The following is a 72,089-nucleotide window of genomic DNA, read 5'->3' on the forward strand; positions in this document are numbered from 1 at the left end:
GTTTTTTTTTTGTGACTGTAGATTTTTTGGTTTCTGTTCTATGTTTAAAATATTGTCTCTGGTTCCAATTTTAAATACCCAATATTTTTTTTCGGTAGCATTTTTTTCAGTTGTTTTATTTTCATTCTGAAGGATTGATGCCCGTTTTCACCAACAACCTCTTACCGTTTCCCTATCTAAATGCTACTTTTAGTAAGGACCCCTCCCAATTAGACACCTACCTAAATTCATTTTCACCACACTTGTACATGGATCCCTTAAGTAAGTGACAGATTACTAGTTCTACAAACGATAATGCAAAGTCGATATTTTATCGATAAAATGATTTTTCTGTACTTCTTAAGAAATAAACGTCTATCGAGTATATATTACTAAAGCCTGTGAGTTTTTTTCTTGTGATGTTATTTTAATTTAACTTAAACTACATTACGCTATGTTTTATGCAATAAAACAGTAAAGAGGTTTTCTATAGGTGAATTTTTACCTATGTCATTCGCGCGTTTGTCAAATTGACTGATGTGTATGTGTACATAGAGTGAGGTTAATTTTGGGTTTATTATTGTTGAATAGATAAGTTTATTTTGGCAGAGAAGAGAAAACGAGGATAAACCTTTCTTACAGAAGAAAAAGACAAGTTAGTGAAATTGCTGACGTCTCATAGAGACACAATATTAAACAAAAAACGGATGGGACCATCGAACGAAGCCAAAAACAAAGCTTGGATCCAGTCACAAATCGTTTTAATGCGACAGGAACCCTTTACAGGTAAATGTGAATAATATCTGTGTATAATAATATAGTGTATTAAGATATTGCCGTACAACTGTGTTCCTTGTTTTACTGTCGGCTTCATTGTATTTTTGTTCTCCATGAGTTGATGGATTTAAGTATGGGGTTAAAATTATATATTTATTTAGTTTCAGGTGGTGCGAGAAATTGGAAAGACGTGTAAAAACATGCTGCGCCCAGCCCCCCTCAAATTAAATTGGTGCAGGAGGATGATGATAATGTTTTTTACATCATATGAGGACTAATATTAAAATATTTGTTTACTATCTTTGTTTTAATTTACATAATTTATTATGTTCAATGTTAGCCTACTTCTTACCTCCAGAGGGTATCCCCTATCACCTAGGAGATAGGCTCCTCCATATTTACCATTTTCGAATCATTGGTATCTACTGCAGTTTTGGTATTTAAGGCCTATTCAAACCTGAGCGATATTCGCTGCCGCTGTGGGTAGAGGTAGATACCGCGCCGGTTTCGCTCAGGTATTTAGTATCAAGTATAGTTACCGGCACGGATATTGAGCTCTCGGCGGAAGAGTGGGGATCGCTTTGCGCACTATACGCAAGGCAATAAACCAATAAATGGCTTCTGCGCAGGTGAAGGTCAGGGCTCAATATCCGTGCCGATAACTATACCGCGGCTAGAGCGACCTGAGCGATATCCACTGCCGCTGTGGGTAGAAGTACTGTTATAAAAGGTTGCAATGCAGTGCAATGTAATAATGGTCTTGGTGTGAGTGAGACACATATTGCTTACACTCTCTATCTGTCATGGCGTTTTGGTTGCGTGTTGCTCATGTGTTGCTAAAAGTTAATAAATGTGTTTTCTGAAGTTTAAGCCCATTTTTCATTTATACTTTATCTGGTTATGGGCCCAGATAATAAACTAAAACAGAACATTATAAAAGTTTAAAAGGAAAGTAAATACTGTAGTGTAAAAGTACAAAAACCGGCGAGCGTCGGCGGAAAAAATTTTGAGGTTACGTCGGGAAGGAAATTACTTGATTGAAAAAGTTCAACAAGGCAGGAGAGTCTACAGGAAGGAAGAAAATGGAGCCCATGCAGCACAATCATTTTACTATAAAACTGGAAGGTGCCAAAAATTGGAACATATGGAAATTCCAAACGTCCGTATTACTGCGTGGTCAAGGCGTCTACAATATAGTGGATGGAACTTCGGTTAAACCTGAGGATGAAGCACAACGAAATCGTTGGATGGCTCAGGATGCGAAAGCTCAAACGTTGTTGGTCACAAGAATGTCGGAAGAAGTCATGTTACATATCATTTCGTGTGAGACCTCAGCTAGTATGTGGCAGAAACTACTGAGTGTCTATGAACAGAAGTCTGAAACCAGCATCCACATACTACAACAACGTTTCTTTCAGTTCAAATACGATGAAAATTCAGATATGTCCGTATTTTTATCGAAGATACAGGAGATGCAAAACCACTTGAAACAGCTCGGCGAAGCAATATCCGATAAGTTTGTTATAACGAAGATTTTGATGTCGTTACCGGAAGATTATAAGCATTTTGTCTCGGCATGGGAATCCGCTCCAGATGATAAGCAAACCTACGATAATCTAGTCGCTAGGTTGTTAATAGAAGAAGAGAGAATTAAAGAAAAAGGCGGAAGCTCGCAATCATCGGCAGCGTTTGTGGCTAAAAGAAACAACAGAAAAACTGCAAAGTGTTTTAAATGTAATAAACTAGGACATTATACAAGTGAGTGCCGATTTAATAAGACTGATGACTTTCGTAATTCCAAGAATCATCATTTGGAAGTGAGATGTTACTATTGTAATAAGCCAGGACATTTAAAAAATCAGTGCCGTTTTAGAAAGGACAAGGAAAGGAAAGGTAATGCATTCGTGGTCATGAACAAAATTAGTGAATCTGGTGCATATTTTAATAAAACAAAATGGCTGGTGGACTCGGGTGCAAGCGAACATATGTGTTGTGATTACGAACTATTTCATTCGTATTGTTCCGTAAAAGGTAAATCGGTAATTGTGGGAAACGGAACGCAAATTAGTGTCAAAGGCAGCGGACAAGTGGCTGTACAGGTATGGAACGGGAACGAATGGATCGACACTACCATAGACAACGTATTACATGTTCCCGAACTGTCAACCAATTTGTTCTCTGTGAACCGCGCAACAAGTAAAGGTTACGTTATTGTAACCGGTGAAAATGAATGCAAGTTTTATAAAAATAATATGGTGATGGCAATTGCTGAGCGTAATGGAAGCATGTACTATTTGAACTTTCGTTATCAAAATACGTCCGAAGCCAACGTTGCGGAAACAAAGCGTTCAGGTTTGCACGAATGGCACGAGAAAATGGCGCATCAAAACATGACTTATGTGAAAGAAGTGTTGAAGAATAATAAAGTTGATGTTAATAGTCAATTGTCCGACTCGGCGACATGCGAAAGTTGCATGAAGGGTAAAATTCACCGTCTGCCTTACCCTAGAAGTGAAAATGTTAGCTCCAGGACATGTGAAATAATTCATGCAGATACATGCGGACCGATGGAAGTGAGTTCTATTGGGGGTTCGAGATATTTCGTCGTGTTCAAAGATGATTTTTCAAAATACAGGGAAGTGTGTTTTGTTAAAGGAAAACATGAAATTAAACTGTGTATTAGAAATTTTATTGCTCGGGCTGAAAATGAGACTGGAAATCGAATTAAGATTTTTCGTACTGACAACGGAACTGAATTCGTAAATAACGAGGTGCGAGAAATGTTTCAGGCAAGAGGAATAGTACACCAAACATCAGTGACCTTTACTCCAGAACAAAATGGTCGAGCTGAACGTGAAAATCGTATTTTAGTAGAAGCGGCCCGTTCAATGTTATTTGCAAAAAATTTATCTACCAATCTTTGGGCAGAGGCTATAAATACAGCTGCATATGTAATTAATAGAACTGGAAAAAGCTCAGTTGATGGAAAAACTCCATATGAATTATGGTCAAACAAAACATTTGATATCAACAACCTTAAAGTGTTTGGCACTCCCGTATATGTCCATATACCAAAAGAAAAGAGGCGTAAGTGGGACCCTAAAGGTGAAAAAGGTATTTTAGTTGGTTATGGAGAGACAACTAAAGGATACAGGGTATTTTTCCCACACATGAATACTGTAGAAACAAAAAGGGATATTATTTTTGTGAAAGAAAATAAAGAACAAAAAACAGAGGCTACAATGGTGCCATGTGTATACAACCAAATAGAGGAGTCCAACCCGAATGATGCTGAGAAGGAGGATGCTGAAGTTCAAGAGCAAGTTGTTGAAGAAGATGATAACACAGTGAATACCTTACAAAGTGATTCTGAGGGCAGCTTATATGAACCAACTGATAGTAGTGAAGGTGAACATTCTGATAATCCACCCATAAACCATGAAAACAAGCGTGTCAGAAAGCAGACTCAATTCTTTAACTGTAATAATGTTTTGGTAGAAGACTGTGAGCCTAAATCCTATGAGGAGGCTATGAGGAGTCCAGAGGCATCTGAGTGGAAGAAAGCAATCCAGAGGGAACTACAGACATTAAAAGAAAATAATACATGGACAGTGAGTGAACTACCAGGTAATCAGAAAGCAATAAGTACTAAATGGGTATTTAAAATAAAACAAAACAACAATGTCATTCAATATAAAGCTAGGTTGGTAGCACGAGGCTTCGAGCAAGAAAATGTATTAAGTTATAGTGAAATATATGCCCCCGTGGCTAAGTTGGCTACTTTTAGACTGTTTATAGCTATTGCAACAAAATTCAACTTACCTGTTTATCAAATGGACGTTACGGGTGCATTTTTGTATGGGGAAATAAATGAAAGTGTATACATCAGATTACCTGATGGAGCTTATGAAAATAACAATTGTATTGTAAAGCTAAATAAAGCCTTGTACGGTTTAAAGAAGTCTCCAAAGTACTGGAATGATAAATTAAACTCTGTGTTAATTAGAGAAGATTTTAAAAGATCTGAATGCGATCCTTGCTTGTACTCTAAGTGTAATGAAAATGAAAAGATTTATGTACTTGTTTATGTTGACGACTTGTTGATTTTTGGTAGCAATGAAAATTCTGTGTCACTTTTAAAGTCAGTATTAAAAAAGGAGTTTAAAATGAAAGATTTGGGACTGGTCTCTGATTTTTTAGGAATTAATGTAAAGCAAAATTTAGAAACTCATGTTACAGTATTATGTCAAAGAAATTATTTGGAAAATGTACTTAAGAGATTCAATATGTCTGAATGTAAACAAATTAGCACACCTATGGACCAGAATTTTAATGTAAAAGAACTTGAAAATACTAAGTGTACAACAGAAACTGAAAATGTGTGTAGACAAATAATTGGATGTTTGATGTATGCAGCTTGTGGTACCAGACCAGACATTTGTGCTACAATATCAATCTTAAGTCGATTTCAAGATAAGGCTAGTAACACGTTATTAGTAGCTTTGAAAAGAGTTCTGCGTTACATCAAACACACATTAGACTATAAATTGATTTATAAATGTAATGATGATGAGTTGGTGGGATTTTGTGATGCTGATTGGGGAGGAGACCTCACAGATAGAAAATCTACCACAGGCTACTGCTTCAAGTATGCAAACTGCTTAATTTCTTGGTGCTCAAAGAAGCAAAGCACAGTTAGTATTTCATCCACCGAGGCTGAGTATGTAGCAATGAGTATGGCAGGAGCTGAGGCATGTTGGCTGAGCAATATGTTGTGTGATTTTAATATTAAAAATGTAACTCCAGCTATCTTATTCTGTGACAATCAGTCTGCCATGGTTATTGCTAATACCAACACTGTAAAGAGATTAAGGGTGAATTTCCCGGGACCAAAAATTGCGTGGCATCGATGAAATCGGTACTAAAAATCATTGTTATAATATTCTAATATTTTTTTCTAAGTAGGTGAAATAGTAATCTATGTGTAGCACTAAATATTTTGTTAATAGGATTAATTGGTTCTCCAAAAAAAAAAAATAAACCTCAAAATCTTTCATTGCCGTGTTTGTCCACACGTCACCTTGATGTGTACTAGACCTTATTGATAAAAATGTATTAGTTATTTATATTAAAACCTACTTTTATTTGATTCGTGAATAGTTAAAGTATTATTACGGACTACATTTGTTGAAATATTTAAACAATACAACAAATGGTAAATAAAAAATAGTTTGTCCCAGAACCACCATTCATCGCCATGTCCTAAACATATTTAAGAATATTCCTTTTTCTAACGGTTTGCGTCCCTCCCGCTGTGCGCTAAATGTTGCATATTAGTGGACATCAAGTGTTCGACGTGGAATGACTTGTGCACGTGCCTGCGTTTTCGCGCCATAAATGCAAGTATGCAATTTTTTTATCACTGGACATTTTTTCTTTCATCGCCGTGGATAGGTCTTACTTCTGTTTGAATAAGTTTGTCCTCTTAATTGATCATTCGGTACAATGCCATCTATCTTATGTTTATTTGTGACGTGTTAATTACTGTGAATTATTAACAGATTTTTAGTTTTTTGATGTTTTTGCCTTGATATTCATTGCCGTGCTCTCATTTCCGTGGTTTCCGTGGTCAAAATTTGCTATGGAAATGAAAAAAAATACACAGCAATGAAAAAATTTTCATTGCCATGCCTTGTAAAACAATTTCGTTTCATTGCCGTGGCCGCATGTTTCATTACCGTGACTTATGTTTTCATCGCCACGGCATCATTAAGAAAAAAAAACAATTTGTACTATATAGTCAACTACAAAAAGATATTTCCACGTTCACCTCACTAAATGATAAACTTACACACACCACTTCAGGTTCAGGTTCACTTAGGTTGTTTTACTAGAGGAGTATTTAAGAAAAGAAAGAGAAAGATATGTCAAAACGATGGCTGCAGGAATAGTTTTCATTGCCATGGACGCATGTTTCATTGCCGTGCATGCATGTTTCACCGCCGTGGCATGAAAATTTTAGTCTTGTATATCTCGTTAGTTTTTTAAGCTATCTACTAGATATTAAGTAAGAATACATATCTTATCAAAAACTTTAGTAAACACTATTTTTTCTTGTTCTAAAGTTGAAGTATAAAAAATCCACGGAAATGAAGATTTTATTGGACCTGTTGAAATTCACCCTTAAAACACATAGATATTAAACATCATTTTATTAGGGAACTTATTGAGAAACAAAAAGTATGTATTAAATATGTGAAAACTGAGGAGCAAATTGCTGATATGTTGACTAAAGCTTTGAAAAATAATACACTGTTAAAATTTGTTGATATGTGTGGTTTAAAGTAACTCAAGTGCATATAATCTTGTTAGATACCTACCTATTGTTATAGTAGTTGCAAAATTTCTTTTCTCAGTAGATAATTAAGTTTAAGTTAATAGTAGATATGTATCCAGTTTATTACATTGAGAGGGGGTGTTATAAAAGGTTGCAATGCAGTGCAATGTAATAATGGTCTTGGTGTGAGTGAGACACATATTGCTTACACTCTCTATCTGTCATGGCGTTTTGGTTGCGTGTTGCTCATGTGTTGCTAAAAGTTAATAAATGTGTTTTCTGAAGTTTAAGCCCATTTTTCATTTATACTTTATCTAGTACATACCGCGGCAGCAGCGGCATGCATCCCGAACATCAACAGTAATATTAACGCATACCCACAGGGTTTTCTCTGCCGTAGACGGTAGCGAATACCGCTTAGGTCTGAATAGGCCTATAGTTGTCCCGGCCACCGCGAAACTACATCAGTGATTACCAGATTTGCATCTGTTATGGTCTGTATATTTATGGACATGCAGGACTTCCTATTTTTGAATAACTCAGCGACATCACGACCTAGCAAGTGCATTCATAGCAAGTGATAACCTATAATCTTATAAAAAAGTCATGATCATCGTACTTATTTCTCAGACATCTGCTCTTTCACGTAACATAGGTACGTGGTCTTCTAATGATTATTATTTTACATATCCACAACCTCCACAGCTTCTAAACTTTCTAAAAGTTTACATTTCATTTTTTTTTTGCTTTTTAAACATGGTATTTTTGGTGTTACATAACATATAAAGGTACATTTCACTATCCATCGCCAGAAACGGTTCAAAATATGTTTGTATTCTGTAATGATAATGATAGGGGTTGTTTAAGCAGGCATCAATCGGGCTCCCAAGTTTAAGTGAAATTTTTAGGTTAAAATTGACACCTAGGCTTTGGTGAAAATGAAATTCTTATTAAGTGTTCCGTAAATGCTCCCTAAATTTAGGTATTCGTTGGTGAAAACGGGCATGAGTGTTTTTAAAAAATCAAGGTGAGTGGCAAAAAGTTTATCATGTAATTCTTTTTGTTTTTAGTTTATGATAAAAAAGGATGGGTTAGTTTACTATATAATAATTATTTCTTGCTCTAACCTGCAATGCCTTTTTTACACGCTTTTTATTAGCTTCACCTGTATGTTTGTATGTTTGTTTGTAACCGACTTCTTTGGGCGCGATTTTGACCCACTTTAAACGGCCAGATTTCGTTCAAACTTTGTAGATTTATTGAGGACCGATGACAATACACTAATTTGATAAAATTATTCCATTTTAACCGACTTCCCAAAAAGGAGGAGGTTACACATACACATCGATTACTCAGAGGTTTATAGACCGATTTACGTGATTCTTTTTTTGTTCGACTCGGAATAGCTGCCAGTTGGTCCCATAGTCATCAGGTCAGGATCTGATGATGGAAACCCTGAGAAATCGAGGGCAACCTTCAAAAGTTTTAGGCATACATAGGGTAAAAACTTGACACTCAGGTGTACGCCTAAAAGCACTATTCAACTGTGAAGATTTGGAGCTGACCTGATGATGGAGACCAGGGAGGGTCGAGGGAACTCGACAACTGAATATGTAAACTACCTCGTGTTTGGGCTTAAATTATTTGTATTGACAAGACCTTTGCAATAGTGAAGGTTTGGAGCTGACCTGATGATGGAGACCAGAGAAAATCGAGGAAATTCGACAACTGAATATGTAAACTACCTCGTGTTTGGGCTTAAATGATTCGTATTGACAAGACCTATGCAACAGTGAAGGTTTGGAGCTGACCTGATGATGGAGACCAGAGAAAGTCGAGGGAACGCGACAACTGAATATGTAAAATACCTCGTTTGGACTTATATTCTTTGTATTGATGAGAACTTCCCACTTGTATGGATAGTGACAACTATTCGTATCACTGAAAAGCTTTAAATAAATAACCTTTTTACAAAAAAATTAAACCGACTTCCCAAAACACTAAAAAGCAAAAAAAAAAACTAATTTTAGGTGCATCGGCCTAGAAGTCGGTGGCAAAATTAACTTAGTAACATCCATTAGACACCGACTTCTAGGCTTTTCAATTTGCAAAATATGATTTTTGTTAATTTATATAATTTTCATCTATAGTCGATAAGGTAAGAAAATTAATTAAAATTTTCTAGAATTTTTCTCTACAGTCGATAAGGCAGGACTCGATGTTAATTTTTGTTTCCAATCATTATCTTTAGCCGTTTCCTCTAATATTGACAAATTTTTGTATACTAAAGAGAATTTTAATTCTACAAAACAAATAATAGTTTTAAAACAAACTAAAAAGTAGAAAATAAATAATAGTTTAAAAAAACTAAAAAACACGCTTTTTATAGAAAAACGAACTAAAAAATAGAGAATAAATTTTAATGAATTTAAATTAAGAAAACAGTGTTAAAAATTTCAATGAATATAAATTAATAATAGTGTGAAATACAAAAAAAAATATTAAAAAAAAGCGTGGGGTGCTTTTTAAGATATTATCGAAATGAAAATCACTGTACTCATATCTGTCAATAAAAAAACTATTGACACCATCCACCCCACGCTTTTTTTAAAATATTTTTTTTTGTATTCACACTATTATTAATTTATATTCATTGAAATTTTTAACACTGTTTTCTTAATTTAAATTCATTAAAATTTATTCTCTATTTTTTAGTTCGTTTGTCTATAAAAGCGTGTTTTTTAGTTTTTTTAAACTATTATTTATTAAAGAAAAACACTTTATTTTAAGATATCAAAATAAATGAAATAATTATAAATTAATAACTTCAATAAAAAACCCTCTTCAAAGTAAAAGTTCTGTACAAAATCATTACCCCCTTCAGAAGTCGGGCAAACTTCAAAAACAATGTACCTCTTCTTTTATCTCAGATACACTATTGTGACTTGGACACGTTTCAAATCTAAACTAAAGTTCAACTTTTAACTGAAAGTTCACAGTTCCGCAGAGGTATTGACATGTTAGTCAAGACAGAACTGTAAGGGTCCGTTCAGATAGACCGGCTCGAAGAGGAGAGAAAATTCTTAATACGTTGAAAATCGAGTACTTTTATTTGTCTTCTTCTTGGCGAGTCGATGGCAACTTAAATTTTGGAGGCCCAATATTTCGCTACGCATACGGCATTTAACACTTTTATTTGTAGTAAGGTTTATTTTTGCATGTACACTGCTTTTGTCATTAACAATGCTCGAAGGTGCTCGGTCTGAAATAATAACAGGAGCCGACCGGTTCCGATCGCGAACTTTTTCTCGATCTTGCACACGTTTGGCTCCGATTGAATTCTCTTTTAACCGATCGGAGGCGATTGGAGCCGATTCCGGTCTGTGTGAAAAGAAAAATACGCGCCGATGCTCTCCGACCCGGTCTGTCTGAACGAACCCTTAAGTTTACTCCTTTTGTCTTATTCAGTACTTGTGTAAGAATAGTAGAAGTGCCAAGTGTGAGTGTAGCTTACGCTCGAAGAGATGTTTACTGTCGTAATTTGGCAGGAGGTGACTGAAAGTTTGGTATAGGTTTACGTACAAATAGAAGTCATTTGTTTTAATAACTGTTGTATGTTTTTGGTTATATTTACTTTAAGTAATTAAGTAACTCTGTCTTTCTAACTCTACACTAAAGAACCGATTAAACTAGATAACTATTACGAAAATCCTGAAACAATCACAAAAACTAAAAAAAAGACTTGAATAGTATACTTAAAACATTATCCTAAGACTGACAAATAATATATGTTGAAAACCAAACTCGGTTTAGCGAAACCTGAGATAATCGCACACAAATATACATACAGGTCAAACTGAGAACCTCCTATTTCTGAAGTCGGTTAAAACTTAATCTTGTTGGTTAATATTTTTGCGTACACTGGTGTTTATACAAAGCACGGATAATGCTAAAGTCTCATAAGGCTGTATTCTCTTTAATCTAGACCTCATTAAAGCCTACGCTGTCACTGCCATACCAACGTTACCTAGAGTGAAAGTTAATTATAAGACAAGCTAGGTAATCTACGGAGAAATCTAATAATGTCATGTCGTGTCTTTGAAAGAATATTTAATGTAGAATCTTTGATATGTTATAAGCTAGCTGTTTATTGCGGATTTACTCTTTCATGTTTTACTCCTATCGGATAAATGATATTTGTTTTGCAAGTGGGTGTCACACTTTTACACGTCAAATTAAAAGCAAGATGAAGTCGGTATTTATTAAACTTGAACCTTGAGAAGAAACCCAGAAACTCATGGGTTATAGTATCTTTTCAAGTTCAAACATACATGACTGGCATGGATAAGCAATGTAGGTTCGTGTAGCTTACTCCTATTTATTTTTTTGTCGGGTTGATCATTCCCCAATCCTAATTTATTATTATTTGTGGAGTCAGCGCATCATGTCTTCACCTACCTGCCAGACTTGTCTGCTAATCTGATGTCATCTCACAAGTATAATGTCGGGACTCCTTGCAACCTTATAATCTTTCTTTACGGTGGTCACATTGTATGAGACCTATCATAACGATAGGTCTTGGTAAAATAGCTTAAAACCTTCTTCGCAAAATAGTCTTTTAAAAGTATCAAGATTTTTTAAGATATAAGGAATTACTTCAAAAGTAAAATTCAAACAAACACACAGATTCTTCAGCTAAACTTCTTAGTACAGATTTTATTAGAACGACATAATGAGCTCGTCCAATTTATGTGAAAATCGATATAAAAACGTCTCTCTTTTCATACACTCGACAAGGAAAGAGCTTTTGACTCAAAGGAAATGAAGATTGTTACGCATACGTTAAAGAAATGGCTTGAGTATAAAGCTGAGTACCTACTGTATATTAGCTTGCTGAGTGATATAATGAACTGAAATTCAGAAGAGAAATATGACTAGATTTTTTTATATGTCAAAATTAATGAGTGTGTGATTGACTTAACATTTAACGAGCTAGTCCAGTTATGATAGGACCATTGGCTACCGGTCCTTCTGGGTTATGGTTGTGTTGGAAAACTTGGCTACATACTATATCTAGTTTCTTTACCAATTGAAGAAATCTCTATTACTTGGTCTATTTTTGTAAGCCGTTTGGATGACGACATAACACGTGAAAAAAAATTAGCCAAGAAAGTAATCCAAATCTCTTGAGCCTCAGAAGTATTAAAAGTTTACACGAGAATTTCTCATTTCTTAGAAACGGCAACAAACAAACTAACGCCTGCCTGAAATCAAATGTTTGGCTGTCAAAAAAGTCAATTATAAGTTTTAATTGGCTCCCTTAAATCCAGGGAAAATGACAAATCTTTCCACAAATAGGGATTAGCAGGATCAAAGTATATTTGAGTAGGAAACGTCCAATTAAGCGGGTCCTTGGGGTACAAACATGACTGTGATGCGGTGTCCACAACTTTGGATATACCTACCTACGGTCTTGCTTAAAACTTAACATCGATATGACTGTCATTGTAGAGGTATTATTTTGCTTTAGACCCGGTGCTTATTGAGGGCACGGCATGACAGGGTATTTTTAGTATGGTTAGGAAATAAAGCTGTGTCAAAGTTAACCTTAGAATCCTACATAGGGTCCTGGGTCACCCCAGAGTAATTTAGGTAAATCCTTTTTTGGCTTCTGTAACATAATAATCTTAAGGTCAAAACCCTGCCTTAAAGATAAAATCTGCCTTATTGCAAGTCCACAAGCTTTATTTTATTCGTCGAATAAAAATCTTGCCGTGCCGACAGTAGTCGCCAGATCTTACGCTACACTTCTTTAATACCAACAGTCAAGTCAACCAGAATGCAATCCCGGTATGTATGTATGCATGGTCACCCGAATCGTGAAGCAAAGATGCTTCGCTGGGTGAAATCGCATCACTGTTTTTTGCACAACGAATATGTATCGCGATTTTAAATTTTCAGAAACATACCGCCAAGATACGAGTAAAACGTGATGTAAAATTAATTAATTTGCGTTCTACGAAACGAATTAATCTTAATCTTGCAAAGTTATTCAGTAAAAAATTGGATATGATTAATCATTTATACTTTTCGGCCACTTTAACGAAAATACGAATCAATCTTCCAGGAAAGAGCTCTCGGAAATAATTTTCGATTTATTTATTTCTCAATTAACCAAATTCGAGAACGGATCTTTCGAAATGTTTTTTTTTATGAGACGATTTTACTTTTTAGGGTTCCGTACCCAAAGGGTAAAACGGGACCCTATTGTTTTCGCTCCTCTGTCCGTCCGTCCGTCCGTCTGTCACCAGGCTGTATCTCATGAACCGTGATTTTCACAGATGATGTATTTCTGTTGCCGCTATAACAACAAATACTGAAAACTAGAATAAAATAAATATTTTGGGGGGCTCCCATACAGCAAACGTGATTTTTTCGCTCATTTTCTAAATAATAGCACTGGACCCTTCGTGTGCGATTCCGACTCGCACTTGGCCGGTTTTTATTAATTTCTAAAGGAATGATGAAAAAGGGGTTAATCTTAAATTCAAGTTATCTAATTGAATAATTTCGTTCAAAATTAACTTCAGTTGAAATGTTCGTAGAAAATTAAAAATGTTGCTGACTAAGAGATGTAGTATGGTAAAAATAATAGCATGAAATTTTATTCTTTTGGCATTTTCCCGGATTATAGCTGGGTCTATTTTGATGAAAGAAACTGATTAAGAATTCATTACTTAGATGAGAAAAAATCTTGTCTGCATATTCTCTGAGAGTTTCTTTATGTTCATTTATGCGTAAATACTGGGTCTCAATTTATTCTTGGAATATTTTATTTAGTCCGTCTTAGCTCAGGCTACGTATCTAGACTTAAAATTACCTGGAACTACGAGTATTTTTTAATTTTACATGCTTCTTTCTGAGTAATGTATTACATTAATTACTTTGTAAGTATGACAACATTTTTTATAAGGCTGCTAAAGTCACCACGAATTCGACATCATAAATGTACGAAATTAAAGATTATACAAAACTATAACTACTATTAAACAAAAGACTATCTATTCCATATATTATTTTAAACAAAAGACTATCTATTCCATATATTATTTTAAAATAATAGAAAAGTCCTACCCAAACAAAAGAACACCAAAGAACTTTCAAAAAAATCTTTTCGAATCCAAGATATCAGATTTGATCCAACGTAACATCGAATAAGGGACCTCGAGCAACTATCATTTGATCCCGAGAATACTGCGGGAACAAAACATTTATTATCTAGTACTCTGATGTATGTACGGGAGGAAATGTCTATCAAACTTGATCGATGTGTCATGTGAAAAGTTTCAGAAGGTTAAGTTTTTATATTGGTAGTTTTTTACATATAGGATCTGGGCATTTTGAAACATTATCAACAAACTGGCTTCTACCAGAGTTCATTTTTTTAAAACCGACTTCCCAAAAAGGAGGAGGTTCTCAATTCGGCCGGTATGATTTTTTTTTCTATGTATGTACATCGATTACTCCGAGGTTTATAGACCGATTTACGTGATTCTTTTTTGTTCGACGCGAAATAGCTGCCAGTTGTTTCCATAGTCATCAGGTCAGGACCTGGTGATGGAAACCCTGAAAAATCGAGGGCAACCTTCGAAAGTTGTAGGCATACATAGGGTAAAAACTTGACACTCAAGTGTATGCCTGAAAGCACTATTCAACAGTGAAGGTTTGGAACTGACCTGATGATGGAGACCAGAGAGGGTCGAGGGAACTCGACAACTGAATATGTAAACTACCTCGTGTTTGGGCTTATATTATTTGTATTGACGAGACCTTTGCAACAGTGAAGGTTTGGAGCTGACGTGATGATGGAGACCAGAGAAGGTCGAGAGAACTCGACAACTAGTATTTGGGCTAGCTCGTATATAGGTAACCCTTCTGTCCTCATCTCTCTATTCTCCCATCCTTCTGTAACCTATAGAGTGATACATCGGCACTCAATACTGATTGCGTATCTTGTATTCACAAAGTTCAAGTAGGTACTGTCTTGTCTTGGTTAGCTATGTATCTCATGTATATTATGTAAAGATAAAGGATTTGTCACATATAGACTTGTCTTTGGAACACCTTTGAAAAAAGGTCTTCGATGTGTATCTTTTTTGGCTATGGAAATAGTTGGATTGGGTTAAATGGAATATTGGATTTTACATAGACTGGGCCATAGGTATAAGGCCACATTAGGCCTGTTTATTGTTATTATTTATTACTCTCCTTTTTGTAACTATGTATAAAAGTCACTAAATAAATAAAGAGAGAAAAAATACCTCTCCTATTTATAATATTAGTGTGTATTATATTTATTTTACTAATATTTACATGACAAGAGTCGAGCACATCTCTCCACTGAACAAAGGTTAGTTTATGAGGATTTTTCCCCTTAAAAAATACAAAAAATACAAGTGTAGTTGTTAAATCTGTTACATTTAAAACTGGCTATTGCCTATGCTTTTACACTTGTCCCGACGGAATTAATCGTACAAAAATGGCGATACGCTCATTAATGGAGCTATCGTAACAATTTATAAAAGTTTTTCCCGTTTTCCAATAAACGGAATTGGCTATCTTTATTAGCCTTCCATATTGTATACAGATGGTAAATTTTATATGGCACAAAATATAGTCCTTTTAGGGCACAATTTAAAGACGATGGAGAGTCAGCTAAAATTGCAATATTATACCTAACAACGTAAGTTGTACTTTTATAAGGTTATTTATTTAAAAAATGTGACAATATTTTTAACTTTTTTATTTTTAAAATAATTGTACTCCTAATCCGATAGAAATGATTGTTAAGCATTTTTATACCTCTTTTCATTTATAAGTATTCACTCAAAAATAACCACAACCCTCATTGCCCTAATTTTCTTTACCTTTAAAAGAGAATTTCTTATTTTCGGTTTTTAAATTCTTATTTATGAACTCCCATTGGATTGGAATTTGATAAAAGAACGCCATGGATTGCCTTCATTCATTAGCTCTGAAAAGGAAACCTCTTTAAAAATATTTAGATATTTTTTGAAAGACATTCCAAAAGGATATTGGCAGTTATTTAAATTAGTTTTTATTTTAGTTATTTTTATGGCGTCAAATATTCCCTTACGTGAAATATATCGTGTTCCTTTAAGTAACATATATGTACTAGAGACATATGAAGACGCCATTTTGTTTCAACCAACCCTCACATGCAGTCGACTTTTAATTTAAAACTTCTAACTTCATAAACGTATTTTCAAGCTGAAAGTGTTAAAAGAAAATTCCATATATAAACACTTATTTCTAAAGTTGTAGAACAAGTTTTAGAAAATTTAGTTTTTATTAAAATTTGTCAACAAGTAAACACATTTGCACTTAAGTGTTAACACAAATGCAGAAAGTCTGTAAACTTTTGATTGAACGCCTTTACAAGTTTTTGTATTAAATGTTATTTTTACCTAAATGTATTACATTAATCTTAATAGTAAGTAAGGTGCTTAGTATAATGGATTGGTGGTCTTTTGTGTAAAAATATTTTTATTTAAGTATGAGAGTTAAAATACGTAAAAGTTTATCGAGATTGAGGTTTTTTATTCGCAAATAAATGACCATATTTTTTATGTGCTAGTCATTTGTCCGGGGTTTCACCCGTGTCCCGTTGGAACTACTGCTCGTACCGGGATAAAATATAGCCTATGTTAGTCAGGAAGAGTGTAGCTTTCCAACAGTGAATCAACATAATTTTTCTAATCGATTAAGTTGTTTCGGAGCCTGTACAAGCAAACAAAAAAAATCTCTCTTGAATAGAATATAATAACATTTATTTATTTATTTAATTTATTTCATCATCCTCATCATCCTCCGAGCCTTTTCCCAATCATGTTGGGGTCGGCTTCCAGTCTAACCGGATTCAGCTGAGTACCAGTGCTTTACAAGAAGCGACTGCCTATCTGACCTCCTCAACCCAGTTACCCGGGCAACCCGATACCCCTTGGTTAGACTGATGTCAGACTTACTGGCTTCTGACTACCCGTAACGACTGCCAAGGATGTTCAATGACAGTCGGGACCTACAGTTTAACGTGCCATCTGAAACACAGTCCATGGTGTCTAAGATATACTTAGAAAGTACATACAAACTTAGAAAAGTTGCATTGGTACTTGCCTGACCTGGGATCGAACCCGCGCCCTCATACTTGAGAGGTTGGTCCTTTACCCACTAGGCCACCACGACTTTTTTATTATTTATTTAATTTATTTATTTAATAGTTTTGTACACATAAAAACACAAAGAAGAATAAATAATAGAAACAATTGTACAAGGGCACAGCTTATCTCTAAAGAAATTTCTTCCAGCAGGCCCGTTATGGGAGAGTTAGAATAAAAAGAGATAGGTACAGATAGACAGTGTAAAAAGAAAGATTTATTTCTTAGTATATGGTAATTATTACATTCAGGTCTTACAATATAAAACAGTTTCACATATCCGTTGCCGGTGTGATTGTATAAGTTTAGATAAATATAGATATTTTATTCTACTAAGGTGATTTTAATCAAGAAAACAGTATATTATTCTACTTTCTATTCAAAGTCACGAGCCCTAAGTGTTACAAAGAAAACTAAATAATACTCTTAAAGATACAATACTTTTTAAGAAACACTATTTTAAATATAAAATTGGAACAAAAAGGAAATTAAATTTTACCGTCTAAAGAGTTTGTATTTAATAAAAGAAAATTAATTTGTGATGGTTTAAAAGTTCAGGTTTAAGTCTTAAATATTTCTAAAAATTCAGGTGTCAGACAAAAGATGAGTTTTTATATTGTATTTAATACTTAGGAGACAAGATTACTTAGAAGACTGACTTTAGAATTTAGTTGTTATCAAAATGAATACAAGAAAATAAATAAAAATCTAAAAACATTGTAGTCCTTTCAAAAGTCACGGACAATGATTTTAAAATACGCTTTCATATTAGTAAAATTTAAAAAAAAAATATTAAAAAAAAATCTGACTTTTTGTCTGACTGTAAAACTATTGAATGAAAGCCTTTTGGTTACTTTAAAATAGTTAAATCAGTCAAATTTTTGATTATTTTCACAGTAAACGCGTGTTAGACAGACTTAAAGAGCTTCATACAAATATTAATAAGTACATATTACCTCTATAAAAGTGAATGTTTATACATCTATCGATGTATAAAACATGAAATTGTTTTTAGGATTCCGTACCCAAAGGGTAAAACGGGACCCTATTGTTCTCGCTCCTCTGTCCGTTCGCCGTCCTCTATCACCAGGCTGTATCTCATGAACCGTGATACTTAGAGAGCCGAAATTTTCACAGATGATGTATTTCTGTTGCCGCCATAACAAACAAATAAATAAATATTTTGGGGGCTCAAATACAACAAACGTGATTTTTTTGCCCGTTTTATAAATAATGGTAGGTACGGAACCTCGTGCGCGAGTCCGACTCGCACTTGGCCGGTTTTTTGTGACTAATAAACTACTGAACGGATTTTGATGAAACTATACAGCAATAAGTTCAAACATCAGTACAACATAAATATAAGCTACTTATTACCCGAGTGCGGTAAGTAGTACCTCAACAAAATAATGTCAAAGACATCCTTTTCAAACGCTCACCATTACTTTTTACATTTGTAACTTTTAAACCAATCCATCTAGCATTTTCCCGCCTTTCAACGAATCTAGCGTCCATTTTTCCGCCATATTGAATCAGTGAGTTCCTTTTGAAATATGGAACGCGACTTTTCTCTGTTCAAAGACAATAAGAGTGGTAGTGTCCGCACACTGTAAACTTTTAGTCGGCCGATAGTTTGTTTGGGCTCATAAATCAGTATGAAGATGAATGGTAGTACGCACATTACAAAGATCAGATATTTAGCCGGTATCAGTGATGACAACTTTGATTGGAATCGATTGGAATCAAGATTTCCCTTGAAAAAAATAAATATTTGTCAGGCATTGGGTCAACTGTCGGCCGACTGTTTAGTCTCCAGTGTGCTGGTATTATAAGGGTACCTATAGAGAAATCAACAATGCTCTAAAAAACTAGGAATCTTTCTTGAGGTTCTATTACTTTATCATGTCATAATATTAAGTTTAAAGTTGGAACAGTAATACTGGCTTGTAATTAAGTTTGTTTTTAGACGAAAGGAGGTCTGATAGGTAGATTGTAATAGAGATGTTTTTAATGGTCTGGGTTCGTTAGCGATATTTTATTGAGTCTGATAGAGTATTCTTCACTTTGGGTTAATTGAAAGTTTTTTTTTGTGTGTAGAATTGCTTCAGCATTTAAGAATTCTTAAAAGAAGAAACGATTTTTGAAAGAAATGTTTTATGTCCTAATAGCTTTTGCCCGCAACTTCGTTCGCGTGGAATATTGACTACCAGCAGATTTTTGATTTGACCAATAGATGGCGCTATATGTCCGGAATAATTTTATTTTTATTTTTTTTTGTAATAAATACTATCTTATGTCCTTTCTCAAGTTTCAAACTATGTCTGTACCAAATTTCACACAAAAAAAAAAAAAAAAAGAACACATTCAGGCATTACAATAGTTCATCGTTAATATTATATATCTGTGGAGGCTTGTTATTAGCAACTGGAAAATATATTTTTGTTACATATTATGTTATTAGTCTGTAAGCCTTCTTAAAATAAAATAAAATAAAATAAAATAAAAATAAAAATAAAATAAAATCGGTTCAGTAGTTGAGGCGTGAAGAAAAGACAGACAGACAGACAGACAGACAGACAGACAGACAGAGAGACAGACAGACAGACAGACAGACAGACAGACAGAGTTACTTTCGCATTTATAATATTAGTTTGGATAAAAAGTAAGCTATGTATTTTCTCAAGCTTTTAACTAACTGTATTTTGGCGTAATAGCTGGACAAATAGACAAACAGAGATACTTTAGATTTATAGGGTAGGATTACAAATTATGTATTATATGTCTACATTTTTCTTTCAACTTGTATTACAACCCTTTTCTTTTCCACCACTCCGTTTGCATAGGGTTATTTCAAAACCAATTACCAAATGCAACTGCTATGAGATCCGAACATTTTTTCCTTGATACACATCCTTGGAATCCAGGCTTCGGCTACATTAAGCCGGCTTTAGGTTTACAGGAACGAGTGCCTTTTATGGTATCATTGGTAAAGGGATGACGGATTTATTTCGTTCAGGAAGTATTTTTTAGATGGATAGGATCCTATCTGTACTGATATTTGAAAAATTAAGAGTTTGTTTTAAATTTCCGGTTAAATGTGAAAATTTCTTAAAGTGTTAGATAGCTCGTTTATTGGGGAAGACTATAGGGTACCTTTAATCGGGGTGCGCGAAGAAGTTTCCACAGGAAGCGGTTGAAACCACTGATTGATACTAGTCATTTGATAATAATGCTTCAAATCTTAGTCAAAATCTCTTGTAACAAATCAAAAAACTAAACTAAGCATTACCTACTTTTAAAATAATTAACTTTAACTCCTAAAAATCAATCAAGAATCGTCATCAAACACCTAAAATACAGGCTTAACAGTCGAACGTTTAAAGATTTATTATTTCCATTCATCTGTAATCTTATTTCGAAAAAAAATGGCCGCCTTGCAATTTTTTAGCGCGAGGAAAGAAAGAAAGACTTTATCGGTCCCTTCTTCCGTGAAGTACACTCTAAATAAGGCAGCGCGCAGACTGTCTGTAACTATCGATGTGATACTTTTTATTTTTCAATTTATTGTACTATTGTCTATTTGAAAGGTTCTGCCATTTGGAAAGCTTCTTAGATATACATATTTTAAGACAAAAAACACTTTTAGTTCACTGCAGAGCTGTTCAATTGTAGGAGTAAGTGCTTTATCTCACGAAAGCGTATGAGTCAAAAGTTAAGAGTGTGTTAATATACATGCACATATTCTCTTCCCTCATTTTATCCATCACTAGTCGTTTTCCATTGGTTTCACTCGCGGCCCGTGGGAAGTACTGCCTGTACCGGGATAATATATATAGCCCACTTTGCTAGGGGAGAGTGTAGCTTTTCAACAGATAAATACTTTTTTAAATCGGTTTAGTAGTTTCGGAGCTTTCAGGGTATAGACATATCCAAACTAATATTATAAATGCGAAAGTAACTCTGTCTGTCTGTCTGTCTGTCTGTCTTTTCTTCACGCCTAAACTACTGAACCGATTTGTGTGAAATTTGGTACGGACATAGTTTGAAACTTGAGAAAGGACATAGGATAGTTTTTATTACAAAAAAAAAAAAAATTATTCCGGACATATAGCGCCATCTATTGGTCAAATCAAAAATCTGCTGGTAGTCACTATTCCACGCGAACGAAGTTGCGGGCAAAAGCTAGTAATTCATATAAGTTACACATTTTTTGTGTGTGTACACACACCCACTAAAATATATAATAGTCACAGTAGTATAACAGTTGTGTACTCCGCCTTACAAAGGGCAATCCGCCCAAGGATTTCCTAAGACGATATGCGCTGTGCTTCAAGCAGTAAGTGTTGATAAGAAACGAAGTACCAGAGGTTTTACCTAACAAAGAATAGTGTGTATTTGTCCTTGCTCTTAAAATAAGCAAGTATGTATATATTGCGCAAGACGGCTGGCAGGAGCTGGATGCGAGAAGCCGAAAATCGATCTCAGTGGCGTGCACTTGGAGAGGCCTATGTCCAGCAGTGGACTGCGATAGGCTGATGATGATGATGTATATATTGAAGTTATCATGCAAAACTAGCTTGACTAACTGCTAGATAAAAAAACTATAGCCTTGCTCGATAATACTATCTAATTCAACAAGATTTTTTCCAATCGGACCAGCACTTCCTGAGATAAGCGCGTTCAAGCAATCAGATGGGTTTATATCAATTAAATTGAAATTCCACAAAATGCAATATAAAATGCAATGCTAGAAATTCCAGTAGTCCCCAAGATAATAAGTGCAATTAGTGTGACGTTTCATAGGAGCCTGCAAGGCCTATTTGAAATAAAAACATTTGAGTTTGACTTTGTCTTTGATAATCGCGTTCAATCAAACACACAGCTTCATAATAATTAAGCATAGCACAACATACACATACTTGCAAAAAAAAAGGAAACAAGAACAAAGACCTACACTGTAAGACATCAAAAAGGGAGCACTTCAGTAAATAATTATTTGATGCCAAAAACAAGTTCATTATTTTACGTAAACACAAAAAGAGACAAAAGCGATGTACTTAACAATTCTTTCCTCATTTAAGGCAAAAAGGCTGTTATAAAAATAAACTTGATTCCCTACCAAATATTGTTTTAGGGTTCAGTAGTCAAATACGAATGGACCTTCGTTGTTGTTAAGATCCACTTTAGTGAAGTGATCTTGTTGTAATTGAACACATGAATAGGAAAAATTTTACGTAGCAACACGCTGTATAAAAGTTATTAATACAAGTTGTCAAGTTGTTTAGTAAGTTCTTACAAACTTTTTAATATAACTATAGCAGCTTCGTGAAGTATTACATAAAATAATCGTAAGAAATATTTCTAGCTATTTATATAACTTATATATGTTACCGTAAGATTACAAACATCGTTAGATTACAATCTATCTCGAGAGATTGTAAACTGTCGAATTATTGTGAACCGTAACATCTGATTGCAATTTAACGCATTATTTTTCGCTATATTATAATCTATCGATGAGAAATTGTCAAATTGTCAACTGTCCGAAAGCTCTCTCTGATTGGTCAGTCTTTTTGTAAGATCGACCAATCACGACCAGCCGTTCTGTTCCCATGGAGTTCCCGTAGAGTTAGGAATGAAATAGAGGTGTCAGTTAAATAAAATAAATGCTCTTCAAAAATTCTTCAAGTATTAAATTTATATAAAAATAACTCTTATAAAAATACAGTTAGGTATTTTGTCTTCAAATACAAACTAATATTTAAAAATAAAATAAAAGGGGTGCTAATTAAACAGGCTTCTTTTTAATATCATTATTCGCCCCCAAAAATGTATGTTGCCTTCTAAATTACTAAGTCAGCCACAATTAATAAAGCGTCGAGCATCTAAATAATACTATCTTAGCCACGAGTTATCTTCCACTCTAAATACAACTCAGCATGATGGTTATTTTTTTGCATCTAAATTTGTAGCATGCATTCTAACAGTAAACTTCTTAAATACTATTAAATGACATCATAAAAATATTTATTTACCTTCTAATTTTTTAACTCGTACCTACTGAGTTTTTTGTTTAAAATATAACACATCCCATATTAATTGACCCAGCATGGAAGTAAGCATGCAACATGCAGCAAGCATAACTTCTGTCACGGCTCCGGCGCTGCGGGGCTCCGGCGGTCCCATGCGAGCTTATCGTCGCAGATGGTTTTCACGCTCACCACCGCAGCTTCGGCTTGCTGGCCGGCTGAGCCGGCCAGCCTCAGCCGCGGCGGCGAGCGCTGAAACTACCTGCGCCTCAGCTCGCAGGCCGCCTCGCCCCTCCGCGCCTACGCGGTTTTGAATTGCACTCTAGGGGTAGGGCAGACAAGACTACGTGGAGTCGGTTTTGCAGCGATTCGTTTTCGTCACTAACTTCAATTTTTAATACAATTTTTAATTGTGTGTAATTTGAGTCTTAAAAATTAAGTACAATTTTTGATTTTATAAAAAATTAAACCGTCACTTATTTTTGCACGTCAAAGAGCTGTGACACCGGGAGTTGCAAAGAACATTGTCTTTTTTGACGTTCTACCAATCAGCGCGCAAGATGCATTCCGTTCTACGCCAGTTGACAATTTGACCGCTCTACATCGCTCTCGATCTTACAAAAAGACTGACCAATCAGGGAGAGCTTTCGGACAGTTGACAATTTGACAATTTCTCATCGATAGATTATAATATAGCGAAAAATAATGCGTTAAATTGCAATCAGGTGTTACGGTTTACAATAATTCGACAGTTTACAATCTCTCGAGATAGATTGTAATCTAACGATGTTTGTAATCTTACGGTGACATATATATGACGGCGCCACCGTCGATGTGTCAACCGTCGATCTGTCAACGGTGGACCTTATATAAAGCGGCGCGCGCGCACGACTCGGGTCATTCGTTCGCCGACCGTTGCCGAGTGCACACCTCCCACAAATTAGTGATAAATAATTGTAGTGACTAATACTGTGTTAATTGGAATAAACCAAGTGATTGTGTGAGAACCCCTTTGTTTTATTTAACGATGTCGGATCCTGACGCCGACATCAGAAGTGGGATACAATCCGAATGCCCACATCTGTTAAGGATTGCCCTGCATCGCCCACGTGTTCAAAATGTGAAGATTCTAGTGGCAAAAGTTGATACGCCTGATGCAACACTGCTATCGCATTGAATCAAGCCAGGCAAGCACAAGCAAGAATCCTGGGTGGTGAATCTCGTACTGCAACATGATGTTGATTGGTTGGTGAATGACCAGACTGATTTCGGGAGAACTCGCCACGTGAAGATAAATTGCCTACCCACTAAAAAGAAAAAAAAATGGAAGTCGATAATTTAAAATGGAGTTTGTAGTAGAAGATTTATTAAGAATTTCAGCGAAGGTACAAGTATGGTAACCACGGTTATGGTAATGGTATCGGTTTCCATTGTTACATGTCAAGCTAGTTATTGAAGGTATGCTAGAAAATTAACCGAATTTGTCATTTTTTTTTTCTTCATGTTTCAACAATGACGGTGATCATTGTGCAATATGGCGAGAAAATTACGACGCTGCCTGCCATTAGCCCAACGTGTCTTTGTGAGGTCGGAGTGTTGGTGCTTGTGCATCTCCGTGGCTTCACGTCCGCGAAAGCTTTGCTGTACTGCGCGCCATAGCGATGTGCGATCGTTACGCACGTTGAGTGGAAAACCCGGTGAGACCAATCCATTGTTCAATCCATAGTTTTATGTTGAGGTTATTTTTTACACGAGGTTATTAAACGTGGAACTGCCTCGTTGACTAGTGGTATTGGTAGATATGAACTGTGTCGTTGGTTTAGTTGTCACGTAGTGCGACTGTTGTGCTCGGGATCTCGGGTCGGGACGAGTTCGCTTTGTTGGTTTTGGAAATTTTCAAAAGGCAGCCCGGAGCCTGGAAGATGCTGATTGACGCACCCTTCATTGGAGAGCGCATTGATGTCGGTCCTCCTTGTGGTTTCTCTCTGGTTGTGTTGGGCTGTCGCTATGAGATTGAAGGAATTGGGTACGTCTGTGTCTGCGCAGATGCCTGCGCACTATAATATGTGTGCGGCTGGCTGATCTCGTAATAAGGGCTAACGATCGCCGTGGTCAACAATCAGCTGGCACACAATTATTGTCAGTGGTAGTTAACTAGTGGAATCACCGACGCTGAGAAGTAGTTCCACGGGTTCTGATTAATGTCTTTCAGTTACATAGAATAATTCAATTATACGTCAGACTATAGATTTGTTGGCAAGGTGTTGTTACTTCTTACGCCTACTTAGTGATTTTATTGTGTTATGCTGTACCTATGATGGGTATCGGGGTGACTTGGAAAAGACCCGTTGGCCTGTGCGATAGCAGCGTGGTGATCAGGAAGAGACTCGTGTAAATCTGTGTGAGTACAGTTAGTGTCGCGTTACTGTGGTTCCTAGAAAACCAGGATGGGCTGATAAGTCGGCTAAGGGACACAAAGGTCATGTAAAGCCTGTCGAGTGGAAGGCGTTCGTGTGAGTGACAATCGTAGTTGTAATTTACAATTTGAAAGTCGGACTAACTGTTGGATCTTTCTTTTATTTCTTGCTTGGCAGCTGATGTGACCGGTTTCTTCGTTTGAAAGGTGATTGCTGTTCTTGAAATCCGTAACTGGTGGTAGTGCAGCTCGTGATGCGTAGGAGAAATGTGTCAGGGGTGTAGTACCGTTGAGTCGTTCTGGCTAGTGTTGGTGCGCACTTATGGCTGTGATTTCTGGAGTGTAGGTCTGGTGGGTGGTGCCTGTCTTATTCTGAGCGTGTCGGCGTGAAGGACTTGCCTCTTGTTTAGGTTAGATTTGCCGGAGAAGGACTGTTGCTGTTCCCAGAATATTGCCTCATCGGCGCGGATGGCTATTGTTGCGCCACACATTTGGGACTTGACGGCTGGGGGGGCCACTGCTGACCCAAATGTTTTCAAAGTTTGGTCAGTTGCCTAAGCACTTTCCTTTTCTGACTTCACGGATGCCGTCTGAGATGAAGTTTGCCGGGGGAGCAGAAATTGTCGGGTTTGTGGCTGAGTTGACGGGGTGTCTGGCTCTGCGCCACGATCGGTCGATCTGTTTGGTTAATCAGGTAGTATGTAATCGCGAACAGAGAGAGTTCATTGTAAGGGAGGCTGACATAGTTGGTTTGACTTTAATGTCTACTAGATATAGTTAGTTGCTTATTGAATGTGAGGATAACGATACCGAGAGAGTTTTGCAATGGACGTTAGCTGCCGTTCTAGCTGTTGATAAGTCGAGAAATTATCCCTATAGTCAACGTGACTCAGTGTTTGCCGGTTGTGCGCGGCGACGTTGACTATCCCGGACTGGGCGGAGATATCCCAAATCGTTGTAGTGCTAGGTCTGACTTCGGTCTGAAAGTTCGACTCGCACAATAGCAGACTAGTAGAATTGGCTGTGTGGTTGTAGTAGGAGGTTTGGTTGTTGAGTCTTTTGTATTGTAATTACCTAGAAACGGCTATATTAATAGCTGACCTCTCTTTACGAATTCATAGATCTTGATCATAGAGTTGGGCCTTTTAGTAGTCTGACTTCAGGGATCGAATACAACCTTTCAACTAGGAATCCCTTATTTGAATCCGTACTTAGGCCTTGAACAGTAGCTGTTGTCTTCCGGCTAGTCTTTCCAATCAGATAATCGTATACCAGTCGGAGTATTCGAGAAATCCTGTAAAAATTCTACTACTCTTATAACAATAGTAGAATTTTTGGCCAACAGTCAGATAGGGCGAGTGTTTTAGTTTTAGTGCCTATTTGCGATTGTAGAGAATGATTCGAACGTTGCGCGACGGGCTCGTAGAAGTTCATTATAATCATATACCCGTCAGTCATCATCATACTCTTCAGATCGTTGTTGTTGATGTTGATTGAGTAGCAAATAGTACCAGGTTCAGTGCAATATACCGTATACCAATCGAGCTTATATTTTATTTCTACGAGAACGATGTCTTCAGATCTAGCGAGCTTCTTAGTCGACTCTGCTTAGTCGTAGATAGAAATTCGAGATACAGCAAACGGAATGATTTAGGAGGAAAATAGCTTCGACAAAACAGAGCGTTTTAATCTTTTAGTGACAACAGTGAGATTCCTCTTGAAGATGATTTTGTTCGTCTTATTTGAGCGGAAGAAACCGAAACTCAATTGCATAGGAATTTCTAGGGCTTTTACTTTCATTGTAATAGACGTAGAATATGATAGGTATCTTCTATGGGGTTTCTTGCCGAATGTTCTCCATGGGAACAACTGTATGGTCCCGTGCAACTAGTGTCGTGAAACTTTATAGGAAATCGCTAAGGTTCATTTGAGACCATCTTATATTGAATTCGAGTACTAGTAAGACCACTCGAAAAGTGCTGTGGTAACATACCTGGAGCCCGTGTAGGCTTACTTGAAGTAGCTTGTATTCCAACTAAGGACTGAGGAGGCCGAGACGGCGGCTCACGATCATGGAAGGTATAAGGTGTCATCTGATAATGACGGTGACAGTGACGAATTTCAATTAATGTTCTTTGACCTGTACTTATATGACACGACTTCAGAAATGATCATGATGTTCGACTGACATGACTTCAGAAAGTGATGATTGGTGGCTAACTTAACGTAACTAACTTAACTGAACTGGCTCGCAGGGCCGTGCAAGTGTGACAAATCTTGGGGACTGCCCTGACACGTGACTGGTGTGACTGATTTTAGGAAATGGCTCTCTGGGTCAATGTTCTGCGACTTATGACAAACCGAATCATGTTAAGAACTGGCCTTAATGGGTCGTAGGTTCTGGTGACTAACCAACTAAGTATTTTGTGTAGACTATGTGAGATTTTATAAAAAAAAAAGAAAAGAAAAAAAGGAAAAAAAAGTCACAAAAAAAAGTAAGCTAAAAAAAAGAGAAAAAGGTAATTAAAAAAAATGGTTTAACAGTCTCCGGTTGTAATACCGATGAGAATGGTTTAACGGTCTCCGGTTGTAATACCGATGAGAATGGTTTAACGGTCTCCGGTTGTAATACCGATGAGAATGGTTTAACAGTCTCTGGTTGTAAAAAAAGGGCTTGCCGGAGCAGCACATTTAAGTCTGTTGTGATTGACCTCGCAACTTAAAGATTTGACTGACTGATTTGACTTGATTTGATGTGACTGAGTATGTCAGGATGATCGAGCAGTTTGCTGTCTTGTTTTCAGAAGACGCTCGAGGACGAGCGTATGTCAGCATGGCCGTGACGGCGCCACCGTCGATGTGTCAACCGTCGATCTGTCACCTTATATAAAGCGGCGCGCGCGCACGACTCGGGTCATTCGTTCGCCGACCGTTGCCGAGTGCACACCTCCCACAAATTAGTGATAAATAATTGTAGTGACTAATACTGTGTTAATTGGAATAAACCAAGTGATTGTGTGAGAACCTCTTTGTTTTATTTAACGATGTCGGATCCTGACGCCGACATATATGTATATGCTAGGCGTTTTTACCCGCGTCCCGTGGCATATAGCTTATGTTACTCGGAAAGAGTGTAACTTTCCAACAGAAAAATATTTTTTTCATATAGGTTCAATAGTTTCGGAGCCTTTAGGGTACAAACAAAAAAACTAGAATCAAATGCTAGAATAAAAACTAGAATAAAATTATAAAGTCCTTAATGATATAAAAAATGTCCTCGTTATTATATAAGTGGTAGATAAATCAAATAAACTGAACCCTATCACTAACCAAAGGGCAAGCTTGACCAAATTTCATTAAATTGACGACACTTTGAAAGCGTTCCTCTTATCTTTATCAATCATTTTGCTTCGATGGTTGCATACAAAGCGGCTCCAGCCCAAAGGACGCTCCTAAAATGACCTTGACCTTCAAAATAAATGACCTTGGAAAAATATTTTTTCCATACAAGTAAATTTTATAGAAGACCCCGATGGCCAAATGGGTCTTGTTATCTTAAGCTGGGCAATTGAGGGCATAAAACAGTATTTGTAAGAAAGGTTGTATGAAAGGGCTGTGATAGGTCATTTACCTCATTTAACGTCTTAAAGGTTTGAGAAAAAACACGGTTTTGATAGAATTTTTTTTAATGAGTTTTTTTGTTGATTGCTTTCATGTTTTGAAGGGTGATTTGCGAAAAAAAAACTAAATTTGACCTTGACCTACATAGAATCAATTTATTTACAAGTGTGCCGATGACACGTTTTGAAAAATAATATTGTAAATAAGTTTCTTAAAATAAATGACTATTTATTTTGTTGGCAGTAGAATAAAAAAATCTAGCAGCAATATAAATCATAATCTTTAAAATTGCATAGTTGAGACAACAATTGGTTGCTACCATTTTCAAAAAATATTCTTTTTGTAAAAAAAAAATACATTAAACGAAGAATTAAAATGCAAATAACGCCTACGAAGGTTGAATTCTAACTAAGTTTAATTAAATTAATGAAATATCAAGAGACTCCGGGGACTAAGCTTGTATAATGTTTTCCTCTTAATAATTGCTATTCTAAAGGGAACTGTTTATCTTTTTGATTACTTTTCATACTCCGAAAATGGATTAAACATTGTTTGTGATAAATGATAAACAATAATTTGTAACAAACAATACAACAATAATGGAACTCTTCTTTAAAGTATTTGACCCTTGATATTTGACCTTGATCTTTACAGTGTCCCGTGGGAACTATTTCGTGCACTTGGATTTCTTAAACTTTCATAACGCAGCTCATAGTTATGGAAGTTGGTGATTGATTCACCCGTGCATCGGAGAGCATGTAAATGTCGGTCCTGCGCCTGATCTCTTTCCGGTGATGTCGGATTGCAGTCCCATCGGGTTATGAGAGTGAAAGAATAGGGAGTGCACCAGTGTCTGCGCAAATGCTCGTGCACTATAATAAGTCCTGCACAGCTGGCCGATCTCCTTAAATGGAAACAGCCGCCGTAGACGCCATTATAACTTATGGCTTTTGACAATACATGGGCTATCTAATTCTGAAAGAATTTTCGGCATATTAGACCTTTCAAACTATTAACCATCATACTAACTTGAGCTTAATAATCTTATATTTTTAAGTTGCAGGATACTACAAGGCACTAGTTATTAGATATCTTTTGTAAATATGTATGTAGATTTAGTTTGTTTTTAGTGTTATGTAAATATGTGTACAATTGTTTATGTTCGAGAAAATTTAAAACTATCCATCTTCTAATTATATTTTTAAAACAACTATTGTACCTACAGTTTTTTATTACTCCAAATTTTTCACCGACATTTTTGTAATCGAATATCCCAATTACCATTTACTAATAACAAGCTCAATAAACTCTATTAACACAAACAATAGCAGCACAGTTTTTAGTAAAAAACCTATTACGAAAACGTTCGATTTTAGAAAACTAGAGCAGTATTTTAACCACAAAAGCTCGATAATATTAACCGACACTAAGGGTCAATCCCCACTGAAAGAGCAGCGGCCGGCAGCGGCTGGCAGCGGCCGTAAATGCAAGTGATTGAGCGCGAGCGCGGCGGGACGCGCGGCGCCGCGCTGGGCCGCGCCGCGCCGCGCTCTTACATTGTCCGTGCTCTTACGGCCGCTGCCGGCCGCTGCTCTTTCAGTGGGAATTGACCCTAACATTGACTTGTCATCAACACGGCTATTCCAATTAACTTTTATATAGGTCAATGTTTGACGGCTGCTAATAAATAAATCGAAACTACGACACTAATATAATAGAGTGAAAATAGTTTTTGTTTGCTGGTACTTAAAGGCTTAGAAACTCCTGAATCCATTTGAAGAACTCTGCCATTGTTGGACAGCTACACTATTTCCGAGTAATATAGGCTATATTTTATCCGGGCACGGGAAGAGTACCCCCAAGACGCTGATGAAACATCTGATACTAAACTAGAGCTGCGTTTTTAGCACAGAAGCCCAATATTATTAACTATGATAAGAGCGCCCGTATACTGTAAACTTTTAGTAGGCCGATAGTTTGTTTGGGCCCATAAATCAGTATGAAGATGAATGGTTGTACGCACATTGCAAAGATCAGGTATTTAGCCGGTATCAGAACGACTGAAAACTTTGATTAAAATCAAGATTTTCTTAAAAAAAAAAATGCACCCATCAGGTCAACTGTCGGCCGACTGTTTAGTCTGCAGTTTGGTACTCTAACATTGACTTGTCATCAGCTTGGTTCTATTCCAATTAACTTTTATATAGGTCAATGTTTGACGGCTGTTATAAATATAATAATATTAAAATAGTGTGTTTTTGTTTATGACATTTTATCACGCTTGGGGATTGAAGGGTTAGGGAGTATAATGGTATTACACGATTCCTTGGTTATTATGTTTACGTTTCATGCAATATATCTGTTTTTTTATTTATCGTAAATACATATTTCCATAATGCAAAATGTTAAAAACAGTTATGCATATTTTTTATTCCCCGCCCCCGGTGCAAAAATAATGTTACGAGTTTGACCACTGTCTATCCGCTGACACTCAGCACTATAGCTCTCAAACAGATGAATTGATTTGGATTAGATTTTTTAATGAAAGCTGGTATGGACAGCCATATCTGGAAATTATAGCTTCTCGAGCCAACTAGAATAACTAGCACTAGTGCTACATGTATAGACAACATTTTTACAAACTTAAAACCTTTAAATAAACAAATTTTAAATGTGTTGGATTCTGATCACTCTGGTCAATTAGTTATTTTTCCTATGAAAACTAACAGAGCTCTGAGAAAAAATGTAAGTTTTATTCCTGTAAACAAACATCGCTTGGAACAATTTAAAAATAACTTGTTTGAAAAACTGCCTGAATTGCCCTATCATGATAATCCTGATCAAGCTTACAGCCTTTTATTCAACTTAATTAATTGTGAATTTAAAAAAGTTTTTACTACTAAGTCCATATCTGTTTGTGATCAGGCAACATTTAGTGATTGGGCAACGCCGGGTATTTACAAAAGTAGACAGAAGTTGTTTGAATTATACTATGAAAGATCATTCAATCAAGATGAAACATTTAAACAGTACGTTAAAAACTATTCAAAAATATTTAAACGAGCCTGTACCTCTGCAAAATCAGTACACATAAAACAGAAAATAAAAGCTTCTGGAAATAAAATAAAAACCACCTGGAATATAATTAATTCAGAAATAGGCCGATCCACTGTACGGAATCGAGACTTTCACTTAAAAATAAACGATGTAGACATTAAGTCAGACTCGGAGGTAGCATCTGAGTTTGAAAATTTTTTCACCAATATCCCCATTTTAACAACCAGAACTCTGATGGCATCTCCCAGTTCGGCTCTTACAATATTAAAAAATTGTGTTGCGGAATGTGACAAAGGTTTTGAATTCACGGTTGTCAGCTCTAAGGATATTATTCAAGCGTATAAAGATCTCGATGTAAAAAAGACTGCTGACCTTTGGGGATTGTCAGTTCAGATAATCTCATCGATAATTGAAATAATTTCACCTTATTTAGCAACTGTGTTCAACTCTTGTGTTGCATCAGGTGTTTTTCCTGACTTGATGAAACTTAGTAAAGTAATTCCATTGTTTAAATCTGGTAGTACAACCGATCCATCAAATTTTCGGCCAATTTCAATTTTACCCACTTTGAGTAAAAATTTTGAGAAGTTAATATTACGTCAATTGTTGAGCCATTTTAATAGAAACAACTTGTTGCACACTAAACAATTCGGATTTACCAAGGGTCGTTCTACTACGGATGCGGGCGTGGAATTGCTTAAAAATATATTCGAGGCCTGGGAGAATTCGCAGGGTGCGCTCGGTATTTTCTGCGACTTGTCCAAGGCTTTTGATTGCGTGCACCATGATATACTCATCAGGAAACTTCACCACTATGGTATCAAAAACAAGGCTCTTGACCTTCTGACTTCTTATTTGCATAATAGAATTCAGAGGGTGGATGTCAATGGTAAGAGGTCTTCTGGATCTACGGTCACCATGGGGGTTCCACAGGGTTCAATTCTAGGCCCTTTTTTGTTCCTTATTTATATTAATGACCTCCCTTATCACGTAAGGGATAATCACAAGATTGTGTTGTTTGCCGATGATACTTCACTCGTTTTTAAAATCAAGCGCCAACTCGACAATTTTGACGAAGTTAACAATGCACTCTCTAAGGTTGTTCATTGGTTTAATGTCAATAATCTTCTTTTAAATGAATCTAAAACGAAGTTAATTAAATTTTCAACGCCTAACGTAAGGCAGTTACACACCAATGTACAACTTAATGGAGTAGAGTTGAAGCCTGTTGAGTCAACGGTATTTCTTGGTTTGACCGTTGATTCCAAACTCCAATGGGGCCCACATATAGTTAAATTGTCAGGAAGGCTTAGTTCAGCCGCCTATGCTATTAAAAAGATCCGACTTATCACCGATGTGGACACAGCCAGTATAGTTTATTTTAGTTACTTTCATAGTTCAATGACGTATGGGATTCTCCTTTGGGGAAACTGTGCGGATGTTGAAACTATATTTATTTTACAGAAAAGAGCTGTTCGAGCCATTTATAATCTGGGTCCAAAAGTTTCTCTCAGAGAGAAATTCAAAGAAATAAACATTCTGACTGTTACCTCTCAATATATTTTTGAAAATTTAATGTACGTTCGTAAAAACATTTCTAACTTTGTTCAAATGTCTGATGTTCATTGCATAAATACTAGGAATAAACATAATCTTGCTGTACATGCTACTCGCCTCCACAGAGTAAGCAACTCGTTCATGGGTCAATGTATACGCTTTTACAATAAACTTCCCAAAGCGGTTCGTGATTTACCTATCAGGAAATTTAAAAATCATATAAAATCCAAACTTTTGAAAAAAGGATATTACAAAATATCTGATTATTTAAATGATAAAGAAGCTTGGGAATGAGCTGCTCGCTTAGTGAGTGATATCTTTTTAAATGCCTGTGTATTGTTACTTTTGACATTTAAATATTATTATCATCAGATAACATTTTATTAATGACATTCTTTTTATTGACATTTATATGTTATTATTGTATTTTTTTTAAATTTATTATTATTATTGTGAATGTGAGTATCGTGTATGCGAGCAACATTATATATCCTTATAACATAAATACTGTCTGGCGGGTTTGAGTATTTTTGAATGGCCTACGCAAATGTTCTGCAGATCTGGTATCGTCGTGTGACAGGTCGTTGAGCTCCCTAAGATATGGTTGAGCTACACGACGACTGATGCATGCGTGCCGTCTGTTGGGACTGGTCAGCTCCAGCCTGATGTGGCTCTTTCCTCAAAAGGCCATTCCAGACCGCGTACATGGTGACACTCACACATAATTATTTCATTTATAACATGTTTGGACTTTAAAAGAGACTATGACCCTTGAGTTTGTTTCGGCGTTTCTTCTCAGGGATCAGTCAGTTAGGAAATGCCGGCCTCAGCGTTCTTAAAATGACGTGTAAAAGTGATGTAATGTCCAACTTGCAAATAAACAATTTCATTTCATTCCATTTCATTTCATTTCATTTCATTTAATTTCATTTCATACATATATTATTGAAATAACGAAAAAAGAAATACAACCTAATAAATAACAGTTTAATTTTAGTGTTCTTTGAAAAACAGTACGAAAAACATGCGTATTAGAAATTGGTAGCTCTTTCATCTCAATTTCATGTTCCTGATCAACTGAAAACCTTACCAAATCCGTTCCTCCCTTATCAACAAGATAAACAATTCCAATTAACTTTTATTTAACTGACAGGCTTCACGCGTCATTAGCCAGAGTTAGGGGCACGCCAGACGTGCGCGCGTTCTGCAGCGGTAACGCTTATGTGTTTACAGACCATTTGTTTTGAATCGACGCGTCGTTATCTTGATAGGCCTTTAGATTGTGTGGGATGGTTGTGTGTGGTGATTTTTATGGAAGTTTTATTTTTTAAAAAGGTATTTTTTTAGGGTTGATTTAGTAACATTGGATGAGGTAGTAGTTATAGGGTTAAATCAATTTTTGAATCTTCTTGTCTGCTATTGTTATGTCTATGGTTTTGCATTAGTAAATAGTAAATATAGTCGGGACACATTTTTCACACACGGTCGGTTAGCCCCATGGTAAGTTATTAATTAACTTGTGTTATGGGTGCTAACACGACTGATACACTACATATAGCTACATATATACATATTTATAAATACATATTGTAACACCCAGACCACGGCTAACAAGCATGCTCATCACACAAATGTCGACCGCACCGGGAATCGAACCCGGAACCTCAGGTTCGGCAGTCCGGCATGGTGACCATTGCGCCATCGAGGTCGCCAAAGAGGAAGACCTGGGAAATTATATGCATTACTGCATATAATTTCCCAGGTTTTCCTCTTTGGCATTACTGCATATAATTTCCCAGGTTTTCCAGATCAGACTAAAAGTTCGTAAATACAGCCTAAACTTTCTACATTTAAGTATCCACTTTCAGCTCAATAGCTGTACTTAAAAATTTACAACCACAAATTATTATAAATTACAATTTTCTAATTTCTTCGAACATAAACTTGTCAAAAACTTTGTAAAACAAAATTCTCTTCAGCCATTAAAAATATTTCAGCCACCTGAACAGAAACTATAAAAACCATAATCCTTAAAAAAATATAACTCAACTACTTAACACTTCTTCCATTAAGCACGACTATTGGAAAAGTTGGAAAAAAAAGAAAATTTCACATCGCCGACTATACGGCTCTTTATCAATTCAACATCGAGAAATCGTGTCTCCATCCGAGTTTTATCGATTCCACTCGATATCGGACATCGATTTCGTTTTATTCGAGTATTCGATTAGGCGACTCGAATCGGGTCAGGGTTGATGTCTGACCTTTGTGTTTCAAGTCAGTGTCAATTCATAAGAGGTGGTAAATATTTATATGTTCATTATATTTGGCCGTGACAGAATAGCAATTAGGTTTTCTGGCTAATTGGGATCGTTTTCACTAAGTGTCGGTTAGTTGATTGCTATTAATAATTCAATACAATTGGCCTGCGATGTGATGTAGCTATCAGTGCTGAAGGTCAATTTATATGACCTTGGGTGAAGGTCAGTCTTGAATTTTGTTTATAATTTTGGGGCTCTTGGTTAAGTGATAGAAGGAAGCTTGGTAAAGCTAGATTTACTTACTATCACTTGTAAAAAACGTCGAGACTCATTTTTGTTTAATTTTCTTCAAATACTGTACCTACCTTCTTCTTCTGACCTAAACCTGACCATAAAGTATTTGGGTCTTTTTATTTATTTACAATTTGGTCGGACAATTCAAACCTTCCCTGGACCTCTACAAACATTTTAAAACCAAAATCGGCTCAATCGGCCCAGCCGTTCTCGAGTTTTAATCAGACTAACGAACAACAATTCATTATTATTTATATAGATGTGTTGACAGAAGAATTCATATTTTCACCATATACGTGTGAAATTAATCGAAAAGAAATGCTTGACTCTTATTTTTTGTCCTGACAATAATTAACAAAAACCTTCTATCTCCATGGGTCTCAATTTTTTTTTTCAAAAACCATTAATTAAATTCAGATAAAACATTAATAATAAATACAACCCTTAAATACTAAATTGATCCCAAAACTATAATAAATACGATTAAACAAAGTTGAAAAAGTGACAATAAGGATCATGACCCCAACCCTCTGGGCCCCTGAAAATACCCACTTTTCGTTGTCCAAGCTAGTTTTGAATATTAAATACATGAATATTCGAGTATCCGATTATTCGATACCTACGTGGCTTGAATTCTAATCGCCTAAAAGTACCTACACTGCAAACTAAACAGTCGGCCGATAGTTGACCCGATGGCTGTCAATTTTTGTTTTAAGAAAATCTTGATTCCAATTAAAGTTTTCTGTCTGATACCGAAAAAGTCGATGTGGCCTAGTGGGTGAAGAACCAACCTCTCGAGTATACGGGTGTGGGTTCGATACCAGGTCAGGTAATTGCAATAAAAAAACCAATGCAACTTTTCTAAGTTTGTATATATTTTCTAAGTATATCTTTGACACCAATGGCTGATAAAAAGGTGAAGGAAAACATCTTGAGGAAACCTAGTCTACAGTCTGAACTCACCAACCCGCATTGAGCAAGCGTGGTGATTAATGTTCAATCCTTCTCCGTGTGAAAGGAGGCCTGTGCCCAGCAGTGGGACGATAAAAGGCTGTAACAGTCTGATACCGGCTAAATACCTGATCTTGGTAATGTGCGTATTTACGTAATTGCCATTCATTTTCATACTGATTTATGAGCCCAAACAAACTATCGGCCGACTAAAAGTTTGCAGTGTGCTTGTGTCCAAAATCGACTAGTTACGCGAATTTAGATATTGTTGAGTTTCATTTTAATAATCCTTGTCATCGTTTTGTAGATTTTTATCTGTTGCAATCGGCTTTTGTTTTTACTGTTTTTGGATAAAATCGACGTTGAAGTGTTTTATAGGATTAACTCTAGGTATACTATCTCTACTACAGAATTTCTTTGTTTGTTTCTTTGTACCCTAAAGGCTCCGGAACGACTTGACCGAATTGAACATTTCTTTCACAGTTGGAAAGCTAGGCTGACTCCGAGTAACATAGGCTATATTTTATCCCAGCACAGGCGGTAGTTCTCACGAAAACGGCTTGTGTGTAATAAGCTCACAAAAATAAGACACTTCTGTATTCTTTAAAATAATATAGCCATACTTTAGTAGCTATACAGTGTCACCATAATACTTTTGACACAACTCCATCACGTCAAAATACTATAGGCACACTGTACCAAAACTATAGTCAAGGTGTTAGTCCAAACTTACCTATTCCTTGGTCACGTACAACGCTGGCCTAAGCCATACAATAGACAGACAACTAATATTGAAGTCTGCATTATATATCTATAGTTCTATAGTTCTAGGCACAAAGTTAGAATAGTGCATCTTAGACTTGGTCTGAAGTCAGGTAGACTGAACAGGGAAGTTTCAAGTTGAGCGTGTAAGATGTTATTGAGGTAGGGCCATGAAAGCAGCGGTTATAGGTTGGTTAAAATTTAACCGGCTTCAAAAAAAGGAGGAGTATTCTAAACTCGGGTGTGGCTAATAATTCTTTAAATGTGACAAGAAAATATTATGTTCTGATTGCTGCCACGGCCCAGATGATATCCAAACTAATATTATAAATGCGAAAGTAACTCTGTCTGTCTGTCTGTCTGTCTTTTCTTCACGACTAAACTACTGAACCGATTTGTGTGAAATTTGGTACAGACATAGTTTGAAACTTGAGAAAGGACATAGGATAGTTTTTATTACAAAAAAAAATAAAATTATTCCGGACATATAGCGCCATCTATTGGTCAAATCAAAAATCTGCTGGTAGTCACTATTCCACGCGAACGAAGTTGCGGGCAAAAGCTAGTACTTACATATATCGGGTGTGTCGTTCATAATCACATTAAATGAAATGCGTTAATATACTGGTTATTATATGTCCATTAACACAAAGAGAAAAGAAAAATACGTAAAAATAAAAAAAATGAATTTTTCAAACAAAGTAAATAGAATAAAAATGTGAGAAAATTAGAACACCATATAAAAGTCAGTCATTACAAACAACTGTAATTTTCCCTTGAAAACTGACAGCTGTCAACTGATCAAAACATTCGATACTCCTAACTTTATCTCTGCTTTACACATGATGTTGTAAATTATAAAAACGAAAAATGACTCCTGTGGTTAAACCACTGAATGGATTAGGTTATTTTTTTTTACAATTCGCCATAGAATATCATAAAGTATATGCGATAGAATTTAATGTGATTGTGAACGACACACCCGATATATTTTTTCAAACTGTTTAAAGATTTTTTTAGCATTGTTTTTTGCCTCAAAACGTTTTAAATCGACTGAAAATTCCGTAAAAGGTTTTCCGAATGTTTTATGTAAACTGTTAACAAAAAGCTTGTTGAAATAAAAATTTTGTATTCTTATAACTACTTTTGCACAATTTTATTTCTTTAGTGAAGATAAAAAAAAAAAACTATTTTTTATGCACACAGTTACACCCAATTAAAGTACCAGAAATAAATGAAAACTACATATAATACCTTATTGTTCGTATCTTCGTAATCAGAGATTTATTTTAATTAACACTTAAAATTTTTAAAAGAACCTCGCTTTTATTAGCACCAATATAAAATCAATACTCTGACATAGTTATTTCCTTCACGTCATTTTCAAGGCCCCACCCAAAAATTTTAACCCGAGTTTTTCTTAATCCATTTGATTATTATTGGGCTAAACTTGACAAACCAGTTAATTGCTTACATACCTTTGAAGCCTTTGTAACTAGGTTTCGGTTAAATTTAACTGGATAACGTTATGTAAGATAGTTACGGATAACTGGTTCAAGTGAGTTATGGTTAAACTGGAAAGGGCCGTTCACGATATTTGTATTTATTACGACTTGGAAGATACTTTGGTGGTGCCGTCTAGGTTTAAAGTCCCGCATTCGGCTGACTAAGCTGTCGGCCGATGGTTGGCCTACAGTTTATTCAGGTAATCATGAATCATAATTAGGGTTTATTTATATAAAAACATATATAACCTAAGATTAATTAAATAGTTTGGTTTGTAAGTCATCTTATATTAAAATAGTATTGCTGCGCCCTAACAGGTTATCAGGTATGTACCTCTACATTCTGTAACACCTATGTATCACTCATGATCGTAATAAATATTTGAAGTTTGAAGAGTTTGTGAGTTGGTTGTCTTGGTTGTAAGAACGTGTTAATCGTTATAAATTGTCAATAGTTTGTGAAATTCTTTCCGTGATAGATAGCTCATTTTATCACAGAAGCCTCATCGTCATCTTCTTCCTGCCATTTTCCTAATTTTTATTTGGGGTTAGCACACCATGTTTTCTTGTTCCAATGACATAATATTGTGTCTATATGAGTATGGAATTGGCCATGATCTTACAAGTAATATTCCTATCATAGAAGCCTGTAGGCAATTTTTCATCCGGGCCCACAAAGTAGCCTTCTTCCGAGGGTCGAGTGAAACCACTGGTAAAAGCTAGTTAGTTAGAATTTTCTTCCGATTATATAATAATACAAGCTATCTTCTATAACATTACATAACATTATATCCCTGATAACATATCATCTAAAATGATTTATAGATGTTACAGTTTAAGTTCTGAATAAACTTGTGATGCTATGATCGATGATATGTCGCAGATGCTATCGCTTTCAACATAGTTACGAGTATATAATGTATTATATAACTTCTAAGTTCAATGACCTAGCTAGAGGACAAAGGTACCAAGTTTTACTTTGTGTGAAGAGAGAAAAATACGGACGAATAAGGTAGAGTAACTTATTTTGCATTGTTAGACTATTCTACTTAGAAAGACGAAAGTTTATATGTACCTATTGCTGTTTGTTCATATTTCATGAAAAATCTGTTGAATGGATTTTGAGTAAGCAGTCATCATTTCCCGAGCCTTTTCCCAACTATGTTGGGGTCGGCTTCCAGTCTAACCAGATGCATCTCTGTGCCAGTGTTTAACAAGGAGCGACTGCCTATCTGACTTCCTCAACCCAGTTACCCGGGCTAGGAATACTGGTTGTCAGACTTACTGGCTTCTGATAGAAAGACAGTAAGATAGATTATTATTTGTCAGAATAACATATTTAAGCTACATTTTATTCATGTGCGAGAAGTATTTTTCAAGGGATGGGAGTGAAACCGCGGGTGAAAGCTAGTATCTTGATAGCTTGAGACTAAGCGTATGTGTAGTTACGAAAATTACCAATGTAGTTTAGTAAAGTACCAATGTAGTTACGTTTAATGTACTTTTTGGTCGATAAAAGTATCTAGTACTTTTATTAGTTCTTGACAACATGTATTTATTTTGGCTAAGCGTAAACGAAATGAAAATTATTATCAGGTATTTATTATTAGAGGATTACTTCCTAAAAATTGTTTTATAATTTCTCGTATCTCAGGAGCTTCATAAGATTATCAAAAGTCAATTAATGCCATTTTGAAAAATGTCAACGAGATCAATTACATTTTTTCGATAATTTTTCATAATATTCTGACGGCAATGGCAGCTATAGACCCGACTAAGTGATCGGCCATTTTTTGTTGAATAAAATATAAAGTATCTTTAAAAATATGAAATAATCCGTTCATTCACCTTTTAGTTATTTCCGTGTTGGTTAATTTATAAAAGAGAGTTTTATAAATGCCTATAAATATAATAAAAAGACAAACTGCAAACTGATTTATAAATAAACTTGTTTAACAGTTTTGTCCTTTAATTTAATAAGCCCAATGAATGAAGTCTCCCGTAACAGAATATTGAATTAATTTGAGTAAAACTATGAAAATACCTCTTTGAAATGTAAAGTAATTTAGTTTCGTCCATTTTGAGTGCAAACTTTCGGGTAGGGTTGGGAAACTATTAAAGGTTTTAGTATAGTTTTAATATTTTAAATGTTTGCGAAATAGATGAATTAAACACGCCTACAGTTCTGTGGAGTTCGTTTACTTGGATTTGGAAAATAATATTAACTGTTTGTTCTCTGATGACAGTCGCTCCTTGTAAAATACTGGTAGTTAGCTACATTTGGTTAGACTGGAAGCTGACACCAACATAGTTGGGAAAAGGCTCAGCAGATGACGATGATGATAAACGATTGTTTGTTCTTTAGACCCAAAAAAATTAGTTTCCTCAGAGTACTATGTGTTGTAACTTAACTCATCGGTAATTTGTAGAAAATTATTATACCTACCAATTTTAGCATATTAAAAATAATCATGCAGATAGTCAGGCATATAAATTTGATCATCACTAAAACAAAAAGTAACCTATAAACAATTATTTCTATTCCCACTAAAAATAAAACCAAAAATCAAGGTCCAAAAATCAATACCTACGTACTCTCATATCAATTTTTCATAGGCAACGCCTTTCCCATCCAAATGGCTGAAAAAAAAAAACTCGAGGATTTTATGCATGATACCATATGACAGTTTTCATGAAAAAACGCTCTGAAAAAACTGTGCGACGTAAATACTATGGTAGAATTTTGAGCAGGTTTTCTGTTAAACTAAATTATACCTTATGTTCTTCAGCTTAAGGTACGTTTTTCGTTGACAAAGGTAATGTTGTGTAAGATTAGAATGTATATGTCACCGGAAAATAACAAGATCCGTAAGTTTATCAATTTACTAGGAAGTTTATAAACTTTCGTAAGATTCTAAACGGGTGATAAATTGTAATATTTTACGTTCATATTTTCGTAAATTGATAAACTGTTTGAACTCACTCGTAAAATAATAAGTAAGCAGTAACCAAACGCTACGTGCTATCTGATTGGTTGGCTGTCACGTGTCACTTCTCCTTCCTAAGCATTGCCACTATGAACATTGACCAATCAGAGAGCAGTGTGTTATTTTACGTATTTCAAAGATCGTATATCTAAAAGAGTTTCTGTGATTGTTCGAACTATATAAAATCTTACGAATAGATATTCGTTAGTTTATAAATTTACCGTATGACGTCGGAAATTGATAAATTTACGAAAATGTGGACGTAAAATATTACAATTTATCTCCCGTTTAGAATCTTACGAAAGTTTATAAACTTCCTAGTAAATTGATAAACTTACAGATCTTGTTATTTTCCGGTGACATATATAACTAGTTTACGTTTGTTTAGAAAAGAGTAGAATACCTGAAGCGTTTGTTGATCAATCTCTAGGGTTAAGTCTTGTAAATGTCAACGACGAACCCTTCATAATATGAAGTTATATATGTAGTTCATTCGTAATCATAATCGGTGTCGTCACTTTTTAATTGCACCTTCTTTGTGTGAGAAGAGGCCTGTGCAATGCAGTATTTCATACATACTGATTGTTTATCTCACCTCTATGACCAAATTAGTGGGTTCCAAAAACGTTAACAAAATAAGTACACTCTAGTCAGATTTTTAAATAACTACATTGACAATCACAGCTAACCTTAACAGCTCTTTCACACAGGAGGATTTTTCTGGTGTGAAGAACAAGCTTGTATACGCTCGATAGATTATGAGCAGCAAAAATCTGTCGAAAAATTTTTGCTGGTGTAGAGCCCTCTAAGGAAGCTAGTAAAAAATGTCTAAACATATGAAAATATCTTAAGGCATTCATTAAGACTATATTTCTTACATTTCCTTCCAATATATTTTCCATTCATTCATATTTCCCAAATCAATCAATCTTTCTAAACAGGTAAAAAAACTTCTATACATAAACACAAAAATAACCTAATAAACAGAACACCTACGTATTCATCCATTAAATTATTCCGAAATACTTTCTCAGAAATCCCATTGACATATCGTCAAGTACCATTTAGGCAGAAATAATACCATACAAGTAAAGTATTCCCGGTATATTGATTGCAGGCCCGCCGCTAGCTGTTTGTTCGCCCGCGTGCAAAACCGATTATGCCGCCCTACGACTACATATTATACTGGGTTTTGTCAAAAAATATATAAGGGGTGGGGTTCAGGGGGACCGGACCCCCCCGCCCATTCATATCCATTTTACTTGTCCAACAGAAAAAAATATGTACATGCACCGCTCTGATTGCTAAAAACGCACTTCGTTTTGGATACATAAATATTGCAATAGGTACATAACATATTACACATAACTTTTTATTTACTTGAAATGCTCTAAGTCTTAGAGTAACCTAAGAAGTCCTGAGTTAGCCCATAAGCAGACTAAGCAATTGCTTAGGGCATCAATACAGTGCAATCATTACCCAAGTGGCCCCTATGTATTGAAAGATTGTGATTAATGGGTAGGTACCAACATAATGTATATCAAAGTGCTGAGAGTACAAGTGCAAGTGAACAGATTATGGGTAACTTAAACTAACGAAATTAAATATATATAGCAATGTTTAATTTCAGTAAAATATGTTATTAATGGTTTTTGGTGGGTTTCCCGTTGAAAAAGTCGACGCATGAGACACTTTTCATATGTAAGGAAGCGCGAGCGATGCGAGCGCGAAATTTTTTTAGTCTAAGGACACAAAACAAACAAAAACCACTGTAAATTAACAAAGCAAAGTCAAAAAGTAAGATATGCACAGAAATGAAGTGCTAATGTACATGAAGCCGCGAGCGAAGCGAGCGCGATTTTTTCCTTAGAGTTTTCATGAAGTAGTATCATAAAAAGCCAAAGTGAACAAAAAGCTATAACGGACGTGCGCGAAAAATGATTTTTCGGAATAGAATGCCTCAACAATTAAACAAAGATAAATTGCGATCAGTGCCGGTTTTAACTCTACCAGCGCCCTGGGCGAGATTTCTACGGCGCCCTTCAACTGCAATTCAAACCCATACGAAAAACAGAGGTGTGTGTAGTTACCGATTGCGCGAGCGAAGCGAGCGCGAATATTTTTTTTTTATAGTTTACAAGTCGAAGCAAAAATTACGTAAAATGTAGCCCAATCGTACATAGGTTATTGCTGGTTGGTGAATGCAAAAACACCGGAACATGTCTTCTGATTGCGCGAGCGAAGCGAGCGCGAATTTTTTTGTTATATTTTAGAACTCAAAACAAAAATTACTTAAAATTTTGCCCAAACGTACATAACTCTTTGTTGGTGTTGGCGCCTATGTATTATATTTTTGGGACTTAAAGTAGTACCGTAAATAAGAAAGTTCATATGGAAACTAGAAGTTACTTTCTTATTAATAAAAGAACTCAAAAACGATGCTACCTTTTTGCTAGGGTAGCCTAAAATATTGTTGAAAAATAAAACAACTGTAAAGTGAAGCAAGCCCGAAAATTTTTGAGTTTTGGATCACTAAAAGTCCTAAACATATATAATAAAAAACGACTGTGAAGTGAAGAAGCCGCGAGCGAAGGGAGCGTGATTTTTTTTGAGTATTGGGACATTAAAAGTAGCTATATGTGATAAAAAATTGAAGCGTAAAGTAAGGAAACCGCGAGCGGAGCGAGCGCGAAAATTTTTGAGTTTTGGGACATAAAAGTAGTGTTTGTTCGAGAATTTCTCAAATTTAACGCGGAATTAAACACAAATTCGCTTCGGCGCCCCTGAGCCCGCAGCGCCCGGGTTATTCGCATACGCTGCACCATAAGTTAAGATGGCCCTGATGCTATCCATTCATTTGGATACAGTTCTTGTAAGTTGCAATCTTTGATGAAATTTAAAACAAAAATAGGAGTAACATTCTGATCAAGGATTGGTGGGGGCGCCTGTGGTGCCCCTTATATCCGGCGCCCTGGGCCGTCGCCCAACCGCGCCCTACCGCTACTAACTGCGATATCTGACATGGAGGCGCGAGCGCAGCGAGCGCGAATTTTTTTGGGGATGCAAAGGGTGAACCCGTCAAAATTGATAGGGGACGACCAAAGCGAGGGCGGCTATTGCTGTGTTCGGAAATATTGAAATCAAATAATTGGTAAAAAGATATTGTATTTTTTTAATATTACGTGATAAGTCACTCGATTTGCCGCCCCCTAGGACGTGCCGCCCGCGTGCGGTGCACGCCTTGCACGCCCGCTTACGGCGGGCCTGATTGATTGGCTTTACAAAGCGAATATTGTGCGTATACCGAGAGGTAATAAGTAGGCATTAACTCGCGTACTGCGAATTCGTATTCAGTTGGGGTTTGATGGCAGATATATCGGTTTTGTCAAGATGTTGGTTTGTGTGGGACGGGGATATATAATCATTCATTCATTTGCAGGGCTTTCATACTGGCAGCTTTTCCTTGAGTACGGGCGCGGGCGATGTCGTGCGTTCAGGAGCGAAAGCGCAATTGACAATTGTGTGACAAACATTAAGTTAAATCCCTCGCGACACTACACTGCTATGAATTGAGTTGCGTTGCGTGGAAAAACTATGAGGAAAATCCGCTAGTGTGAAAAGGTGACCATTGGCTGTTATGGTATTTGGCAAGGTAGTAAATTCAACCTGTTAATATTCAGTTATTCTGTAATTTCCACACTTCAACCCCTTAAATACGTACATGCTCTGACTTTACAAAAGTTGTTATTTCAACAGTACGTACAAAACTAAAAAAAAAAGACAGCACGAAAACCATAATTTTTTCCCTACTAAAATGCGATTGCAACTCACGAATCGACCCGTTAATGCGGGTATCACAGACATTGACGTTCGGCTCAAATCGCGGGTTGAATTGACAATTGGCGCGCGTCACCGAACCGTATCAATGGATTTGTATTAGCTTTGATTTTTAGGATGAATGCTTCATGCGGGTTTAACGGGGTATTTTATGCACACAGGTTTTTTAGGGTTAATTTTCGTTTGGTTATAAAACATAATGTTTAGGTTATATTTTTTTCGCATTTTGTGTAGGGAATAAAATTAAGTATGGTTTGACTGTTCTCTCAGTCAGTACAAAAAAAAATATTTTAAATTTGACAGCTGTCAACTGCACTAAATATTCGGTACCACCCTAAAGCAATGGCTTATAACTTTGATTGAGTAGGTAAATACAATAGATTCTCTTTTGATTTTTAGACCAAACTGATGACGGTATCCTGCAGGACTCCTATGGCCTTACTACAAAAACTTAAACGCCTGTTTTACACTTGTCTAAAAAAATTGTGGCTGCAAAATAAACCATAAGTCAACGTCATAATTTCATTTTTTTAGACAACGCTTAAACTGACGTTTAAAAGTTTTTGTGGTAAGACGGCTTAACTTTTGATTTTAAGACCAAATTAAACGAAATACTCTAAGCAGTAAGAATATAAGATTGATGACCAGATGAAGACTTTAAATACCAAATTTCACCAAAATCAGTAGGTACAGTATGAAAGCACCAGATTTCAATCATGCCATGGAAACATGAAATAAACAATCATGGAAAGCATACTGCTGAATTGTGAATGTATTATTCATGTAGTTACTCTCCTATTTATTCTCTTCGGGGAAAGGGTATAAATATGACGTTGTGATTTAGCAGGATTATAGCTTATAGCTCATATAGGAAGCAGCTTATTTCTAGGGGGTAGTATTATGAACAATTAAATCTGTATGTTTGGTATAATTCTGATTTGAAGGATGCTGAATAATATTGATGCATAAGGTATTAGGTATAGGTTAGTGTTTTAGTATGCGAATGGGAGATTGCTTGTTTGTCACAATTTTATAGTTAAACGAGTTTTGGTATGCTTGGGAGTATGTTGCGCCACTTTTATCTACACCAAAAACGCATAGGAGGTGGTGGAGCGCGTTTTGAGTGGTTGTCTTTTGTAATATTTGATGTTCAAAAAGTGTTTTTCAGCCTGTTTTGAGTTAATACAGTTTGATTTTCTATTTTGGCATCTGGAGATAGTTACTCTACTTTTCTGACAGCTTTGCAATTTTTACAAGAAAGTCATTATTTCCATGAAAAAGATGAGATATCAGAAAGGTCCTTTTATAGTTCGGCCGCTCAGAGAATGCGTTTCTGACACATCGCGATTGAACTGACGACGTAACTTTGTAATGGCGTTGCAGTACGATAAAAATATTTTTGCTGGTTGTTTATCGTTTTAACAATTGTTGAGCATTAAAACAACATTATTATATCAATAATAATCAATGAATGTTGTAATTTTGTGCCAAATTGAGTGTCAAATAACTTGGTAAACAATATTTTTCTAAATCTATACTGCGCTATTACAAGGTTATGTCAGCGCTTTATATTTGTAGTGCTGTGCTAAAAATAACAGGCAAGTATCGTAATCTGTTCTGGTTGATGGTTCTTATACAGTTATAGGTACTTATAATATAAAATAATACGTTTTGTTTTTCTTTTTAAGAATTTGAAAATAATGGACTATAGGATAACTTTTATGAAATATAAAAATAAAACTATGATCAAACTGAACGCGCGAAAGAAAGTAGCATTTTTATATTTAGGTTGAAAATGGTAACCCCAAATGGCATCATGGGCCGTCATTTTGTGACGCTAAATAGTCATTTGTTGTCGTTTCGTGCGCTAAGACTAAGTGCCCTGCCTCATTAGGACGCCAATGGCGACGTCGCCGGCTACGTATCCAAGCAGTTAGTATTGAAATGTATGGAACCTAACTCACTTGGCGACGGTTTGGTAACGTCGCCAAATTGGAGGCGTGGCAACGAGCTACAGTTCCCTATGTGGCTTCTGGCTACCGTGGCAACTTGGCGACGTGGCCACAGTAGCCACTATAATGTACACGGTAAAGCGCACCTCCCTCACACAGTCGCCAATGTGGTCGCCAGTCAGCTTGCAATTTCTTGAGCGACAACGTAAACAATTGACTGTCGAGACGCCATGGCCACTCGACTTGGCGACATTTGGATGCCAGAAGTAGCCAGACCTGTGCCGCTGGCGACGTCGCCATGGCGTCCCAGTGAGGTAGAGCTCTAAAAACCTGATTTTGGAAGATTTTGACCGAGATATCAGGATTGATTCTGTTATTGATAATACCTAATATACACGTAGGCGAAGATGATGATGAAGACACCACCTCCTCAAGCGAATCGGAGTCTGATTAACATTCTGTACGCACATTCAATTCAATGTACTTACTTTATTGCATAGAAATACAGATTGTAACTTTGTAACAAAGAATAAATAAAACGATTTTATTATATGAATATTACCTTTTTTTGGTTTCCACTTAAATAACTAAAATATAAATTTTAAATGATTCCGCCAATTTAAAACGAAAATAATCTTAAAATAATGCGGCGGTTTATTTTGGGGGAACGGTAACGAACTCAGTGTTATGTTGTGCCCATCACTAGTCCTGACTAACTGATAGGTGTCAGGAACGCATTCTCTGAACGGCCGAACTATAATTTATTATATTTTACTTTTCTAATTAAAAGTGAACCTTCAAAATCAGGTGTAATATCTATATTTACGGGAAATCCAACAGTTACCTATATAATATACACGGGTTGCAATAACATATCACATATCTGTATGTATGTTTGTATGTCATAACATAATTTCGTTCACGCGTAAACTAGAGAAGCTATTAGCCGCTGATTAAGCAGACTAATTGATCTCTAGAGGTTCCATCAAAGGACAATCTTGTAATGGTAGGCTGCTGTTCTATTTTGTACTTAAATGGCTACGCTATAAAGGTGCTTTTTGATTGATGTGTTATCTGTTAGGCTGCTGTTCTATTTTGTACTTAAAAGGCCACATTATAAGGGTTGTTTTTGATTGATGTGTTGTCGGATTGAGTGTAAGATTTAATTTTAGTAAAATGTAATAAGTTTTTTTTATAGTTTTTAACTTGTTTTAGTTCGCCAATGACAGTAAATGCTATACATAAATTATTTTAAAATAGATTAGAAAATATATTTAAATATTTTTTCTAGCACTTAACGGTTGAATCAAAACGTTTATTTACAGCTTTTCAGTGATACGAATAGTTGTCACTATCCATATAAGTGGAACGTTCTCATCAATACAAAGAATATAAGCCCAAACACGAGGTAGTTTGCATATTCAGTTGTCGAGTTCCCTCGACCCTCTCTGGTGTCCCTCATCAGGACAGCTTCAAACCTTCACTTTTGAATAGTGCTTTCAGGCATACACCTGAGTGTCAAGTTTTTACTCTATGTATGCTTACAACTTTCGAAGGTTGCCCTCGATTTCTCAGGGTTTCCATCATCAGATCCTGACCTTGATGACAATGGGACCAATTGGCAGCTATTCCGCGAACAAAAAAAGAATCACGTAAATCGGTCTATAAATCTCGGAGTAATCGATGTACATACATAGAAAAAAAAAGCATACCGGCCGAATTGAGAACCTCCTCCTTTCAGGGAAGTCGGTTAAAAATCGATTTTTTACTAGTTTTATTTTCATTATAAGCCTTTTAGTATCCCAATGAATAGTACAGGTCTTTATGATACAGAGAAGGAATGAGCGTTAATCACCACGCTCGCTAAAGCTGGTTAGTCGATTTCGGATTTAAATAGTGTGACTATTTAAGCCCTGTTCATTAAATAGACACTTGAAAATGTTTACCACACTCTATTAAACTAAAACCGACCCCATTAAACCATTTCCATAGAAAAGGCTGACAAAGTCCACATAAAACACTTCTATCTCCAGTAATAACTGGTTTTATCTAGTTTTATCAGACTATAAAGCTTAACAATTCAACATGTTTAGTACATACATTCAGTCAGCTTTGAAAACGTTTGAAATGGTCCTTTAAACATTTTAAAGCTTCAGTATTGGTCCTTTGATACGCAACTGTAGTAGTTTTTAATGGATCATGAAATTAAACCCAGTCGAATACATTTATACACTGTCTCTCTCGTCTATCATCGAATTAGGTTCTGTCGTTTCGAAGTTTTCTGGCAAAAACTGATTCATCATCATCAGCCTATCACAGTCCACTGCTGGACATAGGCCTCTCCAAGTGCACGCCACTGAGATCGATTTTCGGCTTCTCGCATCCAGCTGAAAAACTGATTACACTAGTCAACAGCATTTTCGTATCCAAGGTGAAACATTTTTGCAGATTATCTATCACAGAATCGAAGTCTAGAACACAGGACTGCTCTAGCAGTTCTAGTTTTGGAGAAAAACCAGTCTGAAAATGCCTAAAAACGCTTTTTTAACGATATTTAAAGCCATTTTCTACAGACACTATTTTTTTCGTATTTTCTAACTAAAGAATCATTTAGTACTGCTCTTCTCAATTCAAATCCAGTTTACTTTACATCATTACGAGTTTTCTTTGACTAGTGTTATTTACGACCAAAGTCTGGATTAAATGCAATTGCTTTATATAAAGCACTATAATGTCCATATATTTATATAGTGAATGTAATATTGTCCATTATCGAGCACTTTGCAAGTAAATTAAATCGCCAATATGTTGACACGGGGTAAGTAAATTAAGTGATAATGTGCGGGTAGATAATAATGTACTCGTATCAGGTGGTTTTTGTATTTACATATAGGCTACTTCATAAGTGTATGTATATTTTATTAAAATTAATGGCGTCCAGAACAACTTTTAGGCAAGTGACTTCCTTCTAAGGAGATCAGCTAGCTGCGCAGGACATATTATAGTGCACAAGCATTTGCGCGGCCACAGGTTCGTTAGTTTTTTTGATCGGAAATGATCAGATTCTTATTGACTAAAACCCATCATGTTCCTTCTTAAGCCCTTTATGTATCAGCGCCGCGGTAACTCTTTCGAACCATTCCGCAGATCCGGCAAGCTTTGGCCCTGGTGGGCCCCGCTGGGGTTTACTTACTCTCTTTCGGGAACATAGTTGCGTTGTGTATTTCGTTACTCTCATAGTCCAGTGGAAAAGACTCCGCACACCTGGATAGTTCTTTATTATTTAGTGAATAATATATACGAAGTAGATTTGGATGCCAATGACTGTGTTTTGGATGGCTCGTTAAACTGTAGGTCTCAGCTGTCATTGAACATCCTTGGCAGTCGTTACGGATAGTCAGAAGCCCGTAAGTCTGACACCAGTCTAACCAAGGGGTATTGGGTTGACGAGTAACTGAGTTGAGAAGGTCGATAGGCAGTCGCTCTTAAAACTCTGGTACTCAGCTGCATCGGGTGAGACTGGAAGCCGACCCCAACATAGTTAGAAAAATAAGAATATGAAGTAAATTCCAGTATTCCATCGTAGCTTCCCAATACCAAAAATAGCACCAATACTCTCTCGAGTACTAACAAACTAAACAAACAAAAGTCATTTCGATATGAATTCAACAAACGTGACTCCATCAGTTTTTCACTGAAATGAAATGAATTTGTTTGGATGACAATCCAGAGTTATTACAATGTTGGTTCAGCACAATAGTATTGAAAATTGGGTCTGGTAGATATTTTTAATTGTTGGATTTTTGATTGTTATATTTTGAAAAAAGTGTGTTATCAACCCTCATCCCCATCCTTCTCTTATTTATTTAGTTATTTAAAGTTCATGTAATTTTCTCCTCTTTTGTTCAAAATGTTATGTTCATACATAATACGATAAGGCATTTTCTAAAAAAGTAAATACTCATTTAAATAATTGTAGGTATAATTAAATAGACGGAGCATTAATTAAATTTTAAAGTCATAGCTGCTTTGGGGCCAAAATATTATCATCATCATAATCTTATTGATCCCTAAACGACAACGAAAAATAAAGTAATAAAAAATCCTTTCCAAGTTACCATTATCATTCAAATAATATCTTCCCGTTTCTCAAAAACACAGTGCATCTGAAATCGGATTCTACTTAAAAATAAAAAGTTGCATTCTGAAATATTCATTTCATATGCAAATGCATCTCTGAATAATTTATTGCATCGTATGCATATCCGATTGGAGATAATAACACAGGTCTATAAGCATCATAATGGATATTTTTAAGTGCAATCTGGATCAAATTTTATGATTTCAGCGTTGTGTGCATTAAGCATTAAATTTAAGGAGTAAGGAAGGGTGAGCGGAGATGCCATAATGCAGGTAGGCGCCTTTTTCTAGGTCAAATTTGTACGGTGGGCATGACCAAAACTAACAGTTACAAGTGAACTAACGAGGCGGTAGTATTTTTTGAGACATCTGTCAACGATTTTTGGTATTACAAAAAATATTCGGGTCCAAAGAAGGTGTATAAGGGCGAAGATAGTAACGTTCCTCGTCCCTTGAACATCCACATTTGGCGCGCTACTTTCTTAGGAGGTTTTCCGTTGTGGCACCTCCGCTAGTCATTTTGTTCTCCATGGCATTAGGTATTAAATTATAATTGCAGTGAATGCATTTTTGTGTTAACTGACGCGAGAGTTGGCATGGGGTTAAGTGCGGGTTAATGGATTCATTATAATATGTTTTTATCTTTTGATATGCAATTACAGCAAACATGAGGTTTTGTTATTGAGGGTAACGAGCTGCTATTAAAGAGACAAAACCTAAAGTAGCGTATGAAAAACTATTTCTTAATTTGAGTCTTAAGGATGCAATTGTTGGCTTAACATAATTCGTGGCATTGGGTTTTGCAAGGTCGGTTGTAATACATGGCAAAGAAATAGTTCCATATTTAATTTTTATTTATTTAGTAAACATACACACTAGCATCACATTATTACCCAATACAATAGTGGTGTCCACAGCTACGTACTAGATACATAGTATTCACACCAGATCATTAAAACTTATTTTTCAGACTTACCCTTTCAGACTGTAGACTAAACAGTTTTATTTGAAGGTAACTGTGATTCCAAGCTTTTTGTCCCTAAATCATCGTAATGCCCTCACTACTTACCAAATCCTTTCAAACCCTTACTTTTACCTTTCAAAAAACACCCAATACTAAACAAAACTTACAAAGGTTGTGTTTAAGGCTCATATCTTACACCCAGAGACTGGAACACGATGTAATTGCCTCCCGTACCTGAGAGAAACCTCCGAGAGGTAAGGAGGTAAGAGAGGTCACGTAACTAAGATTTATACTACTGCTTATGCTGTTGTCCGAAATTCTGCTTGCTGTGCTCGTTTCAAGGTCATTGTGAAAAGCAGAAGGTTTTGTGAAAAAGGGTTGTAAAGATTTTCTTTCTGGAGTTTATCAAAGACGCCTCTGTCAGTAATCAATGATTAGGAAAGTAAAGTTATTTTCTTCGTCTTTAATTGTTTCTTATTGCTATGAATACTCTGGCATTGTGTTAAGATGTATTGCAATTGAAGTCTTTTATGGTATGTCTATTAAATTTTCTACTAACCATTAATTGCTGAAACTTACTATTGTGAGATTTGAGTTTTTTTCATGTTATCGAAATTTTACTCGCCATTCCTCAACAGTCAAAATATGTTAAATGTGAGTGCTTCGAGACCCTTAAAATCTCACAAAGAACTTCAAAGCCCCAAAAATGACAAAGCAACACTTATACTTCTAACTTCCCTGTCGGACAAGCCTTGTACTAGATTTTGTTAAAGTCAGCGTCCGCAATAAAAGTACCAAATGGGAATGAAGAATTCCCGGTTCAAGTAATCCCCGGAGTCCGGGTAACGTGTTGGGAAGATGGTTAATCCCCACTACTGTTCTGCCCGTTGTCAGACGGATTATCCAGCGAGAGTGCTTTAAAATTCGTCAGTGAAAGAAATAAAATAAAATATGATGACTTTTTTATTTGTTTTTTAGCAAAGGGAGTTGTTTGATTTGATTTAAAAATTTCAAAGAGTTTCGAAATGTGTGTGTGAGTTTGGATTGTTGAAATGAAAGCAAGTGTGGAAAGTCGTCTTAATCTTTTTTAGCACATTGATGTGGGCTCTGGGATTGCTTGAAAGAGTTACCACGTCCCTAGAATTCAAAGGGAGGAGTCAAGAATGGGTGGGATTTTAAAGAGTGAGTGTCCGATCAAAACCGCCCCAAGCGCAGTGGGTCATTTGTTTGACGATTTAAATAAAAGTTGATTGATGTAAATACCAAAAGACGTAACGTAGAACATATCGTATCTTTACTAACATTAAATGTACGGAAGCAATTTTGTGCATATGTTTAGCTTTTATGCTAAAATCACTGTTTTTGTTTTATCTAGATGTGAGAAATACCTACGAGATGCGGGCGAAATTACAGGGAAAATGTAATATTTTAAAAGCCTTCTTCAGAAACGATCTTTCGAACACTGAAATATTATTTTATATCGGTCTAGTGATTCCTGAGATTAGCGCGTTCAACCAAGTCAGTTCTCCAGTTTTATTATGCTTAGTTTAAATTAGGTTCATTCTGGAAGAGATTTTTACCCTTGAACAGGATAGAAACAGGATAGAATCAATTAATCAGTATTGAGCCAACATTACAGATCCTGACTACTTCAACGCGTGATGAACTCAATGTTTGAGTTAGAAACTAGGACAGACGGACGCGTGAGTAGAAACCGTATAGTACTAGATCAGATTGAAGGTCTGATTTATCAGTTTGACCTTGAATAGCTGTTGAAGGATTGTATGATTTCTACCTACACATATTTTGATGATTTTTAAGAATTAGAATTATGTCTTAATGTTTATGTTGGGCCGGTTTGTAGTTCTTAAATACAAAGGAACTTGTTACGACGAAGATAGCTGTCATCCATTTACAGCATTAATTGATCTATCGATTAGTACAGATGTTACTTTAACTATCTCTACCATCTGTCTGTCTTTCCTGTCAATACTTCTGATCCGATTTAAATGACCGTACAAAGATAATTTGGAACCTGATAAAGGGCACTTTTTTTTGTTCAACTGTTGGAATTGGTTCGAAGTCAAATGATTTATTTCATTAGGCCTTTACAAGCACCTGTGAATAGGTTTGATTCTAGTTGCCCATTCCAAAAGTAGCTTCCTATGGAGAAGTACGGGCAAGAAACTCCAATTCGAATCAGTAGTAGTATAATCAGCTAGTAACTTCATAAATACATTACGCTAAAGGTATAGCGTAATAATATATGAAATTACTACACCTAGAGGTCCAGGTATTTATCAATGGTCACCAGTTATGTCCCCTAACGCCTGAGTTCAACGCCTTCAGTTATTTCGTGCAGTAATTCGGCTAGGCTAGCTACTGGAGTTTCACAGCGGAAATGCTCAAAGCCGACATTACCATTACCACCGCAGCAAACGCACTGACTCCCCTTTTGCAGAACATCTGGTCAGCAGAAGAGTTACCTGATGACTGGAACAAAGGCCTTCTCATCACCGTACCCAAGAAAGGAGACCTCAGTGAATGTGGCAATTGGAGAGGCATCACTTTGCTCTCGACTCCTTCCAAGGTGCTCTGCCAGATCATCCTGGACAGGCTGTCGGGGGCCGTCGAGCCTCTTCTGCGTAAAGAGCAGGCTGGCTTCCGTCCCAACCGATCGTGCACGGACCAGATCAACACCTTGCGCATAATCCTCGAACAGGCATCAGAATGGCAGAGGGACATGTACTTGACCTTTGTGGACTTCGAAAAAGCCTTCGACACGCTGCGATGGAATTGCATCTGGGACCGGCTTCGTGAAATTGGAGTCCCCGAGAAGATCACGAGCATAATTAAGGCCATCTACGGGAAATATTCTTGTAGGGTAACTCACGACGGCCTCGTCTCGGAGGACATACCGGTTCATGCGGGTGTACGCCAGGGGTGTCTCCTTTCGCCTCTCCTCTTCCTTGTTGTCCTTGATGGCATCATGCACCATACCACCAAGAACAAGCGCCGCGGCATAGAGTGGGGACTATCCAACGTCTTAGAAGATTTGGACTATGCCGACGACCTATGTCTATTGAGCCACACGCGAACCGACATGCAAGCCAAACTGGACGACCTGCAACGAGAGGCCATGGAGACGGGATTAAAAATTAACACCCGGAAGACCCAGGAAATGAGGTGCGGAGTGACGTGCTCATTACCGTTGCTTATCGGCACAGAGGGAGTGGAGAGGGTCCACAAGTTCACCTACCTCGGGAGTGTTGTGTCGGAAACAGGAGGGACCGAGGAGGACATCACGTCGAGGATCGCCAAAGGGAGAGCAACCTTCGCACAGCTCCGTCCTGTGTGGCAATCACGGAAGTTGACCAGGAGAGTTAAGCTCAAAATATTCCGGTCCAATGTCAAAACCGTATTGCTGTACGGATGCGAAACATGGAAGGCCACAAAAGACATCTCGCGTAAGCTCCAGGTCTTCGTCAATCGCTGCCTTCGTCGTATTCTCGGTATATACTGGCCCGAGAAAATCTCCAACATAGAACTGTGGGAACGCTGCGGGGAGACACCGATCGACCAGCAGATCAAACGCCGCAAGTGGAACTGGATCGGCCACACGCTCCGAAGGGACCCCGATCACATCCCGAGGCAAGCCCTAGACTGGAATCCCCAAGGGAAGCGGAAACGTGGCCGCCCTAAACAATCCTGGCGGCGGACGATCATTGCAGAGGCGGCGGCTACAGGCAGAACGTGGAGCGAAATAAAGCGCGAAGCTCAAGACCGAACGCGATGGCGGAGCACTGTGGATGCCCTCTGCCCCATCTAGGGGACATAGGACTCTAAGTCAAGTCAAGTAAGTCAAGCTACTGGAGTGCCGATCATACGCGGTGATCGACATTCGATTAATCTATGCTCTTGACTTGCGGTGTATGTGCTATGATTGTTGTAGCTACTGTGGGTTTGGAGATTACTGGCTTTGTGGGGGTTTATTCAGAACGATTAATAATATACTTTATTATATATCCTTACTTACCTAATATTATAAATGCGAAAATCCCTGTGTATTTGTCGCGCTTTCAAACCAATACACCTGAATTGATTTACGTGAGAGGTACACAGATAGTTTTGATAAAGTGTGAGAAAGGATGTCTCGCGGAATTAACGCTCAATATTTTTCCTAACATTTTTAGAAAGTACTTAAATACTTTTTATATCTGAGTGTAGAGAATAGTTGTGGACTGCGAATAAAATTGCATAAAACAGTTAGATCCAATCAAAGTTTTGAGTCAGTCTGATACCTGAACACTGTAACTCTAATAAAGATATGAAAGCATGAAGATAAAATCTCACCTAATTTTACACACGCTCAAGTGCCTCACTCAATTCCCAACTCTACTGTAATGCTAATAAAGTTGTAAATTATAAAAGGCCCGTTTTATGGCCCATACAGTGATAAAGTTTTCAGTGGTGTATAAACCTCTGTATAAAGAAATTTAACGTGTGTTTCGAACTGATAGTGAAGGGAAAGTTTTGAAGTAGTGTGAAGATTTCGAGTGTAAATATAGTAGTGGGGTATTGGTTTCTTTGATTTTGGGGGTTTGGTTAATAAAATAGGGTATTTTAGGAAACTATTTACTAAGCAATGTAAAAGTTAAGATATTATATTTTCCAATTATCATCATCTGTCCAGCCATTGCCCAACTATGTATGTTACAAGGCTTCCAATATTTTTGTAACTGGTTAGTGCAACTTCTTATCTGACGTCCTTAACCCAGTTATGTGGGCTTCCTTGGTAAGAACCTTGTCAGACTTTCTGACTTCTGGTTACCAGTAAGGACTGACAATTTTTAGAATGCAGAGGTACGGTAAATTAAAAGTCAAAAACCTTGTCTCATAGACAAAAAACTCTGCTAGCTGCTTTGGTACTTTCCTTGACATTCATCACAATTTAGTTTAAACACACATTAATTAAATTAACAACAGTTCTAAAACATACTATCTGTGGCATATTTATATAAAGCACACCTGTACTGTTTATATAACCTTTGACTTAAAATACTCATATAAGGTAACAATGAAATGTCAAACTAAAAGGGTGAAAAATCTTACGCAACTGCGTGCGTCACCACAGAGATTGTCAATAAAACTTCAGTAGATCATATTATGGCTCATAAAACCTGGTGTTATTGCCAGCCGTAAAATTAATATGTCCCACATAATACTAGGTAAATTGTAGGGCAACACTCATTTTATGTGTAACCATTTTTTTATTACCTACTCTAGTACTGTATCAAGATCTTCTGCGTTTTATTGTAAGTTTTGCACCTTATTATCTTTCAATGTATGTGGTAAAAATAATTTCTATGCGTATGTGAATGTATGTCGGTAGGGTACAATCATACATAGATATTTTATATCAGGAAAGCGGGTGAGCTATGTTTGTGTGCGTAACATATGCACATTGTCTTTGCGGCGATTCGACCACTAGTGAGCTCTCTTGAGCTTACACATACTAAGACATCGTGCATGTATATTTACACACAGGTATGTATTTCCCACTTTTGTAAGATAAAACCTCTGTATACCACTTAAATATATCACATTAAAAAAAAATCTGTAGCTTCTATATTTATCCAAAAAAATATGTACCTAACAAATTATTTTATAATTCTACCTCAGAATCTTCCTACCACTGCCGAAAAAAAAACAAATTAAGTAACTACGTGCTTTTATATTTTCTTAATAGCCTTGTAGTAACAAGTAATAGTAGTTCATACTTAATGCTTATAAACGACTCTAAGCTAGGTTTCACAATTAACTACTACACTCAAGTTCCATTAAATTCGGCCACAATAGTATAATGCCATGCAAATTTATTGGGACAAGCGCCTTATGAATTTTGAGGTCTAGAGCCGGGCGTTAAGTAGTTGAATTTCAAATTAAATAGATATTGTGGTAGTATGGTACATGTTGCAAATTATACCAACGCTGACTAATGTATGGGTTTGCTTACGGACGGTGACATTTGACGTTTATGAAATGAGGCTGATGTCAAAAGGTGCACAACCTATTTAGATTATTTTGTGCTTAGATGAGTTAAAATCTTTCTGCTGGGGGAAATCATCAAATGACCTTTCTCGCTGTGTGTGCAGTGAGCGAGAATATCAGGCTTTTACTGACTGCAAAAGAGTCCAGAAGAAACATGGTGGGGTATAACACCCACCATGTTTCTTCTGGAGTCTTTTGTGTACCAAAGCCATGTTGACTGTACCTATTAGTAATCTGTAGCAGTCGGGATATATAAAAGTGGTAACTCTTTGTCATCATTCATCATCCTCCCACTCTTATTGCAATTTTAATTAAGAACAGCCAAGAATTTCATCGTCATCTGTAGTTCAATGTAGTTTGAACCGCCTTCAAACAACTTTCCTCAATATACGAAAAACCGCTTACAACACTTACAAATTATTCCACAGACCACTAAATAAAACTCAGACCAAACCAATAAATATGTTATAGCTGGCCCCTGAAGCTGTCTAAAAACTCCAAAAAACTTTTAATCCATAAATAAAACCAACTGGAAAGTTCTCGAACTTTTCAGCCGAATGTCAGCCAGAGTCCCGGTGCTACTAAATTAAGTTAGGTGTAGTGAAATTTATAGTCCAAGAGCTGAGCTAACAAGTTAAGTGATGGTGCGTGCTGCTCTTAAAACTTCCTCTGTGGGTATAATAAGATTAAGGCTCTCCGACTATGTTAGCTCGGATTATATTGGCTTTCTTTGATTTCTGGTATTGTTGAAGTGGTTTTTTGTTTAGTTGGTTATTGGTCGTTGAATGTTGTTTTGACTTACCTCCGCACTCCGATACATTTAATCGTTACTTAAGCCATTCCTTTGTAAAGTCAGAGAGCTACATAAGTATGTATGTATAGTAAACTCATTAGTTATCTCATCATCCTCCGAGCCTTTTCCCTACTATGTTGGGGTCGGCTTCCAGTCTAACCGGATTCAGCTGAGTACCAATGCTTTACAAGAAGCGACTGCCTATCTGACCTCCTCAACCCAGTTACCCGAGCAACCCGATACCCCTTGGTTAGACTGGTGTCAGACTTACTGGCTTCTGACTACCCGTAACGACTGCCAAGGATGTTCAATGACAGCCGGGACCTACAGTTTAACGTGCCATCCGAAACACAGTCATTGGTGTCTAAGGGTCAATTCCCACTGAAAGAGCAGCGGCCGGCAGCGGCCGTAAGAGCACGGAAAATGTAAGAGCGCGGCGCGGTGCGGCGCCGCGCTCGCGCTCAATCCCTTGCAATTACGGCCGCTGCCGGCCGCTGCCGGCCGCTGCTCTTTCAGTGGGAATTGACCCTAAGATATACTTAGAAAGTACATACGAACTTAGAAAAGTTGCATTGGTACTTGCCTGACCTGGAATCGAACCCGCGCCCTCATACTCGGGAGGTTGGTTCTTTGCCCACTAGGCCAACACGACTTCATTCATTTCATTTTTAGGGTTCCGTACCTCGAAAGGAAAAAACGGAACCCTTATAGGATCACTTTGTTGTCCGTCTGTCTGTCTGTCTGTCTGTCTGTCTGTCTGTCTGTCTGTCTGTCTGTCAAGACCCTTTATCTTAAGAACGCGTGGACGTATCAAGCTGAAATTCACATAAAATACTCGGGTCTATTGTCCCTTTAGGCTGTGAAAATATCAAGCTTCTAAGCCAAGCCAATCAAAAGATACAACCGATTATGTCGATATTTTCAACAAATTCTCGACACTCGCAAAGGAATCAAAACCTACAGGGTACTTCCCGTAAACTCAGAATCTTGAAATTTGGCATAAAGCATTGTTATATAATGCAAATATAGGAAAAATTGCGAAAATCTCATTTTTTTTGTTATATAATATAATAAAAATATTTTAATAAAATGAAACTCACTACCTTATTTCTCACGAACGAATAAAGGTACCAAATTGAAATTTATACCAAATACCTAGGTCTATTGTCCCTTTAAGCAATGAAAAAATCAAACTTCTAAGTTAACGCGATCAAAAGATACAGCAGTTTTACCAACACCTTAGACGAATTTCCGTCACACGCTAGGGAATCAAAACCTACAAGGTACTTCCCGTGAACTCAGAATCTTAAAATTCGGCACGAAGCAACGTTATATAGTACAGATAAAGGAAAAATTGCGAAAATGATAAATTTGAAGTTACATAAAATATTAAAATATTATTTTTGCTTACATGACATAAAATATTTTTTTAATAATTATAAACTTTCCTACCCTTTTTCACATGAACGCGTAGAGATATTAAAGTTTTGAATAAAAAGTGAAATTCATATCAAACACTTCTTAAATATAATGGCCTCTAAACTGTGAAAAATTTTAAATCATTCAAAGGTCATTGGGCACCTTAGTATGAAAACCATACCCACGGCGGATACGAACGAAATATAGCACAGTATAATGATAAAGGCTCTGATTTACTATGGCATTAGTCGCATCAATGTGAACCATGGGAATCTAGAGAAAATCAGGTGTAAACATCAAATATTTTCCTCATTTCAATGGGGAATTTAAACGACCAAGTTTGACGGATTTGAGAAATCATTTCTTTGTAGTGAAAGAGTATACTCGCCGTTTATTTCCATTGTCATCAGGTCAGGATCTGATGATGGAAATCCTGAGAAATCGAGAGCAACTATCAGAAATTGTAGGCATGCATAGGATTAAAACTTGATTCTCAGATGTATGTCTGGTGATACTATCAAACAGTGAAGGTTTAGAGCTTATCTGATGATGGAGACGTGAGAAAGTCTCATCACCTAAAATAAGCTCCAACACAAGGTTACGTTATAAATTGTAAAGGAGTTCCCATAACTATATCTGATCTTAGCTGTCGATCCCACAATGGCAGTCAAACCTATCTTTGTGGAAATTCTTCGCCAATACGAATAAAATAAGCCCAAACACGTGGTAGTTGCAACATACCGTTTGGGAGTTCCCTTGACTCTCTGTAGTCTGCATAATCAAATCAGCTCCAAACCTTCACTGTTTACCAGTACCCTCAAAAATACACTCACATGTCTGGTTATGACTCGATGCGTGCCTACAATATTCAAGAGTTGCCCTCGATTTCTCAGGGTTTCCAGATCCTCATCAGATCCTGGTCATCCGGATTGGCACCTTCCTTCTTTATGAAATGTCTTTAACAATAAAAACTAGCATTGCAACCTGTACAATCCTCTGAAACTGCTTATCTTTTATATTTTTCAAACGATCCTGGACATTCGTCTCCATGGAATTTTAATAAAATATTTATATTCAAAGAAACGTCATACCATTCTCTACGATTTAAAACTACTTTGATTCATGTCCGCCACTTTTTACAAAGCGGGTCAGATATGCCCCATGACTAGGGAATGCAATCCCGACTCGAGATTGCAAATTCGGGATCCCGCGGGATAAAAAATATCAATCCCGCGGGATCCCGGAATTTTCGGGATCCCGTCTAATTTAAAAAAAAAATGAATCCAGATGACTGAAAAAGCTAATAACTGCTTGTTTGTGATAGTGAGGTTAATTAAAATAACATATTACTCGAAGGAAAATAAAAACCTTTAATTCTTTAATCTTACCAACTAAATAATAATCAGGTTGTAAGGAAATTAACGTAGGTAAATTAGGTAATCAAAACAATAAGCTTATTTCAAGGGAATTAGGAAAAAGGGTGATTTTGAAAATGACTCCTTAAAAAACAAAGGGTATTAATAGTTTCATCTGCTAAACGGCATCTAATGTGCGTTGCAATGTACCCCGCTGCTGAGAATGCCCTTTAATACCGAAAGGCATTCGCGTTGAAGCGTTGACGCTGGTTGGCAACAGCGCACATAGGAGTATTTGTACTAAAAACCTGGCCAATATTATTTCGTGGCATTTGTGACGTGGAAACTGTTAAATAAATGTATTAAGATAGTTTTCAAACGTTTATTATAAAAATAAAAAAAAAATTTTCATTGATTCATTATTTTCATCTGTTGCTGTTGTGTTGTGTTCTTCGTCACTACTTTCTAGTGATGAATTTTCTGCGTCAGGGAGCAAAAGACTTATGGTCTCCGAACAGAATGGGTTCTTGACATTCCATATGGTTCTTGACATTCCCAATTGAATCTAAAAAAAAAAGAGTATTTACTGTAAATAATCTTGTTTTAAATTAACTCGCCATTTTGTTTGAATGAGTGTTAAACAAAATGGCGGAACAAAGCGGAATATTTTCTTTCACAATTCTCTTTAGGAAAGTCTAAACTTTATTTAAAATAATAGATCATTACTCGACAATGCTCGGAACACATACAAAACCCTTACTGTTTATTTTTTTTATAGACGTTGAGATTATTTTAGTATCCTTTGCGAAATTAAAAAATAAGCATTTATGAGTCTATAACATAAATGAAATGATATTATTAATGTTGTTACATACTTTTAACTTCCATATTCGAAGTGCCTTTCCCACCAACTATCAACAAAACGACTAAAACACCAAATGTTAGGAGCACGAAAAATTGTGTTATCGAGAAAATGGACCGCACTGGAAAACGACTGAGTTCCGACTACTTGTGTGCCTCGCGGGGAAGGGATAAGGGCGCGGGGGGTGCGGTATGTTATGAACAGGTTATTTGGCTATCAGAAAGTGATGGTTGCGTTGAGTTTAGCCAAACTTTGAAAATTCGACTTATGGCCAGGTTTTTTATGCAAATACTCGTATGTGCAGCGTGGCGAAGCAATCATATGCAAACTGCAAAAATCGCCCCCTTGTTCCTCCACACTCAAACAAATCCATTTCTTTTTTAATGGTAGATTCTAATTTGTCTAAGCTTGTGAACGTAGATATACGTGCAAAAGGACTTGGTTGTGTGTGTGTTGCGTCGCTGACCACTGCCGCCCAATCCCGTCAATCTCGAACGGGATCTCGTCATATGATGCGTCGGGATTGATCCCGAAAAATTACACGAGATCTCGCGAGATCGGGATCCCGTGGGATCGGGATTGCATTCCCTACCCATGACCTTTAAGACATAATTAGTTATTTTCAATCAGATTTCTGAATGATGACTATAAAATGTTGTATATAAATAACTTCAATAAAATAACTTTTACAAGGTACTGGCCTACTATTTTAGTTATATTATAAAATAAAAAATATTAACTATTTTGACTCTCACGAAATTACCATAACTATGATTGTTCTAAACTGAACGGTTGGCGCGAAACTCACTTTTTATCTATACAGCATTTGTACGGAACCCTCGGTGCGCGAGTCCGACTCGCACTTGGCCGGTTTATTTCAGACTTCATTAGTTATCTCAATTGGTAGAATTTTTTGACATTAAACTGTTAGTAAAACAAAGACTTCACGGACTTTCATGCAGTTTTCACCAATAAATAGATCAATTCATGCTATGAGTTTCGATAAATAATATACATTGGGCAAAGCCAGTGCAGGCCGCTCGTTTTCTATATATTTTTATTTAGTTCATAGAAAAAAAACATTTGAAACAATGTCTTTAACACAACAATTGTATTGAACATTACTTCAACTTTATGTCATCAGTAGCTTATTGACGGATAGTCGTTTACAAATTCAAAAATACCTTAATACTGAGGCTTTGTGTGGCTTCATCTTCAATGCTATGTGTCGTCACAAGCAATATGTCTCAGGATAGAGTAATGGGTATTGACATATAAATCCCTAAGATCATGATGTTTAGAAAATTACATTTACAATGAGTTGCCCCATGTCACTGATAATGATAACTGAACCATTGCCATTGTATGCGTGGCGAAATACTGGCCCACTAAAATTTAAAAAAGATTGCCATTAACTCACCAAGAAGAAGACTGAACTATTTTTAGCTGTCAAATTCGCCGATTTGACTAATGAGCGGCCAGTCTATGACGGCTTATTGTTATAATTATATGGTTCGACACACCCTTAATAGTTATTCATATTCTGTGTAGCTTTTTCAATAGTTTGACAAGTTTGATAGTGACAGTGACTTGGTCTACGTGGGTGTGTACAGTTATTGCGGCACAGATAATTTTTCCGGATGTAACCAAAAACTTTTTCACAGTATGATCGGGAAAAACAATTACATACTTTAAACTTAAATACAGTTTTTAAATAAAATATTTACGTTCTCCTTCACAAGCACAGGATTGTGCTCGAATATTGAATTCGCAAAAATAATTGCTGCAAACATTTAATATTTAAAATTATTTCATTCAGTCCTGTCAAAGACGAATGAAAATTAAAGTATCTTTTGTACTGTAATATTATTTCATTTTGAGTAAAAAATCGCTAAGGAAATTGGGAATGAGTTTCATAATTATCAAACAATAAAATCGAGCCTCGATTTCATTGGTTAAATAATTTAATAACCCACGACAGACAGTCGCTTCAGATGACTCGCGCTTACAAGTAATCACCCCCGCTGTCTACGTCACTTCCTACCTGCCAAACTATATTTTTTACTGTCTTTTGTTTTTCAGTTTAATGAAGATGAATATAAATATTTTTTAATTGAACTCAGGTGGAACTTTAAACCTTATTGTACTTTTGTCATACATGTATGTTAATTTATTTATTTGATGCAATAAAACAATTACAAAGGCGGACTTAATGCCATAGGCATTCTCTCCAGTCAGTTGAGCAGGTTTCATTGTACATATTTTGGCAAATGGAGTACCTATAATCTTATTTATCGTCTGAAGAAGGTAAGTATGGTAATCAAACTTCTTCTTCATATGAGAAGAAGCTATTCCCCATAGTAAGTTTTCCAAAGATGACTAAACTTTTCCCGTTAACTTTTCTCAATATAACCGAGTGACCGACATTACAATGGGCATATAAAGCTGAATTCTCATTAAAAGGATTCGACTGGAACTCGCCCACAGAATTCATTGCTTAACCTCAGGTCATTGCACTCACAAAGCCGAGCGTTTTGTTCTTAGACTGGAGAAACACAGGAAGGGAAAGAATTTTCTTGATGCTTACGAGACATAAAAATATAATTCTCATAGTTAAGTTACATTGACAAAATGAATTATGTAACAGTATCCTCATACTATTGCGATGTATATAAAGACTGTTTATTTACGGTTTTAAACGAGTGTTTCAAACTTTATAAAGCAGTACAAAAGTCTGGAAGTTGGTGATTAAGACACCCACGCAGCACGGCGCCTGATCTCTCTCCAGTCGTGTCGGATTGCCGTCCCATCGGGCTATAAGAGTGAAGGAATAGTGAGTGCACCTGTGTCTGCGCAAATACTCGTGCACTATAATATGTCCTGCACAGCTGGCTGATCTCCTTACATGAAAACAACCGCCGTAGCCGATAATCGGCTAGGAGGACATCAGCATCAATAATATGTCCTGCGCAGGTGGCTGATCTCTTTATATAAGATCAGCCGCTGTAGTCGAAATCGGCCTTGGACGCCTTTACTACTGGTAAACTTTAGCTGAAAAGTTTTCCGCTAGTTACTTCATATCCTGCAGCAAAAAATCCACGAATTCAGTCAGCAATGGTTTATTAAAAAAGAGGTGAAAGCCTTCGGTCCCTTCTCACGTATAATTAAAATAGGAGCCATTAAAGGAACTCGGGTTCACTCTATTTGATAGTGGTTTCAACGTGTGGTTTATTTAATTTGAGAGCCTTATGTGGGACCATTTTGTTTTGTTTTCTTGTTTATTTTATTTATTTATTTGGAAGTTGTTAAGTGATCCACTTAAATAGACATGTTATGAAATGTTTTGAAGCTGAAGAATTTGTTTGCTTCAACGTGATAATCTCAGGAAGTATGGGACTGATTTGGAAAATTATTTCGGTGTTAGATAGCCCATTTGTCAAAGGGAGAATATGGGCTGTTTGTCCAAGTGCGCAGAATAGTTTCCACGGGTCATTGGTGGAACCGTTTGTTACATCTTGTCAGGAATATTTCACAAATAATGCGAACTTTTTCAAATGGTAACGTGCGGATTATTTTTAGTATAATGCAATGTTGGATACGAGAGGTCTCTCATATTTTTATTAGTAGTTTTACTTTTGTACATACTTATGACTATGGTAATTATTTCTAAAAGGCCTCAAAAAATTCATCCCCATCGCTGTCAACTGGGAGCGTACCCAAGAGGCTGGCAGCATTACCTCGTTGGATGGCCATGCTGATCCTTTGTCCGAGGTAATAGCCAGCCTTTTTGGTCACGAGAAGCGTCAACCAGCCGCCTAGACAGATCTTTAAATAGGGTGTGCGCATTCGGACCCCACGACCCGAGGGTTTCAACCCCAAACGGTTCGAAAATATAGTTGCCGACAAGGCCACTATATTTCCGCCGCTTGAGGTTCTCCGCGGCCGCAGCGGCAGCAGCAGCACAGCACGCAGAACTTGGAAGATGGGATGGCGCAAGAGTATCGACACAGGTTGCGTCCCATACTAAAGGCCTACCCATCTTCCAAGGGAATAAAGACATGCCGTCTGGTCTCTTACCGTCGTCGCGTTGTTAATATCTATGTATATAACTGTGCAAAATAAGTAAATTATTTCTAAAGTACATATTTTATTTTTGTTACAGGTAAATGTTATCATTGTGGCATTAAGGCAACATGGCGTTCGAGAATAATATGTAAGTCGCTTCATTTAAGAAGAAGCGTCCAAAGAAAATCTACCTCTCCTTAAGTCTGACAAATACTATGCTGTGTCAAAATCGGTTCAGACATGTGACATAATCGTGTATAATATGTATGTACATACAGGTCAAACTGAGAACTTCCTTTTTTTTGAAGTCGGTTAAAAAGAACTTAAAAGCATTTCTTATCTAGAACCTTTTCTACGAGGGCTGCCTTTTAAGTTGTGTCGTTTGAAATAAGTATAGATAATCCAATAGGTTATTACCGTTTATTATTTTTTTAAGAATACTTAGCGATATTTAATGCACTTTTGCATGCATTCAAATCAGTTTTTAAATATTTATTCCATTCCAAAGTGGGGGTAGTCAAAACGGCCGATTTGTATACGTCAACAGCTTCTTCAGGTGTGCTGAAAGGTAGTCCACGAAGAATTTTCTTAATTTTGGTTAATGTATTAAAATCATTAGTGCTTAAGTTACAGCTGTAAGGTGGATGATCCAATATTACAACATTTTGGGAACTCAAAAACATCGGTGTTTGGCGGGCGGTGCGCGAACTTGCATTGTCATGGTGCAGTATCATTCGAAGTCTTGGATAGTTTTTTCTAAATTCGGTGATGACTTTTGGCAAACAAACAATGGTATACGAGTCAGCGGTAACCATGTCGCGATATTTTAGTACAATAGTGGCGACACGATCACCCTTTGCCAAAAACGAGACAACCATTTTTTTTTAAGTGCTTTGCGAGCGTACGACTTTGGTCGGTTTTGGCTCGTCTTGGAAGACCTAGACAGCTGACTGCTGCTTAGAATCCGGATCATAAGCGTATATCCAGGACTTGTTATCACTAACTATATCATAGACCTGCTTTGACTCTCCTCGGTCGAATCGCTGCAGAGTTTGACGTCACCAACTTACTAGGGCTGTTTCTTGGTCGTCGCTAAGAAAATGTGGTATCCATGGAGAGATCATCTATCTTACGCCAAGTTCTTCGTGTAGGATATTTTTGACTGTGGTCCCTGAAATGCCCACGGATGCCTCTATTTCACCATATGCTACATGTCCGTCTGCGAGGATTAGCTGCCGCACAGCCTCGATATAAACTTGCATCATGGCGGTTTTTGGACGACCTTCACGAGGCTTGTCACTGAAGCTAGAGTGCCCAGGTTGAAATTCTAAATATCAGCGTTCTGCGGTCCTAAGGAATGGTGCTACATCACTAAATACAGAATTAATCTCTTTCTAGTACTGAAGTCGCGACAATCCCCTTTTAAAGTTGTAGAAAATTATCGCACTCAAATTTTCCTTACACATTTCCATTTTTGCAACCGACCTGTCACCTTTGAATGGACGATACAATAAAACTATTCGACCTATTTAAAAACATTCTTTTGTTTTCGAATTCTAAATTCAAAAAGATTCAAATAGCATATATATATATTTTTAAAAATCGCGGGAGGTTACCAAACGACAGAACTTAAAAGGCAGCCTTACGTATCAAATTAAATTATTTCCTAGTAAGAGAGTAAAATGAGCTACTTTATTCTATACGCTACACTATAAGTCTTCAGTTGGTCATTTATCTTAGCACCGGGTTTTTACACTGAACAATGACTACGCAGTTACTTACCACGTTTTTGCGTTAAACAGTTATCAATCTTAGTGCTAAGATTTTTCTGTTGAGCTTAATAAAATTAGCAGAGGTTGAGAAAAGTGTTATTAGTACCTACAATTTTCTTCTACAGTTTTAGTTTTCTCTCGATTTTCGTACCTATTTATACAAAAGCAGTTTTGCATTTTGGTGTGTCTAGAAAATCACTTCAAAACAGATTGACAGTTTGATTTCACTATTTATAAAAAGACTGATCTTGGCCAGTATGATAGTTTTAATTATTTACAAAGAGAAATAAGTGATACCTCATTCAATTTAGGTATTGATATTTACTTCAATACCATGCACAGTGTTCATATTCTCCAATACTAGACAAAAAAAAAATGAAAATTGATAAAAACGCATATTGCACCTTCTACGTACAGACATGGACAAAACCTACAAATAGTTCTAGGTTTAGTTTTTACACACAATCCCTTTATTTTAAACTTTAAACTATTCGGTATGTTTATGCTGCGAATAAAACAAATAAAACGATTTTGTTCGGATATTTGTTGAACAAACTACACGTATTTTGTTATACCATACATGCGTTTCTGTTAAAATATTTTGGATGCTTTTGAGAATACCGTAAATAGGGGTTCGGTTACAAAATAGTAACTATAAATACTTGGTATTTTAAAACTCTTTACTTTTGAAATTATATACGTGTTATTGTGTAAATTATGTACTATACATAAGACTGGAAGCCGACCCAAACATAGTTGGAAAAAAGGCTCGGAGGATGATGATGACTTTTGCAATTATAATACCAAATTGGGACAAAGAGGAATCCGTATTAAAAATTATTTATTTATTTATTTATTTACTAGAAGGAGAATCAACAGCTGTAACAAAGGGATAACAATTCTATATGATATAGTAAGCCAATTATAGATTCTCACGGGTAGAAACTGAAAAAGTAACAGACAACTTAGGATCACTAACAAGCACGGTAAAAAAAAAATAAAATAATAAGATTATAACAAAATATCACTTGGCACAATCCGCACTCTTGAAAAAGTCCGCATTCAGCTGAGTGCGCGCAGTATAAGTTTTAGTGGTAAATGGGTCAAATGAGAAGTCCTTACAAAGAACATTAAAGTCTTTATTCGCTCGCACCATGTATGAGTTTTGCCTATAGTTAGAAGAGGAATAAGGAATGGAGAAAGGCGGATTAAATCTAACCGATCTCTGGGGAACATTAAAGCATAGTTTATGCAGGAGATCAGGACAGTCAATCTCATTAGAAATAATTTTTAGTAGGAAAGTGCAATCTGCTAATCGACGACGATTTATAAGTGGTTGTAAGTGAAACTTCTTGCAAATATTTATGTAATTATCAGACTGGTACGGTATACGCAGCCGAAAACACAGAAAACGAATAAATCTCTTCTGAACATTCTCAATACAATCAATGTATTTGCCATAACGAGGGTTCCAAATTTGTGACGCATATTCTAGGTGACTTCTTACAAAAGAACAATAGAGAATCTTGAGAGTTTTGACGTTTTTAAAACACCCTGCGACTCGCATTATAAAACCAAGCGACCTCGAGGCTTTTGCCACTATTTGTTCAATGTGGGTATTAAACAGAAGTCTTGAATCATGAAACACGCCTAGGTCACGCACACCATGGGATCTCTGCAGTTGCTGACCTCTAAGTTTATAAGTTGTAGGGCGAGGGACACGTTTTCTGCTAAAAGAAACTACTGAGCATTTGACAGGGTTCAAGTCTAATTTATTAGTCAGACAATAATCATCTAATCGTGCCAGGTCACTTTGGAGAGCCACCATATCATCCTCTGATGAAATTGCAGAGAATATCTTCATATCATCAGCAAAACAAAGTAGATTAGAATGGTGGAAACACGAGTCGATGTCGCTGACGTAAATTATAAAAAGTAAGGGACCCATTAAGGAACCTTGGGGAACACCACTAGGGATAGAAACCCAGCTGGAAATGTAATTACTGATAACGACAGCTTGAGTCCTATTCTCAAGGTAAGAAGTGAACCAACGAAGAAGATCTCCTCTAATACCGTTGTTAAAAAGCTTTGTTTTCAGAATATTATGATCA

At 36.5% G+C, this 72,089-nt stretch overlaps 1 protein-coding gene across 1 annotated transcript; it reads left to right on the forward strand.

Moving 5' to 3' along the window:
• The first annotated feature begins 1,838 nt into the window (after positions 1-1,838).
• LOC124639612 lies at positions 1,839-57,512 on the forward strand. Its single transcript, XM_047177055.1, has 3 exons — positions 1,839-2,514; positions 3,685-4,367; positions 56,036-57,512. The coding sequence occupies exons 1-3, from the start codon at positions 1,839-1,841 to the stop codon at positions 57,488-57,490; spliced, it is 2,814 nt and encodes a 937-aa protein (XP_047033011.1). The 3' UTR covers positions 57,491-57,512.
• Positions 57,513-72,089: the final 14,577 nt, after the last annotated feature.

The sequence above is a fragment of the Helicoverpa zea genome, chromosome 19 (genome assembly GCF_022581195.2).
Source record: "Helicoverpa zea isolate HzStark_Cry1AcR chromosome 19, ilHelZeax1.1, whole genome shotgun sequence".
Lineage (NCBI taxonomy): Eukaryota > Metazoa > Arthropoda > Insecta > Lepidoptera > Noctuidae > Helicoverpa > Helicoverpa zea.

What these genes read in the sequence shown, in the direction of transcription:
- LOC124639612 (XM_047177055.1), top strand. Translation starts at nt 1,839, where the DNA reads ATGGAGCCCATGCAGCACAATCATTTTACTATAAAACTGGAAGGTGCC. An exon ending in TAAACTAGGACATTATACAA is followed by an intron (nt 2,515 to 3,684) that starts GTGAGTGCCGAT and finishes ATCTTTGGGCAG; the next exon opens with AGGCTATAAATACAGCTGCA. An exon ending in AAGAAAATAATACATGGACA is followed by an intron (nt 4,368 to 56,035) that starts GTGAGTGAACTA and finishes TAATTCGGCTAG; the next exon opens with GCTAGCTACTGGAGTTTCAC.